The sequence below is a fragment of the Carlito syrichta genome, unplaced genomic scaffold (assembly GCF_000164805.1).
Source record: "Carlito syrichta isolate Samal-C Ts95f unplaced genomic scaffold, Tarsius_syrichta-2.0.1 Scaffold135764, whole genome shotgun sequence".
Taxonomy (NCBI): domain Eukaryota; kingdom Metazoa; phylum Chordata; class Mammalia; order Primates; family Tarsiidae; genus Carlito; species Carlito syrichta.
This window is the reverse complement of record NW_007079860.1, coordinates 201,239-273,327: the sequence shown is the minus strand read 5'-3', so window position 1 is coordinate 273,327 and position 72,089 is coordinate 201,239.

The window sequence follows — 72,089 nt, the reverse complement described above, 5'->3', positions numbered from 1 at the left end:
CTCTCCCTCTCCCCTGGCAGTTTCCCACTACTACCGATCCCTTTCTTATAGTATTATAATTGTTCAAGGTCCACTTATGAGTGAGAATATATGGTACTCTGTTCTTTGTTTCTGTGATAGATCACTGAGTATGATAGACTCCAAATCCATCTAAGTTGCTGTAAAGTCCATGTGTTTGTTCTTCTTTATGGCTGCATAATATTCCATTGTGTAGTGTGGGGCTCATTGGTCTAAGGGCATGATTCTTGCTTAGGGTGCACAAGTGGACTCTTAAGGTCTAATGTGTATCCTTTACCAGATGCTAACCAATGAATTCCAGGCATACCTCTGTGAGAAGTGAGGTGAGTCATGGGGAAGCTGATTTCACACACTTTATTGCTTAAGTGTTGCAAGTTCCATGCCTATTTGTCTGCTGTTTTAGCAGTAAACAGAAATGAGAGCAACAGGAAATAGAGCTTACTCTCTAAATCAAGGCTAGTTCTATGTTCTTTAGCATACCACAGTTCAATAATCTTATCCATTCAAGTCACATCTACTGGTCCTGTTTTCTCCAAATGAAAATGCAAGCTGTTTTTTTTTATTTTTATCTGTATTTGTCTTCCTAGCAACCAATTCATTTTATTACGTTAACAACATTTTTGTTTTCCCTTGAGGAGTGATATCTCCTAAACTCTCAATTCATTTGCTCTGAGTAGTGCTTGTACAATACTCCTGAAATAGGTGTGAACGTTTCATCAAGGTTTATTCAACCTTTCCTAGGAGACATAAAAAGGCACTAGAACTGCATTATTTAAATGAAGTTCAGATCTGGGAATGTGATGGAATTTTTATAAAAATATGCTCTCATTCAGCTAATGCTGCTGAGGTCATAAGAATGTGTTCCCGTCTGAATTGCCAGAGGTCGCCAAGTACATGGAACATTCCTAGGAGCAAATCCAACACAGAGCCAATCCAGGAATTGGAGAGAAAGAGATGGGAGTCCTAGAGACATACTTGGCATATTGATAATCCAGCTCTACATGGCCAAATTACTTCCACAAGACACTTTGCCTAAAATGTAAGCATTCTTTCTAAGATTTCTAAGATAGTCATACGCTGCTTAATGACAAAGATGTGTTCTGAGAAATGTGTCCTTAGGTGCTTTTGTTATTGTTCAAGCATCATAGAGTGTACTTTACAAAAGCCTATGACACAGTTACGTAATATGGTCTAGTTTATTGCTCCTAAGCTACAAATCTGTACGGCATGTTACTATGCTGAATACTGCAGACATTTGCAGCACAATGGTAAGTTATCGTGTATCTAAACATAGAAAAGGTACCATAAAAATATAACATTATGATATAATGGGACCACCATTGTTGAATGAAACATTATACAGCATATGACTATAGAGGAATAAGTATTATGGTTGAGAAGATATAAAATCCAACATTTAGAATTGGCTGACAAAAGTAGAGTGCCACGATGTTACACTATTATAGGCTGGGAAGTCAGTCATGTTTATATTATAGCAAGATAGTTTATTAAGTTATTTTCCAAACTTTTTGAACTCAGGTTATATTTTTTTAATTAAAGCATCATAATACTTGGCAACAAAAATGCCTAGATATAGTTACTACTTTTCAAATTTAGTAAATATTTTTCATTTTCTTTTGACGAGAAACACACTCACGTAGTCCAAAATTCAAAACGTACAACAATTTTTTGGTCAGGAAAATATCTCTCTTCCACCACTAGTGTCCAGCTGTCCAAAGGCCACCAATTTTATGTACTGCAAAATCTACACACATTATATGTATAAAATAGAAAAATACACACATATATATAAAGTAATTGATATTTTTCTTTCATACAAATAGGATAATATGTTGTTCAACTTGTCTTTTTCAAATTTACCATATATTTATATATGAGTTCCCCTTTTCTTTTATATGACTGTAGACTATTCCATTTTATGGCTATATCATAATGTAGTCAACCAGTGTTGCATTCCCACTGTTTTGCTATTATAAAGTGAATAACATTACATTGTATGCAAATAAATTTTTAATGTGAAATTACTGAACTAAAAGATACATTAAATTGTAATTGCAAATAATATTGCCAAATTTTTCTGCATAGAGATTCTATCAGTGTACATATCCACATGATGCTTCAGAGTGAATATTTTCCCACAGCCTGCCACTATTTTCTCTACTTGAAAAGGCTTTTAATATAGATCTACGAGGTAAACAAAAACTCTGGTTGAAGCTCACCTTCCTGAAATCACTGAAAAAGAAGTAAAACAGCTTTTAAAAATTTCTTTGTGCCTGGTATCAATAATCCAAGACACAATATCCCAAGAGGTAACTGTTTCAGTGTTGAGTTACCTTTGCTCTCAGCTCTACTCTAATCTTGTGACACAATTCCAATTACTAATCTCTTATTTATTGTTCTGTCACTAAATCAAAGCTATGACTAAACCTTAGAATAACCCAAATTACTAGCCTATGGCAAAGAAATAAGTTGGCTCATTCCTTCTGAGCAAATCCTACAGAAAAAATAAAGAAAAAATTGGTCCTCAGTTTGGAAGGGTTCTAAAATCACATTACACCCATTCACATAGGGATGAATAGGTTTTGTGGACATGATTCTAAAGAAATAAAGGAATAATGGACTGTACTTTGTCAGATAATGGCCATCGTAATAACCAATAATGGAAACTAATCTTGGCATATGAATTCAGGTTGGCAAACCCTCTGGTGAAGGGTATCACTCAGAAATCACAATACAAAATATTCTTTGTTTCATATAAAGCTAGAAAAAAATGAATACTCTCAAATTTTATTAGCATTATATTTTTTTTTATTTTTTATTTTCTTTATTTATTTATTTATTTATTTATTTTTGAGTTGGAGTCTCACTCTGTCGCCCAGACTGGAGTGCAGTGGCCGCTCCCAGCCACCACAGCCTCGCCTGCTGGGCTCCAGCGATCCTTCCGCCTCAGTCTTCCAAGTAGCCGGAATTACAAGCATGCGCTACCACACCCGGCTGATTTTTTAATTTATTGTAGAGATGAGGTTTCGCTGCCCAGGTGGGTCTCGAACCCGCGGGCTCAGGCAATCTACTCACGTCAGCCTCCCAAAGGCGCGGGATTACAGGCTGAGCCACAGAGCCCGGCTAGCATTATATTTTTTAAACCAGCTTATTTTTGTTGATGGTGGTATTGGTCACCTCAACAATGACTAAGGTTATTAATTTTATCTTGCTTCTGTTTGCTTCGATTTTAGAACGTTTCATTTTCCAACCTTATCCAAATTCTGTGAGTTCATTATATATGAGTCTTCACATCTTATAGCATTTCCCCTAGTTCCTGCACAGATAATCAGAGGCTAAGTCCTTATTTTAACCCACTGTTTCAGGGAGAGAAGTTCTGTTTCCGATATCCGATCTCTGGTGGTTGAGTCTGAATCAATTATTGCAGGACTTCTTCCTGCAATATGAATTAAATCTATGACTTAAATCTCTACTATCCAAAACTTATCTGTTTTCATTATTTACTTTTTGAGTCAGAGTCTTATACTGTTGCCAGGCAGGAGTGCAGTGGCACAATTATGGCATACCACAGCCTTTACCTCCTGGGCTCAGGCAATCCTATCATCTCAGTCTCCCAAGTAGTTGGGATTTCAGGCGCACATCAACACTCCTGACTTTTTTTTTTTTAGAATTGAAGTACCACTATGTTTCCCAGGCTTATCTTGAACTCCTGGACTCAAGCAATCATTTCCCCTTGGTTTCCCAAAGCGCTGGGATTATATTCAGCAGCTTCCAAAAAGTCCAAAGGTCTAATTTTACTAACAATATTTGACAGATAATATTGAGAACCTACAGCAAACTAAACACTGTAATGTGTATTTAATAAAATTGGTTCCTGCCTCCAATTATTTTAAGTTGATTAGGGGATATAAGCAAATATGAAAAATACAAACTAGAAAAATGAATAAATAAATAGAAAGACAAGAAAACAAAATTCCAACTATCCAAAGATAATCACAAATAAAATATGTATCTGTACTTTTTTACTAGTTTTCTTCTATGCGATGGAATTATTGGGATTAATGTATATAGATATTTCTATCCTAAATTTTGCACCTACCTATATTATCAGAATTTTTTTCACATCAAATACTTCCTTCAATTTACATTATGATAAATGGATAAAATTCTACCATATATACCATTCATTCATCCTGCCAGGACCCTAATTTTAGTCACTTTTATATTTCTATTTCTTTCTGTATAATTAATGCTCTGATGGCATTCTTATAACAAATGTGATTATTTATTTAACACTTCAGTTGCAGAGTTATAAAGTCTCAGTTAAAGACTATGCACAAAATTGAATAACTTCACATATATTGTCAATTTCCCTCAGAGCGTAATATTTTGATTTTTACTACCACTTGAGGAATTTTCTGTACCTTCAATAGGCAAAGAGAATTATACCAGGTTATTTAATAGGCTGTGATTTACCAATTGGTTAACTACTGGGGAAACACGACAGATCTTTAAATTACATTAGAATAAACTCGGAATGAATTAAAGTGCCAAATATAAATTCAACCCGCAAGAAACATTTGAAGAAAATATAAGTAGATATTACCCACTAGTGATCATAACATATGGGGGAGCTTTTGTAAACATAAACATAAGTGAATAATAAAATCAAAGACTGACATATGTGACTATGTTGATTTTGTTTTACATATTAAAGAAAACATAATAAAGTTATAAAACAATGATAATATTTGGATGATTCTGAAGTTTGGTGGAAATACTTATACTTATTCCTTATTACTCGTGTTAAACTCCCAGCTTCACTTCCTAGCAAAGAAAGAATTGCTTTTCTTGCTGATAGATTTGGGATGGATGAACTCAGTGTGCTTGGTTCAGCTCATTTCTCTTTCTTCTGCTAGCAGAATCACATGCAGAGAACATGTGTTCTGTTCAGCAGCTGTGCAGCTGGCTTTTTACTGCTAAGGTTTGAGTAAGAACTTAAAGCCTCAGATCACAAGAAGGTTTAACCTGGAAGGTTGTCTGCAGCTTAGGGAGGCTTTTCCCTCAGGCAAGGAGCTATTTTTACTTGGTCTTGTGAGACTGAAGTGAAGACTTGTGGGATGAATGGGCCTCAGCAAAGCCTCTCAGTCCTAACAACCTCAGAAAAGACAAAGACAACGAGTAGCCTCAGCTAACACACAGACACCAGGCAGCACCATCTGCTGCTGGTTGACCTTGAACTATATAGACCTATTTGTCATTAGCAGATTTAGCTGACATAGTATTGAACTTGAAGGAAAGAGTATCTTTCCATTCTTGGACTTTTTAAGCTTTGGTAAGTTGGATAATATTGGCATCTTGGAAACTGAAAGCTGTGATCTGTGTCTGCTACAGAGTGCCTGTAAGCTTCCAGTTTAAAATTCTAAAAGCCTGGCCTAGTAATTGCAAATAGCTATGTTGCCTGAGGTAGGTGGCTTCTAGAATGTTCTTCAAAGATGTCTGTCTCCCTGTATTTACAATCCTGTGTAATCTACTCCACTTGAGTGTGCACTGGATTTCATAACTTTCTTGTAATAAAATAAAATACAGCAAATGCTCAGTTAAAAAGAGATTGCAGAAGGGTAAGCATGGAAACTGAAAGACTACTTAGAAAGTAGTTCTTTTGAGAGATGATGTGGTTGTTTGGACAAAGGTTTTAGCAGTGGAGGTAATGAAAACTGGTTAAACACTAATATTTTAAAGGCAAAAGTGACAGAATTTTCTGATGGTTTGGACATGGGCGATGAGGAAAAAAGAGAAGTCAAAGATGATTTCCAAGATTTTACCTGGGTAAACAGTCAAATTAAGTAGGAATTTAATGGGATAAAGAAGACTGCAGAAGACATAGAACACACTTCTACACTGTTGGTGGGAGTGTAAACTAGTGCAACCTCTGTGGAAAGCAGTGTGGTGATTCCTAAAAACTCTAAATATCAACCTCCCACATGACCCCACAATCCCCCTACTGGGAATATACCTTGAAGAATTCAAATCACTCTATAAAAAAGATATGTTTATCGCAGCATTGTTCACAATAGCAAAAACCTGGAAGCAACCATGCTGTCCTTCAAAAGATGACTGGATTTTAAAAATGTGATACATATACATGATGGAATATTACGCAGCCATAAAAAAGAACAAAATCCTGAATGTTGCAGCAATCTGGATGGAACTAGTGTCTATAATACTGAGTGACCTCTCACAGAAACAAAGATCTGAGTGTCACATGTTCTCACTCATATAGTGGACCTTGATCATCCAACGTATTACCATAAGAAAATGACTGACAGTGGTGGGAAACTATGGGGGGGAGGGAGGGGAAGGGAGATAGGATTAATGGTAGTAAATATCTGTCTGGAGATGGGAAGACACCTCTTATCAACAAGGGTGCCTGAACGAAGCATATTTGTATACCTAACCCTTAATTATACCCCACAATATCATAAAAATATTGTTTATAAAAAGAAAAATCAGTAATTCTGTTTATTCAAGTTAAGTCTTAAATTCCAAATGGACATCATAGTAGAGATACCCTACAAGTGTATATACTGGCTGAGACAGGATTGAGAACTAGATTACTGAAAGAACAGGAGTTCAAAGAGCTGAAATGCCAGGTGAGGCAAGGATAAGATACTTGGAAAAATACAGACTATTTCAGAAGGAGCATTGGAAATAATGAAAATGAGTAAAAATCTATAATCTTCAAGGAATACAGGGAAGTGTGCTGGGATTAATATGAAGGCTATAATAAAGAGGGGTAGTAAGTAGAATAGTCTGATGGCATGAGCTTCAAGTCAAGAATTATGAGGAAGGCAGGAGTGACAGCCAAGAAATGAAAGAAATTTAGCACATCCTGTGGCAAATATACCTAGGGACATCCTAATCAGTTTACAATGAAAACCAACCAGGAAAACGAGCAAAATAAACCAAGTGTTTACTTCAACTTCATACCCCTGGTCCAAATTTTGTTGCTTTAGTACATACTTTATCTTTAGGGGGATAATGTACAGTTTTCTTCATTTTCTGTATTTTATCCTTGTCCAAACTGCCTGAAGCTATTTAAAAAAAAGAAAGGAATCTCTCCAATCCTAATAGTTGAATCCTGATTACTGAAGGTATCATTTCCTCCACTTTGCACAAATCGCAATTGTTAAGGGTACCTTTCAGTTTTGTTTTGTTTTCGTTTGTTTCTTTGTTTTTAAATAATTTAATTCAGCATGTAAAAAAGGCAACATTGAGTTGGCATTCTATCTTAGTCCATTTGGGTCTTTACAACAAAATACCACATACTGGATAGCCTTTAAACAACAGAAGTTTATTTCTCATAGTTCTAGAGGCTGTAAAGCCCAACATCAAAGCACTGACAGATTCAGTGTCTGGTAAGGGCCTGTTTTCTGGCTCTAGCTGTGTCCTCACATGGTGGAAGGAACTAGGCAGTGCTATAGAATTTCTCTTAGAAGGGCACTATTCTCATCTATTGGGACTCCAACCTCATGACCTAATCATCTCCCAGAAGCCTCACATCCTATTCTTATCATATTGATGATTAAATGTCAACATATGAATTTTGGTGGGATACAAACATTCAGGTCATAGCAGATTCATATAGTGGAACGCAGGAGCTGTCTTTCCAGGGCTCCTCTGAGTGTATTCTGTTCTTCTCTTCATAAAGAGATTAACAGCTACCAAGGTAGCATGAAAATTACTTTAAGAACTTTTGAACAGTTGGCATTCAAAGAAAGAAACATGACCTAAACATAAGTATAGCCTCCCCAAAATACAGTCACCATTACCATTGACACACTCTTTCTGTGTGTCAAGACTGACCCTCAGCAAAGGGAAGTATGAGTTCAGCTGCCCATCAGCATCAAAATTTCAATAGAACCTTTCACACTTTCCCATTGAATCCCTAAACTGTCCTCTTTTCTTGTTAAGTTGACACATAAATGGTTATCTCTGAGTATTCAGATACACACTACTGAGTATCTATCCCCTCATGTGCAATAAACTTTCCTCCTATTAATCTGCCTATTATCAGTTAATTCACAGGCCTCTAACCAGTTAGATCTAAGTTAGCACAAATGAACATTTTCTGCCAATACTTCCCAAATTTAGGTTTAGTTATATTACATTGGTAGTTTAAAATTGGCCATGGAAGAAGGATCATATATATCACAGAAACTGGCTTAGTTAACACATAACTTTCTAGAAGGAAGTAATCACAGAATGTACAGGAAAGATAAATTTCTAAATTGATGCTTTGCAAACTCTATTATTCTCCAATTTCCATATTGTACTACAGATCTCATGTAATATATCATAATCCTTGTCTGTATGATTATATGTTAACAGGTCCCCCTAACTCAAGTCTCTGCACTCTCCAATCAATCCCACTTTCTGAAACAGGGTTCTTCATGGTACTTCACGGAAGGATTTCTATGTTACACTTAGAGCAGTGAATGAATTCTATACCCTTTAGTCCCCTCAAAGTGAGAACAAGACAACCTTCTCTTTTCATTCTTATCACCCCTAAATAAGACAACCTTCAGCTGTTTACCTGGATTTTCAAGGTATAAGATCATATTATCAGCAAAGAGGTATGATTTGACTTCCTCTTTTTCTATTTTGATACCCTGAATTTCCTTCTCTTGTCTAATTACCTGAGCTAGGACTTTCAACAAATGTTGAACAAGATGGGTAAGAGTGGGCAGCCTTGTCTTGTTCCAGTTTTTAGAGGAAATGTTTCCAGTTTTTGTCCATTTAGCAATATGTTAACTGTGGGTTTATTGTAGATGGCACTTACTATTTTGAAGTATGCTCCTTCTATACCTAGGTGTTTGAGGGTTTTTATCAAGAAGGAATATGAATTTTATCAAAAGCTTTTTCTGCAGCTAATAATATAATCATGTAGTTCTTGTTTTTACATCTGTTGATATATTTAATAACATTTAGGGTCATGCGAATGCTGAACCAATCCTGCATCCTGGTGATGAAGCCTACTTGGTCATGGTGGATAATTTTTGAGATGTGTTTTTGGATCCAATTTGTTAGAATCTTGTTGAGAATTTTTACATTTATGTTTATAAGGAATATTGGCCTGTAGTTCTCTTTTTTTGTTGGATCATTACCCAGTTTGGATATCAGTGTGATGTTAGCTTTGTAAAATGATTTGGGGAGAATTCCATCTTTTTCAATTGCCTGGACTACTTTCATTAGGATTGTTATCAGCTCCTTCTTGTACATTTTGTAGAATTCTGCTGGTAAGCTGCCTGGTCCAGGGCTTTTTTATAGGTAGTTTTTGTATGACAGAGTCAATTTCCTGGGTTGGTATTGGTCTATTTACTGTTTCAATGTCTTCTTGTTTCAACCTGGGGAGGTTGTGTGATGTCAGAAAGTTCTTCAACTCATTTTGGTTATCACATTTGTTTCTACCTAGGTGTACATAGTAATCTCTAATAATCTTTTGTATTTCTTTGGGGTCAGTTGTGATTTGATCAAAGTCTCAGTGTACAAAACAAATGTGCAAAAGACAGTTGCATTCTTATACACCAACAACAAGCAGGCAGAGACCCAAATTACAGGCACAATACCATTCAAAATAACCACAAAAAAAAAAATAAAATACCTCGGCATCTTCCTAACCAGAGAAGTGAAAGAGCTGTACAATGAGAACTACAAAACAATGCTCAAAGAAATCCAACAAGATACAAATGGAAAAATATTCCATTCTCATGGATAGGAAGAATCAACATTGTTAAGATGTCCATCCTACCAAAGGCAATCTACAGATTCAACGCAATACCCATTAAGTTACCAACATCATTATTCTCAGATCTGGAAATGACAATACAGAAATACATATGGAAACATAAATGACCACAAATAGCCAAAACAATCCTCAGCAAAAGAAACAACGCAGGAGGTTTTACACTTTCAGACTTCAAACTTTACTATAAGAATATAGCATTAAAACAGCCTGGTATTGGTACAAGAACAGACACATAGACCCATGGAACAGGATAGAGATTCCAGAAGCAAAGCCTCAATTTCTCAACCAACTCATCTTTGACAAAGCCTCCAACAACAACCACTGAGGAGAAGAGAGCCTATTCAGTAAATGGTGCTAGGAAAACTGACTGATCACACACAGAAGATTGAAACAGAACCCTACCTATCACCCTACACAAAAATTAAATCTAAAAGGATCAAAGACCTAAACATAAAACCTCAAACTATAAGAATCTTAGAAAATGCAGGAGATACCCTTAAGGAAATTGGAACTGGCAACCAATTCCTATTCAGTACTCTAAATGCCCATACCTTAAAAAATAAGATAAACAAGCCAGGCTCGGTGGCTCAGCCTTTAATCCCACGCCTTTGGGAGGCTGACGCGAGTGGATTGCCTGAGCCTGCGGGTTCGAGACCCACCTGGGCAGCGAGACCTCATCTCTACAATAAATAAAAAAATTAGCTGGGTGTGGTAGCGCGCGCCTGTAATTCCAGCTACTCGGAAGTCTGAGGCGGAAGGATCAAGGAGCCCAGCAGGTCAAGGCTGCGGTGGCCGGGAGCGGCCACTGCACTCCAGTCTGGGTGACAGAGTGAGACTCCAACTCAAAAAAAAAAAAAAAAAAGAAAAGAAAAGAAATAAGATAAACAAGTGGGACTTCATCAAACTAACGAGCTTCTGCAAAGCAAAAGAAACCATCAAGAGAGCAGGGAGACAGCCCACAGAATGAGAAACAATATTTGCCAACTGCATATCTGACAAAGGCCTAACATCTAGGATCTACAAGGAACTCAAACGCGCTGAAAGGAAAAAAACCAAACAGACCCATTATAAAGTGGGCAAAAGACATGAACAGACACTTCTCAAAAGAAGATATACGGGCAGCCAACAGACACATGAAAAAGTGCTCAGCCTCACTCATCACCAGAGAAATGCAAATCAAAACCACATCGAGATACCACCTAAACCCAGAAAGAATAGCCATCATTAATAAAACAAACAGCCACAGATGCTTGCAAGGATGCAGAGAAAAAGGAACTTTCTACACTGCTGGTGGGAATGCAACCTCTTTGGAAGACAGTGTGGCCATTTCTGAAAGAACTAGAAATTGACCTTCTATATGACCCCTATTGGGAATATACCTGGAGGAACGCAAATCATTCTACAAAAAAGATACGTACATTCATATGTTTGTTGCAGCTCTATTCACAATAGCAAAAACATGGAAGCAACCATATTGCCCAACGAAGCTGGATTGGATTAAAAAATGTGGTATATATACACAATGGAATATTATGCAGCCATAAAGAAGGTCAGCCATATGAACTTCGCAGCAACTTGGTTGGATTTAGAGTCGATCATACTCAGTGATCTATCACAGAAACAAAAAAACAGAGTACCATATGTTTTCACTCATAAGCAGTCCTTGTACAATTATAAAACTATAAGAAAGTGATTGGCAATGGTGGTAAACTGTCAGGGGAGCAGGGATGGGATCGGCAGTTGATGGAAACTGCTAAGGGAGGGAGAGGCATACCTCATCAACAAGGCTACCTGCATAATCAATGTTTGCCTATCTAACCCTGAATATTACCCCACATTTTTATAATAAAAAGAAAAACAAAAGCTTTCTAATTGTTCTCATCCCTCCTCTCACCATTCCCCCTTTTCTTTCCATCACTGTGTAGTCCTTAACTAGCACATGCTTACTCTTTTTTTTCCCCTCCAGCTGTAATGGAGCATAATTTATCTGCTATAACTGAATATCATGTATCCCTTTTTTTCTGGGTGAGTCTCAGGTTATTTGGTTAAAACCTCAGCTCCACAAGTAACTAATTGTGTGTCCTTAGGCAAGTTACACATTCACTCCAGGCAGCCACTTTCTATAAAATGGAGAGAGTAATTGAATCCACACCTAAAGGAGTAAACGAGGCAAAACTAGTAAAAACAGAGCTGGCACACATAATGTGCTAAGTGAGTAAGGTTTCAGTGACTATCACACTTTACGGAAATGATGTGTTTAGGTGTCTTTGTGCTAATATGGTAAACCAATTTCAAACAGGTTTATGTGCTTTTCACTTTTTGCATCACAGCAACTACAATTATTATTCAATTAGGGTTTATTATACAAGTGATTTAGATAATTAAATTAAAAACAAAACCAAATGTTTACTTAGGAAAGCTCTTATTTTGGTTAGTTCTGCCTAAAAGGAATTAAGTAACCTTTTCTTCATAGCTTCACAAATATTAACAGCTTTTCATTAATTTTAACTACAGTAAAACACCAGCATATTAGAATAGCCACCTTGTCATTCACACTGATAAATATATGACGAATACAATGGGACATTTTTATAAATAAGTGATGAATGTAAAACTGCTTGGCAGGAATTAATCAGTTAATATGAATGTAAATAAATTCAGCCACAAAACACAGGTGCACATGTCTATGGACATTATTCACCTTGACTGCTAGCTCACTTTATTTTCAATTAAAGGATATGAAAAATAAAACCAGCATGATGTTAATCTAGCTTTAATGTTCACTGCTTATAAATTTAAAATTGATAGCTGCATATCAGATTTATATTTGGGGAAAATAATCACCAATTTTTCATATTTAAGGAAAGTAATCAATAATATCTTAATAAGAATATTGCAAGAAAATACAGAATTTTACTTGTTAAAAATGTTTATTTTAAAAATGCATATTTTAACAAATTTAAGTAGCTTTTAATTTATTTACTTTCCTGGATTATCTAGTTATTTTATGTCTTATCTATTTTTAAATAACTAATCTTTTTTTTTTTTTTTTTGAGTTGGAGTCTCACTCTGTCGTCCAGACTGGAGTGCAGTGGCCGCTCCGGGCCACCGCAGCCTCGACCTGCTGGGTTCCAGTGATCCTTCCGCCTCAGCCTTCTGAGTAGCCGGAATTACAGACACACGCTACCACGCCCGGCTAATTTTTTTGATTTTATTGTAGAGATAAGGTGTCGCCTGCCCAGGCAGGTCTCAAACCCACGGGCTCGGGCAATCCACTCACCTCAGCCTCCCAAAGACGCGGGATTACAGGCTGAGCCACCGAACCGGGCACTAATCTTAACATGACTGCATATATATACCAGTGACAGTTCTTGTACTCATAAAATATGATGAAAATCTTATGCAATTAAGAAAGTTTCTTGAAAAAATATAAATATCATGACTGGGACATCAAAATACAAATATCTGGTTCAATAATATCATAAATGAAATAAAACAAATCTATTGAGGTAAAAAGAATTTTTTTTCCTCTGACATTCATAAGTAATTTAGATTCACCTAAAGAAGCAAATAAAAGTCATGTGATCACAGACAAAAACACATGACCTCAGACAATCACAACTGCTTTGCTTTTACACATCCCTTCTATGTAAACAGGAGGTTTAGTTCTATTCTTTTACTCCGATCTATATCTAATATTCTTTGATACTTCAAATACTATCTACCCAAAGAGTAGACTAAGAAAGAGGGCTTTTAGGAATTGTTTCAGCTTCAAGCTGTAAGACTACAATATAACATTTTATGGATTGAAAATGTGCAATAATAGCAGATGTTAATACCTAATTTCTACAGGTCAATGATTTAGTTTGTACATTAATTCTCTATAATATTGCATGGTACTAGATGAATTTTAAAATATTTTTAGTCTCACAAGTCACAAAATTAATCATTTATGCCAGATCTTTCATTTATAACAGATGAACTTATCAAGTTCACATTATCTGAGACTTTTATTCTAAGCACTGTGTCCTTAAATTTAACATTGTAATTTATTTTTTCAATTACACATTTCTTAGTTCCCCAATGGTTGCCAAAGTGTAAAAGGATCAGAAATTCTAGATTAGCAAAAACATTTGCCAATTCTGTCCTCTCTACATGCCAAAAGAAGGCAATATTAATAAATAATGCATGTTATTGGTAAATCACAGCTCATTAGCGTTCAGATTTGGTAGTATAATTCATGATTTCCAAACATCTTTTCTTCTTTTCTTCTCAGTAAAGCTGAGGATTGTAGTCAGCTTTTTAAGAATGCAGCGTATAAATTGGTTTCATAAATTAAAACATATACACATATGTAACACACACACACACACACACACACACACACACACACACACACACACAGAGACACATCATGCAGGGAGAAAGTGCCAAATATACTGACTTAATGGAGCTGTTTATATTGAAGGGAGTTTTTTTGACAGAGGTTGGCACATTTGATAAGTGCTGTGATTCTTTGTAAGATTTAAAAAATATTTTGTGAGTTACTTCTAACTCTGGACATTTTCTTGAGGAAAATAACAACAACCACAAATAAACATAAAACCATTTTCTTTATTTTTTACTTTTTAAAATTTTTTTGAGTTGGAGTCTCACTCTGTCACCCAGACTGGAATGCAGTGGCATGCTCCCAGCCACCGCATCCTCGACGTACTGGGTTCCTGGTGATCCGTCCTCCTCAGCCTTCCAAGTAGCTGGAATTACAGGTGTGTGCTACCACGGCCAGCTAATTTTTGATTTATTGTAGAGACAAGGTCTTGCCAAGTTCCCCGGGCGGGTCTCGAACCCGCAGGTTCAGGCAATCCACTCATCTCGGCCTCCCAAAGTGCTGGAATTACAGACTGAGCCATTAAGCCTGGCCATAAAACCGTTTTCAGTGCCCTCAAATAATAGAACATTGTGAACCATGTCTATGGCATAAAATGTTCTACTGGTACTGAAAGCTGGTATGAACATGACAAAAATACACTAAAACTTTCTTTGCTACTTTCTACTGACTTTTTCTTCTGATTAAGCAGGGAAAGTTACCATCACACTGCAGACTAAATAAATCAGCTGTCTAGCTAATATTAAATAACTACATATACAATTTCTATTGCTTCCTAAATGCAAGGACTCATGAAAAAGCTCATAACACAAATACATTGTTCCTCTTGGGAAAATAAATAAAATAAGTTATGCTTTTCAATTAATCATTAAACTTGAAAGCTCCAAAGTTGGCACATTAGAATTAAGGATTATACTTGGAAGGCTGAGGCAGAAGGATCACCGGAGCCCCGCAGTTTGACTCTGGGGTGGCCATGAATCTGCCACTGCACTCCAGCCTGGGCAATGGAGTGAGACTTCAACCCCCCCCCAAAAAAATTGAGGATTATTAAAATACATAAAGTAGTTAGCAAAATGCCTAATTCATAATAGATGTTCAATAGTTATTACTATTTCTGCCAACCAAAGGCAATATAGTAAAATTGGAATTTGTTTCAAGTTTTCTGACTCTTAGTTCAGTGTTCTTTACACTGTAGTCACTACTCTCCTTCAGGTCATTTGTCCTGGTTAAGACTATTACATCAAACATACATTTCTAAATCACCATGACCCTTGCATTTCCATGCAAGAATTGTTCACAAAGTATTTTAACATGTGTATGTCCTTGTTCTGATAACTAAATTATAAGCTGAAGTACAGAAATTCTCCTCCCTACTCTCCCCTTCCTCCCTCCTCCTTTCTATTTTTTGTTTCTCTTTGTGCTCTCTATTTGTTCTTTTGCATTTCATAGTAGAGAACATTATGCAAAACATGCACTAGACAATAATGTAGTTTATCTTTAGTAACATAAATTTAGAATATCATAAAATTTAGAGATTTGAAATAATTTAGACCAATAACATATTTTATAGGAAACTGGGGTCTGGAGAGTTTTTCGGAGATTACACAATTAATTAGTTGCAGAATTGACAAGAACAGGGTTATATAGCCTGTGATTGCCACATAACACATGACCTGATTTGTCAACTGAACAATTAATAAGACATCTTTACATGGTCACCAAGCATATTCAATCTTTTATCATGTGTTCACATCCTTTCCTTTTCTTTGCCTCCTCAATGAAATATTCTTTTGACTACTCTCATCCTGCTAATAAATTTCCTTTCCTGGATGAAAAAATACCTGGTTTTCAATCACTTTCCCTTCTTCATAATCTGTATAATCCACTCTAACCTGTTACTGATAAGAGAATATGAGAACATATACCTTTGGGATAAAAATCTTTTAAACCATCACTATAAAGCATTTTCACATTTGTTAAATGGAAATAATGATTCTAAAGTTTGATCTTAGAGTTTTTATGAAGATAAAATACATTTATAAATATAAAGCTACTCTTTTAAGGAAATAACTCTCATTTAGTAATCACTCAGTAAAATTGGTTGTCTTCTAGAGACAACTTGAAGACTCAGGCTACTGTGAATGGAATAAGATTTAGTGAGCCCAGCCTCACCCTTAACCTCATTCCCGCAAATCTCACTCTACTGAGCTTTAACGCTGACTCTGACATTATGAAATTGTGTCTATCTTTCTAGGGTAGTATTAATTTTTAAAATTTATTTCCACAAGCAAAGAGTCAAACATCTTTAGAAAGAATAAACAACAAACAAGCATTTAAAATGAGAAAAGCTCAAGTATAACTTTGTGAATAAAAAGACTACCTATTACATTTAAATGAAAAATAAGCAAAATAAAATACATCTTTTAATTTAATTTAATTTAAAAAAAAAAATTTTTTTTTGAGTTGGAGTCTCACTCTATCACCCAGACTGGAGTGCACTGGCCGCTCCCGGCCACTGCAGCCTCGACCTGCTGGGCTCCGGCAATCCTTCTGCCTCAACCTTCCAAGTAGCTGGAGCTACCACGCCTGGCTAATTTTTTTTGGTTTATTGTAGAGATGAGGTCTCGCCAAGTTGCCCAGGCAGGTCTTGAACCCGTGGGCTCAGGTAATCCACTCACCTCAGCCTCCCAAGGCATGGGATTACAGGCTGAGCCACCGAGCCTGGCACATCTTTTAATTTTAAATTTAACTTGATACCTTTTATTTCATAAGTTCCCTTGGTGTTAAATGACTAAAAAAAGAAATAATATTGTTAAAATATGATTGACAGTGTTAGCGCTGGGTACATTTATTGAGGAACCTATTTTGGTTGATTAAATGTGTTTATGGTATTGCATTTTCTGACAGCTAATTGAGATTCTTAATCAAAATGGCAATCAATAAAGTAGGATAAACACTTCAAAATTTATAAGGTACTGTACTTAACTAACATTTTACAGAAGGAGACATTTCACATTTTTCAAGATAACTGAAATTCTTATTTTAATGTTAAAACTTTCCTTAAAATTGCTATGCTAGATAAATATTATTCTAAAACCTATTATTTTATTAAAATACACCAAGTGGCAGAACTGGATTATATGCCACACTTTGGTGTTTGAGTCAGACTCCTTGAAACAGAAAACTTGAAGTTCCCAAGTTCACATTACTTTGTATTCTGTGATCATGATCTATGTGATGTCATTTTTAAAGGAAGCCAGAAATTTCAATCCTGAATGATTATTCTTGGGAACTGAGTCATGCATATTAGCCTAAAGAGACTCATAAAAAAATTAAGGAGGCAAGAAGGTGGTTTCTGGCTGCAAGAAGAGAATGAAATGTTGATGGGAGTGCAGCTCATGAATGAGGAAAGAATATGGTCTCACTGACTGGGTCAGAAAAATATACTAGGAAAAAAAGAAAGATAAGGAATTTAGGCTAGGAAAAGCAAAAGACCAAAATGAATTTAGAGAACTGTAGAAACATTTGACATGGAAGACAATGAGGTTCTCTAAAACAGAATCATTCATAGGTTTTAGCGGACAATAATTACTTCAGTGGGAAATTTGGTACTTGAGAAGAAAACACAAGAAACTAAGAGAAACCTTCCTTTGAGGGGTGAATGAAACATTAATTTTCCCTTTAAAAAGCATTAATAATCAAACTAGATTCACACATTTAATACTTCATTAAACAGACTAGCATTTAGTTGCTCTCTTCATTTTTCTACTCAAGTGTTCCTTGACCCCCATCCTTACCAACCAGAGTTACTCAACCCCCTTTGCGAGTACTGTGCCTTCCATGTTCATATATTATTACATTTATCACATTTGCATTTTTAAGATTTATCACTTTCTCTAGAACATAAATTTCTTACTGTAATCACTGCTGGTGACCCACCACATATTGCTTCTGTGTGGGGCACTAGAAGTGAGTACTATGATTTGACCAGCTCTGTGCACACCTTGCCCAAGTCTATGCCTGCTTTGCTTCTAATGGCATACACCTTTAGAAGCCACCCTTCAGAGGACTGCCCTGGCCACTAGAGCCTCCTCACCAGGATATGAGTTGCTGTATGTGCCTGGACAGCACTACCATACTTGCATACCCCCACTGCTTCTCATCCTGGCTAATAGCAGTGCAAAAGCCTTATTACTTCGCTTATAGTCAGGATAAATTTTGAGAATTAATTTGTCCTCCAGAGCTTTACACAGGAGCAAGCTCGATTTGCAACTTCAGCAAAAATCTCTCCACAGTCTGATTTCTTTGTCTTCCATTTTCTGTTTTCTCCACTCCCTAACTGCATTCCCCTGCGAACACTTACTGAATATTAATCACTTACATCTAAATCTTAACCTCAAGGTCTACTAATTGGAGTATCCAACCTATGGCACTCTTTGAATCTGGGTAGTGTGACTATTTGTGAGGTCTCAGCACCAAAGCTGGTCCCTGGCATACAGCAAGTACTGCTTGAGTGGTAAGTGAATAATATTTAAGTTAAATGTCAGAAATCTTATCTATTTTATCTATATTAATGAACTGTTTAAAAATAAAGTTTTAATCACCAATTTATATATCATAACCAGATATATTAGGCAGTATTAAGGATTGTTTTTCACACAGGTAGAGCTTCTAGCAGTTTGACCAATCACTGTTTACTCTGAGGACTGAAACTTTGACCTACTGAAAGCCTCAAAGCATCCAGACTTCCAAATAATCTGTTCAGTCACCACCAGAGAGCATGAATCTTGCTTCTCTTCTCCAAATCTAATTCTATATTCCCTGTATTAATTTGGAAGCTAAAAGACTGAGCAAGAAAATGTCTTCAAGTTTGAACTCATATATCTTCAGCATTTCCAAAGATTAAAATATCACATAACCTTTGAAAACAGAATTAAGAACAAATTAAGAAGGACTGCCATCTCTACATGCTGAAGTAAATGTGTGATCTTACCAGAGGACACTCGGTTTGCATATGATTGTTTTGCATAAAACATTTCTACTCAATAAATGTTTTTGTTTTACTTATCTTAGCCCAAGTAGATGCACACTAGCTATCTTCTAAAGCAATTTCAGTAGCTTTCTAGCATGGCAATTTGAAAATATTTCCAAGTATGCATTTGAGTGAAAAACAAATACCATATATTTATACTGAGTCTTGGGGTGCCTCAGAATCTAAAGGCACAACTGATTTATCAAATGGCAATTTTATAAATACTTGCAAGCCCAAAGTAGACATTTCATTTAAAGGGTTTTAAATTTTCACAGATGCATCAATTAAGTGGGATCATTATATATTTACTTTGTCTCCATGTATAAATAAAATAATTTGAATGTTGTCAGAACAGTCTCACAGGAGACACAAAAATGAGCCATAAGCCACGCCTTTGGGAGGCTGAGGTGAGTGGATTGCCTGAGCCCGTGGGTTCGAGACCCACCTCATCTCTACAATAAATCAAAAAATCAGCCGGGCGTGGTAGCACATGCCTGTAATAATTCCGGCTACTCGGAAGGCTGAGACGGAAGGATCGCCAGAGCCCAGCAGGTCGAGGCTGCGGTGGCTGGGAACGGCCACTGCACTCCAGTCCGGGCGACAGAGTGAGACTCCAACTCAAAAAAAAAAAAAAAAGCCACCATAAAACACCATATAGCATGGGGAATAACAAGGTTATATACCTGAAAAAATATATGTGCATCTTCTTTACTCTTCTGAGAGGCTAAAATGTATTGCAATTTTTAAATTTAGTTTATGTGGATTAGGGTACTGAGTTTTGATAGGATAGCAAGTGTATCATATGGTGACAGCCATTTAAGAGGTAGCCTATGTAGAAAAAAAATAAGGTAATACTTGTAACATTAGGTGGAATATATTATTAAATTATTTCACAAAAGTTTATGTACAGTGTTTAATGGATTTTCAAGAAAAGATCAAACACATGCTTGCATGTGTGTACACACACACATACACTTCTAGATTCAGAAATGATTTAGCAAAGGATACAGAACACACAGGATATGAAATGGGTATCAAGAGTGGGCACAGTCATCTTGGGTGACTGTCCCTGACCTCTTGATCCCTAATTAGGTTTACAGAAGTTTTTAATACCTAGCCTTCAGATTGTATCCAGAGTTGAGAACACAGACTGTTTGCTACTGATTTTTGATCTATTTAGGCATATGTCACCATCTCAGAACACTGCACACTAATAATCTATGCTTTTCTATTTAAAAAACAAGTTTATGAATGTCAAGCTTCCTGAACAAAATTAGTATCAAAAGGACATCTTAGCAAAGGTTAGTGGATGTTGATGGGCTGCAGGGTTAGCTCTGAGTTAGAGCTCAGGTATCTCTGAAAAATATTTCTGTCTCTTGTTTTCCAGAAGGTATTTCCCTGCAGTCTGATGTAATCACTTCTCTTCAGTGACCTGTCAATTATGAAGTATATGTTCTCAAGAATTTTACATTAGTCCTCCTTCCCTTCCTCCCATTTCTGTCAGTCAACCTAGCTGATTTAGGATGGCCGCTGCACGGTTTGAATGGTGTCTGAGGTTGTGGGAAGAAAGAGAGCTCCCAGAAGGCTACTCCCACTCTGACATGGAGGAAGGAGAGCAGGAATATTACTATTCCTAATTCATATACCTGGTTAGGATGTGGGTGTGAGGAGGCAGGACTTAGCCAAGGCACAGTGTTTTACTCTTTCTCGAGTAATTGGAAGAATCTGAGCTTCTTACCCAGCTGAGGAAAACTGCACCACACCATGCTTACAAGAGATCCTGTCACAAATGACCCAATGATTTTCAGCTGGGAAAAAAAAGGGTTGAAATCTTAAAGAACAAGTGTCCTTGTCTTTTTCCCTCATGAACAGTCATGTAACCAAACCGCAGCAGGCAACATGCTGACATTTTAAGAGTCTCCAGGACAATTTCCAGCAAGAAAAGATGAGAGAATAAAAGGCAGAGAGAGAAGATGACATATTATTTATTCTGTTTATTGAATTTAAAAAGTTTTTCCCTTAAGTTGTAATTAAAGAATCAAGCAAGGTATTCCATTTCTTTTTTTACATTAGAGACTTTAGACATTAAGAGAAGAATTTTGAAGTGCTTCTGTGAAAAATGTACTCATCTGAGATACTTAGAAATACATTAATTCCTCATTCTCTTCTAGTCATTGTAAATATCTTGTTTTAAAAAGCTAAAAATATTTTGCTACCAATCCTGGAAAAAGGCAGTGGCCGAGAAAATGTGCCAGACTTTAATACATGGCACATGAAGACAGCACTACACCCAGTTTAATGGCATAATCTCCATTAAAGTGGCTAAGTTGATGTTTTCTGCTACCTGTTGACAGAAGCATCTTGATACCAAATTTGTCACCAGAATCAAGGTGCCACAAGTAACAGACTTTAAAATATTAAACTGGCAGAAGAGAGGCAATAAAGCAAGGGTAAGGGGGATCTTTTCAAATCTCAAAGCTTAGAGGTTAATGACTTTTATTGTGTGGTTTGACGCACTTGACTACTTGTTTGCCCATTTGGGGAATTTATAGGAAATTTTCAGAACATTGGTGTTTTGGTTACTTCTCGCAGTTCTCAGTTAAGTATTTCAAGAAAGAGTTATGCTTAGACTAAAACTGATCTACTGGAAAGCAGAGAAAGAATAAAATACATCTGCTTTAAAGAGGTTTTCATGTTTATGGGCTATAATCTAAATTGCTTTACAGTCCAATAATGTGAAACTTTTTAGGGCTAGAAAAAACACATTTTTTATTCCCAGTCATAGATAATGCAAGAATGACTGAGAATGACTGAGCAGAATATTTGATTAAAGTAAAAAGAAGGCCTATAACTCCAGACTTCTGTCAAACACCTCCAGTTAAGCATTATTCAGACAAGACAGTCTTGCTTTTTAAAATGTAGATGGAACAAGTAATATGTCTTCTCATGTCAGGCTATTTTTAAAAATTCATTTCATAACAGAAGCTACTAAATGATAATGATGATGATGACAGGGTTGAGAGACAGGAGTGGACAAGGCTCTAGACTTGTGGCTAGGACTAGACTTTCCAGGATCAATAACTTGCAGGGCCAGATCTCTGGCGAGATTACCAGTCCATGGATCTGAACTCCAATGACTTAGAAGCCAACTAAGTTTTTAAGGAAACTACAATATAAAAGTAACTCTAAACTCATCAATAGTTAATTCCTATAATTGAACCAATCTCTAGCTCACCAAAACCATTCAATAGGAAGTGGGTTGTTAAAGCTATGCAGTTCCCCTGAATTGTACCCCATTTCTTTAATATTAAAAATTAAAAAATAAATGAATAAAAATAAAATAAAGTTATGTAGTCCCAAGGTAGGGGATTTTTCAACATACCCATTCCCCAAATGTCCATGGTAGATATAGACAAGAAATCTGTTACTTCCCTTCTGTGTCCCAGCAAATAGAAGTGTCAGATTTGCTTAGTTGACTATCAAACTAAAAGTATTCACTCATATTTGCCAGAATGGGAAACATTTTATGTTTCAGTACCACTGTGTTCTGTTTTTCAATGCTTAGATGAAAGTTTTTATGATAGTAATCTTTTCTATTTTCCATTTATCAGAAATTGTCCACCTTGGGCAGAGTGAAAAACTCTTTTACTAGACAATAAACAGTTTCATTCCAACTTGACGGAAAGCACTACATTTAACACAGAAACCTAAACTTGAGCATGCTTTACTAACTGTATGAGTCTTTGTGTTGCTTCTTTTTGGAAAAGGTATAAATATATTTAATGAGCATAGACAATTTTGACAATGCCTATGGGTGGAAAGAATGTTTATTTATATGCTGGGTATCTAAAAGTGTGGCTTATAATAGTGTCTTTGACACCATAATTATATATGTTATATTTCTAAATGAGCAATAATTTTATTTTGCCTTTCAGGATTTTGAGGAGCATTTCCTGAGAAAATTTCCTCAATTCCCAGAAGAAAACACAGAGTGACACCTCCTCTTCTTTCTAGAGCGAGGCTTTGTCTAAAGATTGCAGCCTGTAAATGCTGCTGCCATCTTGGTCTAGCCTGAAGTTAATGCTATCACCAGTGATCACAAGAGAGAATGTTGGAAAGAACCTGAGTTCTAGATAATATGATTAATCACACATTTTTATATGCCTGGAGTTCATCCTAACTCAGAACTATCAGTTATGGATATTGTTGAAAGAGGCTTGAGCTGAGATTTTCTGGCACTTACACTATACAGTAGATTACTAGTGAGTGAAGTTGTATCCAAGTTTAAAATACAACCATAATTGACTATTATTCTCTATAAAACCAATAACATTAATAAATAACTCAAGCCCACCCGCTTTATTGATTCCTATTTTTCCTTGCATTTTACAAATTCTACACCAGGAAACATATATTTACCAAAAATAAAAGATAAGCATAATTTAAAAACAAAATTTACATAAGTCAAAGGACTTAAAATTTTTTTCTGACTCTAATAATTTATAAACTTGAAGAAACACAAGGTTTAAACATTAAGGACAAAAATAACACATAGAATGTTATTTAAGTGTGTATAACATGGTAGACACAATGTTAGTTATACCATTTGATCCTCAAAAGATATTTATAATCTCATTTTAAAAATAGGACATTTAAAGCTCAAAGAAGTTAAGGAAAACATATTTCAAATCTAACTCTCCCTGATTCTATCACCCATTGTTCTTTTCCAGTGACATTTTCTTGGAGTAAATTATTATATCAGAAATAAAGTGCAATAACATAGATATTGTGCTTTATCACATGAAATTATAGCTATGACCAGTGTCTTTCTAATTTGACAATGCTATAAGACTTTATTTTAAATTTTGGAGATGATATGAAGCTGTTATTCAAAACATAACTGAATCAATCAAACTCACAGCATTCTCTGGAGTACGAATAAAACAAAATATGACAGCCTTGAAGCCATGGGAAAGCATCTTGTGTATAATTGCTATTAACCTCTGTAGGCTTCAAAACATGTTAGAGGAAAAGATTGGGAAAAGATAGCAATTATTTTGTTTCACTCCTGTTTCAGTCAAAGACACATGGCTCACAAGACAATTTCAGACTATTATCAGACATACCATCCCTCATTAGTTTATTACTTGAGACATTATCTTTTTTGTTAACTTTGGAAAAATCAAAAATTCTCCATCTTAGAGATATACTACTTTTTTCTTGACTGAAATAGGTAACTATTTTCTTTATAATGGTTTAAAAATAAAAGCATAATTAACCATGACAGCAGAAAATTGTTTTAAATACATATAATTGGTGAGTAAAAAGATGTTGTTTCCAAAACAATTTAATTAGAGCTCATCTATTTTAAACCATTTTCATTGTACAAATTGTAAATTTCCCTGCAAGTTTTTTCATAATGAGTTTATTTAGCTACTGGTAAGATTTCTTAAAATTGTAACTTAAAATGACTTAGATTAATGAAAGCTAATTCACCACTTTTGCTATGTATTTAGCTAAATTATGATTTATAGTGGGGTGTGCAAAATATGAATTAGCTTAGAATAATATGATAGCCATATTATTCTAAGGCAATGAAGTCATTTATTGTCATTGCATGTTCAAAAATAACCTAAAATTATATTTTGATGTCAAACAATAACTAAATTGATTAAAATGCTTTCCAAAATTAGTAATTAAACTTATTTACAAATTTGGAGCTATTTAGTGGTTAATAAAACAGAGCATACAGTAACACCCATGTGCCAATCAAATTCTGAGAAGTTACATAAACAGCTATATATGTTTAATGCAGAAAGAGCCACGGATCTTGGTTAACATCACTAGAGCTCACTAATAAGCATTTATTTCTTTCAAGGCTATTTTCCCATCCCCTTTGGTAGGTGGGTTTATGGAACTAATTCAGGATAGAAATAAAGTATGCCCTGTGGATAGAAATAAAGTATGCCCTTTCTGGAATCAAGCACAGAAGACAAGGCATGAGTTCAGCATATGCTATCTTTTGCAGCTGCAGTGACTGAAAAGATGAAGCTATGGGATATATGGTACCTCCAATAGCCTGGGACCCTGAATGTCTCTGTGAAACAGAGCCCTGTCTACATAACTGAAATGTAGCAAAGAAAGAAAATAAACTTTTGTTATGTTGTCAATGAGATTTTGTATTAATCGGTTATATAACCTAACCTATCCTGACTAGTATAGGTTCATTGGAGAAACAACTCTAAAAATTGTTAAGATATGAGGAAAAAAAAGAAGGCATTCACCAGGCTATGATATACTATATCTGGTAAAAGGTGCTTGTCATCATTTTATACACAAACACTTTTTTTTAAAAGCTGAAAAAGGTATAATTAAGCTAATAATAATTTTTAAGTCTAATAATTGTTATTTTTAGCATGGGCACAATTTATGAGGAAGACAATATAAACATAATTCTTACAATTTAAGGTAAAAAGTAAATATGTTCCTAAACTCATTTTAGGAAACATTACCCAAGATGATTTAAATACCCCAAGTTTGCCAAAGCAGAGTAAGAATGTAATTCAGGACACCAAAAGAGAAAGGAGAAATCTGACTTCACACTTGCTCAACAACAAGCAATGGTAGTTTTAAAAAACATAAAACCATAAGAAATAAATATTTTTGTTTTTCAGTCTAGGACTGGCAATAGTGGGCAATGGAGAATTCTGTTTGCTTTCTTAAGACAATACTGGAAAATTGAAAACATTTGGTATCTATTTCTTTTCCTCATTTCCTAAGATAGTAAAGAAATGTAAAAATTTACCTAAAGACATGTAAAAATTTACTATTTTTCTGAGTTCTTTGAAGTTTCTGCAGTTGTCACTTCTTAATTCAGTTCACAAATAAACGTGTGACATTATGTGGGATAAGATAAAAAGTACATGTCGTAACAAACTAGATTGTATGTAATAGTCTTTAAATATATCATGAACATCAAAATATGTCAGTAAAGGCAAAAATAAAGTTGGTCCAACCATAAAATATAACTTCCCCAAGCATTAGAAATCATAAAATTAAATTCAATGTAATTAAGTCATAAAAATATATCAGTATTATTTCAAACTAATATTTTGTGTATCTACAAAATAAACTAAGCTACACTGAGTTGTATAATAAACACTAACTGAATATATGGCAAAATATTATATATTTTTTCTTGCATCCTTAGAAAGCACACTCTCTATATGTGATTTTAAGAACATTCATTTTCCCTTAAACAAAGCACAGATTTCTCTAGATTGAAATAAGTCACAGTTTATAAATAACAGTTTATATTTGCTTATTTGTTTTGAGAAGCCCCCCCTTCTCAAAACTCATTTTATCCTCATCACAATCCTATTAGGTAAGCACTATTAATAATCACCATTTATCAATGAGGAAACTGAAATAAGAGGTTGAAATAACTTGTTCAAAGTCATACTGATGATAGCAAAAATGGCTGAGGTGAGATTTAAAGCCAGGCAGACTGGTTTCCACATTTTTAAAATATATGCTACATTTACTCAATGATCCACTAAAAAATAGCCATAATAATGTGCAACAATAATTTATTTTATAAAATTCAATCTGCTCTTTGCTTTCATCGTGAGTCAGGGCTCCTTTTTTCTTGGGGGTGAATTACCGATGAACTCAGTACTTTGTTCTCTTCCTGTATTACTTATGAAAACCAGCAACTACTCCCATGCAGAAAATGTACACACTTTCTCACAGGCTGTGAGGAAAAGAGTGATTCCTGAAGGAGACATTGTCAAAGAGCATCAGTGAAGATACTTAAGCATAACAGGAATGTGACAGCAAAGCAACCTTGAGACTGACTATGGATTGAATATATTAAGAAATTTCTAAGTGATCATAAAGATATATTTTTAAAGGTCAATTATAATTCTTGTGTGGTAATAAAATGATGCCCTCAGGAGTCACCAAAGTGGTAGGATTATTTCTTCCCATTAGGAAGGGCTCTTAACTGGTTACTTCATCCTACTCTCTCTCCTTCTCCTCCTCTTTTTATACTTCTCCATCTGCTTTTTGTAAGTATTAACTCTTCTCTCACTGTTAGACTTGACACTTGTCCTTCATCATGCTATAGTCAGCATATTTGCTTCTAACAAGATGCCTGCTGTGAGATTTCGAACTATGTAACTGCATCAGAAATAAGAGTAAATGGTTCCTGTGGAGTCTAAAGAATTCAAACATGAATATTGTGAGGATAAATAAAAATTAAAAACCAGAAGTTTAATTATACCCATTGAAAAAACATAGATATCCTTCCTCTCGATTTTCTTAGAAAACTTGGAATACTCAGTATTTTCTCTTTTCTTTGAAATGTATATAAATCCTTTTGAAAGCTAGATAGGCCTTTTGACAGCCTTATGACCTAGAAATGTCTTCTCAGTGACCTATGAATCATCTTTTTGAAATGTAGACATCAAGGGAGTTAGCACCCCTATCTCCCAGTCTCCGCAGGAAGGTAAAAACCTAACTTCCCTGTACACTTTGCTTCAAGTTACAGAACTACCTCTCATCATGAAAATATGGTAAGTTTGCTTCTTGTCTGGATAAAGCTGATTAGTTAACACAGATGGACACCCCAATTACTGGGTGAATTTAGAATGAAGGATGCCTGACAAATGGTACTATTAAGATCTTTTTATTTGAGGTCTAGTTGTAGTATGTAATGGGTTGTATTGCTTGACTATATACAAGAGCAAGACTCCTTTACATTCTCTTAGATTTACCTATAATACCTGTAATGCCCGCCAGTCTGTTTTATTCCTTATTCAACAATTTTTTTTAAAGTGCTTTCTTTCTCTGCTACCTCTCTGGAAAGGATTTCTGGGCTGAGAAACAACTCTGTTTGTAATTATATTTCTCTAACACTAGGGAATATGCGCTTCAGCCAGTAATAGAATTTTGTGTCTCTCAGGAGTCCATTCATTTATTGCTTTCAAAAACTAATAATCCACGTCATATTTTGCTTATTTTAAGTTTGGGGGTAAGTAGCCATCCAATGAATAAAATATGCTTCATATGCATTGGTATGTGGGTTTACATAGTTCTACAGTATGCCATAGAAATAAGATAGTCCATACATTTGAATTTTCCAGAGAAGGAAGGCTTAAAATTTTTGAGTTTAAAAAATTATATCCATAATTTTGTTTAGCTGAAATAGCACATTTTAAAAATATGTAAATGGCAGCAGCAATAGTTGAGCCCTTCCTTCCCTGTCCTATAATAGCTGAATATTAAATACTGCTTTAGAATATAACCAATTGTAAATAAGTACAGACACACCTTGTTTTATTGTACTTCACTTTATTGTGTTTTGAGATATTGTGCATTTTACGAAGGTTTATGGTAACCCTTTGTCTAGCAAGTCCATTAAGGCCATTTTCCCAACAGCACATGCCCATTCTATGCCTCTGTGTCACATTTTGGTAATTCTAAAAACGTTTCAAGGTTTTTCATTATTATTGTATCTGTTATGGTGATCTGTGATCAGTGATCTTTGATGTTGTGATTGTAATTGTTTTGGCATAGCATGAATTGCACCCATATAGGGCAATGAACTTAATCCATAAATGTTTTGTGTGTTTGAACTCCTCCACTGACCTGCCATTTCCAATCTCTGTCCCTCTCCTTGGAGTTCTCTATTTCCTGAGACACAATGATACTGCAATTAGACCAATTAAAAACCTTATAATGGCCTCTAAGTGTTCAAATAAAAAGAAGAGTCACATTTTCTCACTTTAAATCAAGCTAGAAATGATTAACCATGATAAGAAAGGCATGTTTAAAGCTGAGACAGGACAAATATAAGGCCTCTTGTGCCAATCTTTGCCAAATTATGAATGCCAAGGGAAAGTTCTTGAAGGAAGTAAAAATGCTACTCTAGTGAATATACAAATGATAAGAAAATGAAACAGACTTATTGCTGATATGGAGAAAGTTTGAGTGGTCTAGTTAGAAGAGGCTGAGGTGAGTGAATTGCCTGAGCCCGCGGGTTCGAGACCCGCCTGGGAAACTTGGTGAGACCTCATCTCCACAATAAATCAAAAATTAGCCGGGCATGGTAGCGTGTGCCTGTAGTTCCAGCTACTTGGAAGGCTGAGGCGGAAGAATCACCGGAGCCCAGCAGGTCGAGGCTGCGGTCGCCAGGAGCAGCCACTGCACTCCAGTCTGGGCAACAGAGTGAGACTCCAAAGCTTAACAAATTTTGTTAAGCAAAACTGAATCCAGAGCAAGGCCCCACCTCTCTTCAGTTTTATGTGACTAAGAAAGGTGAGGAAACTGCAGAAGAAAAGTTAGAAGGAATGAGGAAAACCTAGGAACTGTCAGAGACTGGAGGAAACTAAGACACAACGACTAAATGCAATGTGGGAACTTAGATCAGATTCTGGAACAGAAAAAAAGCCATTGGGGGGAAGAACTGGTAAAATTCAAATAAAGTCTATAGTCTAGTTAATGATACTATACCAATGCTAATTTCCTGGCTTTGGTAATTGTACTATGATTATATCTGTTATCAACATTAGGGGATGTTTAGGGAAGAGTATATAAGAACTCTGTACTATCTTTGCAACTTTTCTGTAAGTGTAACATTATTTCAAATTAAATCATTAAAAATAAATAAAATACATCAAAAAAAAGAAAAGAAAAGTTAGAAGGTAGCAGAAATTGTTTCAAGAGGTATAAGGAAAGAAGTCATCTCCATAACATACAAATACAAGGTGAAGCAGCAAATACTAATATGTTAGCTGCAGCAAGTTATCCCAAAAATCTAACTAAAAACATGGATGATGGTGGCTACACTAAATAACAAAATTTCCATGTAGATGAAACTGCCTTCTAGAGAAGAACTCAAGACCTGGCTTTGAAGCTGCCAAGGACAGGCTTACCCTCTTATTAGGGGTTAATGCAACTGGTAACTTAAAATGAAACCAATGCTCATTTTCCATTCTGATAATCCTAGGGCTCTTAAGAATTACTCTAAATCAATCCTATCTATGCTCTAGAAATAAAACAAGGCCTAGATGATAGCATATCTGTTTAACAACATGACTCACTGGATATTTTTAAGCCATCTTTTGAGACGTACTGCTGAGAAAACAAGAAACCTTTCAAAACATTATTGCTTACTGACAATGAACCTGGTCACCCCAGAACTCTGATGAAGATGTACAAGGAGATTTATGCTGTATTCATGTCTGCTACTAGAATGTTTTTTCTTCAGCTCATGGATCAAGGAGGTATTCTCACCTTCAAGCCTTATTATTAAAAAAATTTTAAAAATGTTATAAAGCTATAGCTACCATAGAGAGGAATTTGTCTGATAGAACTGGGAAAAATAAATTGAAAACATTCTGGAAAGGATTCATCATTCTAGATGCCACTAAGGACATTTATAATTCATGGGAGAAGGTTAAAATACCAGCATTAACAAGAACTTGAAACAAGCTGATTCCAATCTGAATAAATAACTTTCAAGACTTCAGTGGAAAAATTAACTACAAATATGATGGAACTAGCAAGCAAACAAGAGTTAGATGTGGAGCCTGAAGGAACGACTGAATTGCTGCCGTTTAATAACAAAACTTGAAAAGATGAGAAGTTGCTTCTTATGAATTATCAAAGACCATGGTTTCTTGGAATGGAAGCTACTTCTGGTAGAAGATGCTGTGAACATTGTTAAAACAACAACAAAAGTTTTAGATTATTACATTAAAATAGTTGATAAATCAGCCACAGTGTTTCAGAGGATTGACTACAATTTTGAAAGAAGTACTACCATGAGTAAAATACTGCCAAATAGCATTATACATTATAGAGAAATATTTTATGAAAGGAAGAGTCAATAGATGTAGCAAAATTCATTGTTGACCTATTTCAGAAATGCAACAGTCACTCCAACCTTCAGCAATCATCAGCCTCATCAGTCAACAGCCAACAACATCAAGGCAAAACCTCCCCTCACCACCAGCTCAAAGATTATAACTCACTGAAGACTCTGATGATTGTTAGCAACAAAGTATTTTAAATTCAGGTATTTGCATTGTTTCTCAGACATAATGTTATTGTAAAGTTAACAGACTACAGTATAGTATAAACATAATTATTATATGTACCAAGAAACCAAACAAAAATTTTCTTTTTTGAGTTAGAGTCATATTCTGTCATCCAGGCTGGAGTGCAGTGGCACACCCATGGCCACCCCAGCATTGACCTGCTGGGCTCCAGTGATCCTTCCACCACAGCCTTCCAAGTAGCCGGATCTACAGTCGTGCATTACCAGCTAATTTTTTTTATTTATTGTAGAAACGAGGTCTCACCAAGTTGCCCATGGACTCAGGCAATCCACTTGCTTCAGCCTCCCAAAGTGCTGGGATTACAGGTTGAGTCACCATGCCAGCAGAAACCAAAATTTGTGTGTGACTTACTTTATTGTGATATCTGCTCTTATTTTTTGTGGTAGTCTGGAACTAAATTGCAATATGTCTGCTACATGCCTGTATTGGTATACTTGACTCCTGCCCTCAGAGATTTTGATCTACTTCTGGATAAAGAAGAAGGGCATGTATTGTCCCCCTCACCCCCCAATTTTAGTTCACTTTTCATTTTCAGCAGCTTGTAAATATTTAATGACTGTTTAATGATAGAACATTGTGCACATGAAATTAAATATGTGTTGTGCTGATTGCTCAATGACATAAACTGAACACCTTAGGTTTGCTGGCTATACCCTTTTTTATTTACTCCAGCTGCTGTAAGTGTTGGTTGCTAATGGTTCATAATTACCCTCTTTTTTTGGAGAATTTTCCTTTGCCTACTAGAAGTTTCTTCCCCTAATAGACTATTAACCACCTTTCCCAGTGTCAATAATGAATAAACCAAGGTACATAATGCCAGCCCCTTTGCCTCAAGGTGAGATCTGGTGAAAGTCATGCCTCTTCATTCCCCAAAGGGTTAGTCCCAACTTGAGATATTATGTATATGTGAGAAAATCAACAAATAACAGTAAACAGCAATGTCAACATTTTCTTAAACCTTAGTCACATTTCCTAGCATCTTGACTACCTTTCAATTTAAGAGACCTTAACAGTCTATCTCATCTAAAGAAATCTATGCATAAACAAAGTGCATAATATCGAAAAACCGCCATGCACCTTCTCAGATCACAGTGGAATAAAAATAAATATCTACCCCCAAAAAATTACCCCAAAACCCACAAACACATGGACACTAAAAATCATGATAATGAATGACTACTGGGTCAACAAGAAATCAAAACAGAAATGAAAAAATTCCTGGAAACAAATGAAAACAAAGAAACATCATACCAAAAGTTCTGGGATCCCATGAAGTCAGTTTTAAGAGAGGAATTTATATCTCTATGAACATACATGAAAAAAATGGAATGATCACAATGTAATAGCCTAACAAATCACCTAAGGAAGATGGAAAGACAAGACTACAAAAACCCACACTTCAGCAGAAAAATCCAGATCACCAAAGTAAAAGCCCATATATGGGGCATAGAAGACAAAAATATCATAGAAAAAAAAAATCAACAAACAAAAACCTGTTTCTTTCAAAGAATAAACAAGATTGATGAACTCTTAGTAAGAATGATCAAGAAAAAGAGAGGAAAAGTCCAAATAAACACAATCAGAAAGATCAAATTACAACAGACTCCAAAAAAATACAAAAGATTGTCAGTGATTACTATGCACATCTGTTTGGGAAAAAAACACAATAACCTAAATGAAACGGAGTAATTTGTCTTCACACAACCTCCCAAGGTTGAAACAAGAAGACACAGAGACACTAAATAGACCAAAAACAAGCCAGAAAATTGATTCTGTCATAAGGAAAACTACCTACAAAAAAAGTCCTGGACCAGATGGCTTACCAGCAGAATTCTACAAAATGTACAAGGAAGAGCTGATACCAATTGTATTAAAAGTATTCCAGGTAATTGAGAGAAGTGGAACTCTCCCCAAATCATTTTACGAAACTAACATCACTCTGATATTCAAACTGGGAAAAGATTCAATAAAAAAAGAGAACTACAAGGCAATATCCCTTTTGAACATAGATGTAAAAATCCTCAACAAGATTCTAGCAAATTGGATCCAAAAACACATCCCCAAAATCATCCACCATGACCAAGTAGGCTTCATCCCTAGGATGCAGGGCTGGTTCAACATTCGCAAGACTATAAATGCAATTAAATACATCAACAGATGTAAAAACAAGAACCACATAATTTTATCACTAGATGCAAAAAAAGCTTTTGATAAAATCCACATCCCTTCTTGATAAAAACTCTCAAACACCTAGGCATAGAAGGAACATACCTCAAAATAGTAAGTGCCATCAATAATAAATGCGCAGACAGCATATTGCCAAATAGACAGAAACTGGAAACATTTCCCCTGAAAACTGGAACAAGACAGGGCCACCCGCTGTCACCCCTCTTCTTCAACATTGTGTTGGAAGTCCTAGCTAGAGCAATTAGACAACAGAAGGAAATCAGGGCTTTCTGGTGATATGATCCTATACCTCAAAAACCCAAGAGGATATGTCAAAAACTTGCTTGCATTGATAAAGGACTTTGGCAAAGTCTAGAGTTACAGAATAAATGTGCGAAAGACAGTTGCATTCTTATACACCAACAACAAACAGGCAGAGAACAAATAAAAAATAACTACCCTAAAAATGAAATACCTTGGCATCTTCCTAACCAGAGAAGTGAAAGACCTTTACAATAAAAACTACAAAACACTGCCCAAAGAAATCCAAGAAAACACAAATGGAAAAATATTCCATGCTCATGGATAGGAAGAATCAACATTGTTAAGATGTCCATTCTATCAAAGGCAATCTACAGATTCAGTGCAATACCCAATTAAATTACCAACCTCGTTCTTGTCAGATCTGAAAGTGAAAATATAGAAATTCATATGGTAATATAAGTGACCATGAATAGCCAAAACAATCCTCAACAAAAGAAACAATGCAGTAAGTATCACACTTCCAGACTTTAAACTTTGCTATAAGTCTAAAATAATCAAAACAACCTGGTATTGGTACAAGAATAGACATATGGGCCAATGGAACAGGATATAGATTCTAAAAGCCATACCTCAATTTCTCAACCAACTTAGCTTTGACAAAGCCTCCACCAATAACCACTGGGGAGAGGAGAACCTATTCAGTAAATGGTGCTGGGAAAACTGCCTGACCACATGCAGAGGATTAAAATAGGACCCCTCCCTATCACCATACACAAAAAATCAACTCTAAGACCTAAATGTAAAACCTCAAACTACATGACTCTCAGACAATGCAGGAGACAACCTTATGAAATTGGAACTGGCAAACAATTTCGGATCAAAATTCCAAGTGCCTATATCATAAGAGATAAGATAGACAAGTGGGACCTCATCAAACTGAAAAGCTTCTGCAAAGCAAAAGAAACCATTAAGAGAGCAGGAGAAAGTCCACAGAATGGGAAAAGGTATTGCCAACTGTATATCTGACAAAGGCCTAACATCCAGATCCTGCAAGGAACTCAAATAAGCCAAAAGGAAAAAAACCAAACAGCCCCGTTTAAAAATGGGCAAATAAAGGACAAAATTATGAACTTCACAGCAACTTGGATAGACTTAAAGTCCATAATACTGAATGATCTATCACAGAAGCAAAGAACTGAGTACCACATGTTCCCACTCATAAGCTGACCTTGAACAATTTTCATAATACTATAAGAAAGAGATTGGCAGTAGTGGGAAAGTGCCGGGGGGAGGGTACACCTCATCAACAAGGATATCTGCATAATGAACATTTGCAAAGCTAACCCTGAATTGCACCCCACACTTTTAAAATAAAAAAAAATTTTTAATGTGGGCAAAAGACATGAATAGACACTTCTCAAAAGAAGATATACGGGCAGCCAACAGACACATGAAAAAGTGCTCATTCTCACTCATCATCAGAGAAATGCAAATCAAAACCACATTGAGATACCACTTAACCCCAATAGGAATGGCCATCCTTAAAAGAAAAACAACATGTGTTGGCAAGGATGCGGAGAAAAGGGAACACTTCTACACTGTTGGTGGGAATGCAAACTAGTGCAACCTCTTTGGAAAACAGTGTGGCTATTTCTAGAAGAATTAGACATTGACCTTCCATATGACCCAGCAATCCCCCTACTAGTAACATACCCAGAGGAACTCAAATAATTTTATAAAAAAAGATACCTGCACACATATGTTTATTGCAGCACTATTCACAATAGCAAAAACATGGAACCAACTCTGCTGCCCATCGAAACTGGACTGGATAAAAAAAATGTGATACATATACACAATAGACTATTACATTGCCATACAGAAGGTCAAACTATGGCTTTGTGGCAACCTGTATGAATTTAGAGTCTATCATACTCCGTAATCTATCACAGAAACAAAGAACAGAGTACTGCTTATTCTCACTCATAAGCGAACCCTGAACATTTACCATAATACTATAAGGGATTGACAGTAGTGGGATACTGCTGGGGTAGGTTGGCAGGGAAGGGAAACAACATCAATAAGGGTACCTGATCTCAAACCAGGCAACGTGGAAACCAAAAAGAGGCCCAAACTTTACCTGTATGATGGCCACTTGTGTACCTAATCCTGAATTGTACCCCACATCTTTAAAATTAAAAAAAGTAAATAAATTAATAAATCTACTAGCTACTTTTGCAAATAAGACAAGGGTCCCAAAGTAAGACATAACATGGAAACATTATTTGCAAACTAGACACCATAATCGTAGGGTATGATCATTAAACGACTTTTTATTAGATACACTAAATAACCTAAATAATTTTTACTCTAAATTAGCAAATAAAACAGTTTCTTTACAGAAACTATGCCAACCAATGAAAAATTTCTCTAGCATATTAAAGCAGTTCAGGCACCCTTATTGATCTGTTCTGGTACTTATCTTCTTTCCTAGGGCCACATTTTTAAATTTATACTTAAAAATATTCTTAGACATTTTCTCATTTTCTTTTCTTATTTGTCTGGTAGCTCCAGATTTTAGATTAACATTAACTATATATTTTAATAATTTTTTATTTAGAACAAAAATACAATTTTTGGAGAAAATTTGAGAAATTCAAAAGAAGAAGCAACAGAAGAAAGATAACCATCCATTGTACTTTTAGTCATTTCCTTCCAATATTTTCCATCTGTATATGTGTAGTTATAAAACATTTCATTATAAGAGTTTACAAGATTGTAATTACTTTATATCCTCCATACCTTACTTTTCTACTTAACATTACCATTGTCTATGTGCAATATATAAGAGGTATCTGAATTCCAAGCTTCTCTAATTTATCTCTTCCTGAAATCCATTCTGCTTTGCATTTCCCTAATGGTCCTTATTATATTGTACCTTGTACTATAATTACATGTTTACATGATTCATCTTTTTACTTGCATTAGTAACGAAGGCAGGAACTAAATTGAATAATTTTAACATTCTCTAAAATGTTTAAGTGCCTTATAAATATCATTTTTATAAATAACCAGCAGTCCAATCAAATAATGCTGAAGTGATAGTATTAATTTTCCAGTTATAACTAGAAAAAGATGATGTAAAAATTCCCAAAATAACAATTACCAAAAAATTACTTAATATCTGAAATCAATACTCTTTGAAAATCTTTTTTATTCTATGAATTTACCTATTTTAATCTAGATGCATTTGGAAACACATTTAATCTCATATCCTCTGGAAAAATATTTTCTATAGCCTTGTTAAATCATTCCTTTTAACAAATTTAGCATAAAATGCTTTGATGCATTTTGAATATTTTCTTTATAAAATAATAAATTATCATGAATTCTATGACATATTCAATTCACATAGCAAAAAAAGGGGGGGATTTAAGTGGTTTTGAATTATCAATTACATAGTTTGAACTAAATGGTAATAGACCAGCATTTTAGATGACTCTTTATCTTAAAAAGTTTATACTCTGCTGCAAATTGAGTTGTACAAAGGTAATTCCCCATTGAAGGGTGCCTGGAGGAGAAAGCGAGAAAAGAGACAGACAGTTTTCCAATAACAGAAGTGACAGTATATTTCTTCTGCTTCCCCTATATGTGACAGTAGATATTTATTGTGACAACTACCTAGAAAAATCATTTGACCTCCTTTGTTTTTAGTGACAGATACATTTCTCAAGAGCATTTCTTCTAGAAGATTATGGCTTTTTTATTGAAGAAAAAATAATCCATCAGGCAAGTTTACATTACTAGGATTGGCATCTTCAGATCTACCAAAATCACTTACACTGTAACCTATTTTCCCATCAAGTATGTTGACAGGGTTCCACCAAAAAAACACAAGCAATAATGCTTACATCTATAAGACTAATATTGTGTTTCTTAAGTAGTACAATTAAACCAAAATGATATGTACAACATTATTAAATTTGGCATAGATTTTCGGTCTAAAAACTGTTTATTTGCCTTGCATCATCTGTAATATTTAAATCTCTTGTAGGTAGGTTAAAAAAGAAACCAACAACTGTAGCCGTGACCATTAACAATAGTCAACATTTATTAATGCTTATAATGAACAGTGTACTTGTTTAATCTTCACAACTATACAATGAAATGGCCACTGATGTCATCATTTCCACTTTGCAGCTGAAGAATCTTAGGCACTGAGAGTTTAAGTAACTTGTTCAAACTCAGGAGGGCAGGACTGGAACTTATGCACCCTGGTGCCACAGATTGTGTTCTTGACTACTATGGTTTACTGACTCTCACAAGACATAGCAAGCAACTAAGGAAATAAACGGTTGGCTTGGACCATGCATGCTCTAGACCTCATGATCCCTGAGGTCTGTTCAGTAAAAATGCTACCACCCTTTCATGAAGACCATGTAGTTCTCAGCTACTGGACTTCTTTTACAGACCACTTGATCACTACTGTAAAAAATGTATCCACATCCAAAGGAATTTTAGATTTCTTATTTTCTTCTCAAATCTATAGCAAACTCAATGCCCTTTGCCTTTCATACCTACTTTGTCATCTCTCTCCAATACTCCCATGTCCATGATGTTCTTTTGTGTTTTTTCTCCTGATCCATTCCTTTGATTGCTCCTCTGCCTCTCACATTGTCTATTTTACCCCTGGAAAAGCTGTTCCATTTTTAACAGACTTCTCAACATTATGAAATCTTTGAAAGAGGACTCAGTCCAATTTTTGACCTGTCTGAAACCTGGCCCTCCCACAAGCACTTGTATTCTGCAAATTTCTCTCAGTTGGAGGAACCTCTTGCTTCAGCATGTGATAGGATAATCAGTGCAGCTTCCTAATTATCACTACTCCATAGTCTATAATATTCCTCTAATTTGCGAGGCTCGTGTCACCCTCTAACCATCCTTGTGTCTAATCATTTCCGACTTCTAAATATTGCTCTTCATTTGCTGGAGACATTCACATTTAACTAATTTTTCTCTTCTCCAAAACCCTGTCATCATCTTGGCTGATTTCAATGTCCAAATATATGGTTCAAAAAAGAATTTGGCTACTTCATTCATTGACTTCTTAACCTGTAATAAAATTCTGCCACCATAATAGGCAGAATTTGGCCCTATGATTTATGCCCACAGAGTCAAGTCTGTGAATTTATAAGATAACATGGAAAAAGGTACTTAGTCATCAAATTCAGATTTGTAAGTAAAATTACTAATCTGCTGACTTTAAAATAGAAAGATTATCCTAAATTCCTTGTGTAGGCCCAATATAATCACATGAGCTCCGAAGAGCAAAGATTTTTTCCCAGTTGAAGTCCCAGAAGTAATGTGGCACAAGGGGAAGTCAGAAAGAGGCAAGAGGTGAGAAAGACTCCATTGCTGGTATAAAGATGGAGGGGGCCAAGAAAAGAGAAGTCAAGAGGCGTTAAGTTGCTGAGAGAGGCTCCAGGCTAACACCTAGCAAGAAAAGAGGAACTTCAGCCTACAGTAACAAGGAAGTGGGTTATGCCAACAACTTGAATTAGCTTGGAAACAGATGCCCTCTCCTCAACCTCCTCATCATAAGGATGTCTAGGAAAGAGCCCAGGCTACAGATACCTTGATTTTTGCCCTTTGAGACCTGTTCCAGAGAAGTCTCCCAGACTTCAGATCTACATAATTGTAAGATAATATATGTGTGTTATTTTAAGCTTCTGAGTTTCTGGTAATTTGTGACATCAGATATAAAAAACAAATACATCATGATTCTTAAACACCTTGCTCAGTGCCTTCAGACTAGTATTTCTGTCAGCTAGAAATATACTTCCTTCACCCCTCAAGTCTCAGCATATGTTTCAGTCCTCAGAACCTCTCTCTCCTCTCTGAATTATAGGTATTCATCCCAAAGCCCACACCATAACTAACATTCAACACATAAATATTTATTTAATGTTTTTCTCTCCTGCTACACTGCTATAGCAAGGATTCTAACTGTAGATACACTACCACCTAACACAGTGTTTTAACATAGCACCTATTCATCAAAACTGTACTGGAAAATAATTAATAAAAAGTCAAGTGAAATAAAAAAATAAGTTTACTAAACATGAACTTAAATTTGGCAGGATTAATTTTTAATGTAATAATCTTGGCAAAGATCTACTTTTCCATAGCACTAAAATTCAACCAAAAATTTTATTAATGTTTAAGTTTATAAAGCAGCTTTGAAAACAGACATATGCCAATCACTCAAGTATACACATCCATGAAATTATATTATTATTAATGTAATTATTAATGTCAAACACAAGGTAGTATAATAAAGGCACAAACATATGATGCTGATAAATTCTATTAACTAATTTTTTGATGCCCTTGGCAAAAAAAAATTATTCCATTTGTATATTGTATAAGTGTGAAAACATTCTCAAATAAAAATTTAATTTATGATTGAAAGTTTAAAGAAGCTGGGCTCGGTGGCTCAGCCTATAATCCTGAGGCTGAGGAGGCTGAGGTGAGTGAATTGCCTGAGCCTGAGGGTTCGAGACCCACCTGGGCAACTTGGCGAGACCACATCTCTACAATAAGCCAAAAAATTAGCCGGGCGTGGTAGTGCACGCCTGTAATTCCAGCTACTTGGAAGGCTGAGGCGGAAGGATCGCCGGAGCCCGGCAGGTTGAGGCTGCGGTGGCCTGGAGCGGCCACTACACTCCAGTCTGGGCAACAGAGTGAGACTCCAACTCAAAAAAAAAAAAAAAAAAGAAAGTTTAAAGAAGACACACTAACCACAAAATTATATCATTACATTAAGTACCATTTTGAATTGCTTGCAATCTAGATGGAAATTTATAATGAAATGAGAAATTATCATGTTACTTCATTAGTAAATAATGAAGTAAGAAAACATTGTATCCATTTTATATTTCTATAATAAAATTTATATTATATTCATGACATCACTACTTTCAAATTAATCCTTTGACTCTTAAAAGTTAATCTCAAACATAAATGTTGTCAAACAGCTATCTCCTAAGTCCCATGTAAACTAAGATTTTTTTTAAAGTATCCTCAAACTGTAAAACTAATTTCTATATTTAAACAGGTAGTGGCACACAGGTAACTTATATTCTTAGATTAGTATTACTTTCAATAAGCCATAAAATAATAAATCCTTTATTTCTGGTATTGGAAACATTTATCTTTGACATTTGGACATATAAGTAATAATAATAACATAATTACTCTCTATTTTGGTCATACAGTTATAACTAATAATTACCCATTTGTTCATCAACAATATTTCAATGGGAACAATATAACTGGCAGTGTTATGTTTTTTAGATCTGACTTATGCATTATTAAAATATTATAAAATACATATTTCAAAGAAAGCAAAGGATAATAAAATATAGTTTAGTTCTCAGTAGGTCTTAAACATTCAAATCCTTGATATCTTTTAGGTTCTCAAGAGATTCCTGTGTGTAGCCAGAATATTCAGAATACTTTGTATACTACTTCAGAACTGAATGGGCATGTGTTCTAATTCAGGTTTCACCACTTACTGAGTGGGTTGTCGGCCAAACTAATAAACCCGACAGAACCTCAGTTTTCTCATCAGTAAAATGAAGATAATACCTGCTTTGTTGAAACATTACAATAACTAGATTTTAAAAATATATATAAAATTGACAAGTGTAGACTAACACAATTTATTATTTTCTTTCTTCTTTCCTCTAGATTTCAAACAGTAAAACACTATTATACTATCAAAATACTGCATATGAAAAAGCACAGGAAATTTATTGATCTTCCTGGTAAAAATCGGAAATCAACCCGAGATGATTATCCTAATTCCCTCTTTCATTATAGAGACAAAAGCTTGACAAATAGTTAGAGAATCTCATTTTCTGAAATAAATATTCCATTCTTTACGTTATTAGAATATGATTTCGTGCCTCAGCCTTTCTAAGCAGTAATAATAAAATAACTGCCAAAGAAAGAAAATATGATTTAGGAGACATGCTTGGATCATAACGTAGTTGATCCTCAGTCAGATATGGTGATACCTTTCTAATGCATGACTTGTAACTTGTAGAGGGCCAGAGGTAGCAGGCAAAAGAGAGTAGTAAAAATATTCTAGCAGGGCTGGGTGGCTCAGCCTGTAATCCCGCACTTTAGGAGGCTGAGGTGAGTGGATTGCCTGAGGCCACGGGTTCAAGACCCGCCCGGGCAACTTGATGAGACCTCATCTCTACAATAAATCAAAAAATCAGCCGGGCGTGGTAGTGCATGCCTGTAATTCCAGCTACTTGGAAGGCTGAGGCAGAAGGATCGCCGGAGCCCAGTAGGCGAGGCTGCGGTGGCCAGGAGCGGCCACTGCACTCCAGTCTAGGCGACGGAGTGAGACTCCAACTCAAAAAAAAAAAAAAAAAAAATCAGTGAGACCACTAGCTTACGTTAATACCCTCTTTGTTAAAGTTAGGTTTTAATTGCCTATAATCTATTTTCTTTCCCAAATTACATATGCTGGTTATGAGGAAATGCAAATCAAACTGAGTTCAAATATTGTACACATTATAATATTTTTCCAACTGAATATATAACCTCATTAAATGTAAGTTAAAGACTTCGAAAGGTGATTTAACGTGCCTTGATCTGTTAGAGTAAAAAAAATCTACTTGTCATTATTTTTATTTGACCACAGTACATTACAATTAGAAAATCTTAGAGTTCAACTAGTATAACGAGTAAACAGAGATGCATAAAATTTAAATAACTTATTCAGGATAACAGTCAGGAAGCAGCAGAGCCTATGCTGGAACATTAATGCTCTCACACCAAGTTGAGCTGCCTTTTTTCCCCCCATAAATAGGTAGTTTAGGAGAAACAAGTCAGCATGTCAACTGTCATCTAGAAAAGACCTAAAATAAATCTCTTTTTTCTTTAAAAAGAATTAGAGCAAAGACTTCCTTTTTAAAATTAGCTGCACATGGTGCTACATATCTGTAGCCACAGCTACTTGGGAGGCTGAGTTGGAAGAATCTCCTAAGCCCAGGAAGTCTAGGCTACAATGAGCTATGATTCTGCCACTACACTCCAGCCTGAGCATCAATCTGAGACTCTGACGTGAAAAAGGAGAAAAAGGCTATCTTTTTCAGTTTATTCAACAAAGCAGCATATTTTCTGATACTTTTGCCATTGTGCTGTTAACACTTTTTAAATTTCATATGACTATACTTAGGGTTTTTCAAAGAATAAAAAACATGTGGATAGAATCCCTGCATTTTCATAGTTTTCAATAAGACCAATCACAAATTATCACAGGTAGAATACTGATATTTGAAGTTATTTCACAATCATTTTCTATAATCTGTACCAACAACTAACAATCAGCACTGGGAAGCTCCTCTTTATAGCTAACATAAATCACTTCATACTATCGTTAAATCCACTTGACTGTATATGGTGCTTCAATCTTCTCTTTCTCAGGGGAATAATCTCTATTAATTTAATGCTTTCTCTTAAGAAACATTTTCACTGCTTCTTCTATTCTATTCTTTCTAGTATTTTTCTAGTAACATATGTACAAATACATCCAAAATCTCTCCCAGAGAGTTTCAGAAATGCAACTGCACATTCTTGAAGCACAGAAGGAAAACAGTCATGTGCAAAACTCTCCAAACTGAGGTTCTTATGATAAAAAAGAAAGAAATAATTATTTATTTTGGTGACTGCCAACTATACTAAATGCTAAAGCAGACTTTAAAATCACATAATAATTTTAAAGGAAAAAAACCCTCATCACAGGAGCTCTTGTAGGTGAGTTACAGTGTTTCAAGATGGAGAGAGGCAGTGTTAGAGGATAAAAGTGTTTATCACTCTATTTACATAGTATGAATGATTTAAAGAGATACAGTAAATCAGAACTCAGACAACTCAGTGAATGTTGCTTCTTTTATTGAGATCATTATAAGAAACACTTTTACTAACTTATTCCAAGAAAGTAGCAACAATAACATCCTTTACCTTTATTGAGTACTATGAGCCAAGTGTTTTATAAATATTTATATGATTTATTCTTCACCTGAAAATTGCAGGAAAATTATTATACTACTTTGCATATGAAAAAATTGAAGGTGCTCAGAGATTTCAAAATCCATCATATGTCTACATGATGCAGAAGGTGAGACTGGCTGGCAGCCCATCTGTAAAATGCAACTGATTTTGACACCATCTCTACTTGGGTATAAACTGTATGATTGTATTAAAATTTATTTAAATCTAATTTAGAAATAAGTTACAAATAGCAAAAAATAATCTTTACCATAAATTCTATAAAATTTAAATAAAATATTAGTTAATGTTACCCTTATTTTCCTATTTAAAGGACAAACAAAATTGGCATATATAATTTTATGGCCAATAGCTTTTAAGAATTGTATGACTCTAAACTATTAGGTAAGACATAACTTGAAAAAGATCATGTATAAACTTGATAAGTTCCTATGACACACTTTCCTTAATACTCTCAAAAGTTTTAATATTTCTCCCATATGGATGAAATTTGTATCTCTTGAAATGGCTATTTCATTCATTATATATAACTAAAACCACTTGGAGTCAAGCATACTCAGTACTTTTTTCCCTATATTTTATTATAAAAAATGTAAAAATATAAGTAAAAGTCAAAAGAATTACATGATGAATACATCTATACTCATCCGTAATTCTACAATTAAAACTGTTACATTTTCTGCATCACATATAAATGTAAACGTATATATTCATCCATCTGTCCTTCTATCAATCAAACTATCTTTTTTTCTGATGCATTTCAAATTCTAGGTATCAGTATCTGCTACTCATAAACAATTCAGAATGTATATCATCAACTAGACTTCAATATTTGTTTGCAATTTTTAAAAACATTTTGAAGTAAAATATACATACAGTGAAATTATCTTCAGTATACCAACCAAATACTTTTTATTTTTACATTAAAAATCCGGATAGCAAGATTAAACAGTTAAAATCACATATCTGGCTTATAAAAACACATGTACAAAGGTAATTTTTTAAAAGTTTAAATACATTAAGTGATAATGGAAATGTAAATACTAAAGAAAGAAGGCTTGGCCAGGCATGGTGGCTCACACTTCTTATCCAAGCACTTCGGAAGGCAGAGGTGAGAGGATTTCCCTAGCTCAGGGGTTTGAGACCAGTCTGAGCCACATGGTGAGACCTTGTCTCTTAAATAAATAAATAAATAAATAAATAAATAAATAAATAAACTGTGAGTGGTGGCACACATCTGTGGTTCCAGTTACTTGGAAGGCTGAGGCGGAAGGATCCCCTGAGCCCAGCATGTTGAGGTTACGGTGATTGTAAGCCTGCCACTGCACTTCAACCTGGGTGACAAAGTGAGACTCTGATGCAAGAAAAAGAAGGCTTTATGGGTAATAAAACTCATTATACAATGTTGGCTAAAAATATAGCTAGATACATAAATCATAATCATAGTCAAAATGATTTTAAAACTATAATAATACATTTTATAGGCCAGAATAAGTGGTTTGGAAATGGTGTGTTGGTGGGGTTAGTGATGACGATAATGAAAAACCTGGTACAACTTTTCTTGAGTGAGGAACCTGCTCTTTACGTGCATTTCTCATTTAACTCTCTAAATTGTATGAATTAGGTACAATTCATATCCCAGAAAGAGAAAAATTATTTGTTCAGGGATTCCCAGGCACTAGATGCTGGAACTGAAATTCACATTCAAAGAGTCCATCCAGAATTGAAGTTCTTAACGAGATATTAAGGCAAGAATGAAATACCATTGTTAGTTATCTAATTATTTCTTGACTTTTCCAGTGGGTTGCACTAGCAAGGTAGTAGTATCAAGAGAATGATCTCCCAGAAATTCTTTACTTTGGGATCAATTTAGAAAACTGCTGTGACTCAGCCTGTCCCACTGTGGCATGAATTCAGGAGCAGGTCTTCATTATTGATTGAAGCTCTGAAAAAAAGATCTCTCAAGCCTTTGATTGTTGTGAGAATCAAACTCACAATAGAAGGATTGCATATACCACCTTTTGTTACTTTCCTAAAATGACATTGAGAGGCAAGAATATAAGAAGGAAAATATGATATGTGCATATATGATAATACATACACTGAGAGCTCTTTAATATGGCAATTTGGGCTTAAATTATTCAAACTACATACCTATAGAAGGCACTGCATATTCTAGGATTTCTAGTTTGTAATGTGTTTTGAAGACTCAAACTCAGAGGTCTCACGCTAAATTATATTCCTCAAAAAGAAGACATCCATTGTAAATATATTTAAATGTTTATTGACTCTTTAAATGTACAGCTTTACTCTGAGTTACACTATATTTTTAGTTATTCCTAGAGGGGAGTTATAGAGAACTATTTGCATAAACATGCTTGACAGTAAGAATAACCTGCTTTAATCCAAGTATTAATCTATATTTCAGAAAGATAAGCAATACCGCCTTGACAGTAATCTAAACACTAGTCAAGTGAAGGTTTATCTGAATTCTGCTACATAACTGTTTATTATCCAGTGACTATGTAAACAGCTGAAAATTCAGTAAACATTTTTTGTTCTGTTCTGATTATATAAATAAGTAATGTAGTATCAGATACAGGACACACTTATTTCCTGGTATTTCTTTCATTTCTGCGGTATTTTTCTAGCATCTTCTGTTTAAAAATAATTTGCACAAATAACTTAAAAATAGGTTTTGCCTGCAATAAACAATAATAGAAAGAAATTCAAATAGAACAGAAATCATCATTAGACTTTTAGTTACATATAAGGATGATTGGGCTTTCAAAGTATTTATTAATCATAGGAAATAAGATTATTTGCCCAATTGGTAGAGAAGCTGATAGATTGCAAATGACTGTAGTTTTTTGTTTGTTTGTTTGTTTTTATTTTTTATTTCTTTGGTCTGGTTGTGGTGGATTAGAGCAGAAGATGGCTTTTATTTTTTTTGTGAAAGAGCCAGACAGTAAATATATTAGACTTTGTAAGCCATACAATCTCTGTCTCAACACTCCCACTCTACAATAAGTCTGCCTTTGTAATAGAAAAGCAGCCATAGACAATATTTAATCCAACAGATGGGGCTGTGACATAAATAAAACTTTCTTTATAAAAACATGTTGTAGGACAGATTTGGCATGCAGGTCATAGTTCTTCAACCCCTGATCAGGCCAATCCCTGAGTGGATTACGACGCAATGCTTAGATCTTAATTGTCGGTAGAAGTTAATACTTTCTGCAGGAAGTTAATAAAATCCAAAGTCTCAAATAACTCCTGTCATTAAACATTAATAGGTGTACAAAGAGACAGAATCAAATAAATAACTAAACAACAAGGAAAAGGCCAGATAATATAAACAGACTCAAAGGAGATTCAGATATAGAGTTATAACCCACAGACTTAACATAATTACAATTAATGTGTTTATGAAATTACATGACAGGATAAAAAATTTCAGCAGAGAATTAAAAACTATGACACAAAAAATGAACTGAAGCATATAATAATTGAAACTTTAATCTTATTAGATGAATTAAACAGTGCATCTAATACAGTTAAAGAGAAAATTAGTGAAGTAAAATAAAGGTCAGATAAAAATATTCAGAATAAAAACTAGACAGAAAAAAATGAAAATACAGGAAAGAACACAGGCAATATGGAATATGGTGAAACATCAGCACATATGTAATTGACATCCCAGAAGAGGGGAGCCGGGAAGAAGCAACATTCTAAAAGATATGTGATCAGATTGTTTTAAAACTTAAGGTAGTTATCTAATCACAGATTTGAGTTACAAGGAGAACAAACAAAAAAATCTATACAAAGTAACATCAAACAAGTAAAAACCAAAGAAAAGAAAGGTAAAAACAGCCAGAAAAAAGGCATACTCGTTTCCAAAAAACAATAAAAATCTCACTAGAATGGAAGCCAGAAAATAAAAGTACTAACAATAAAAATAATTGCAACCACAGATTTCTATATTTAGGAAAAATGCTTTAAAAATTAAATTAAAGGTTTTTTAAGGAAAAAAATGAATGAGAGACAGACAGAAGACATTCATCACTAGCTCACACATACTAAAACAAGTATTAAGAAACTTTTTCAGGAATTAACACAATGTTCTCAGACAGAAGTATAGAGACGTAGGAATGTATAAAGTCAAAAGAAAATTATAGATATTATTTTCTGGAAAGCATGCAAAAAATAAATAAATGAAAATGACAAATATCTCAGTATATCTTTATAAAGATTGGAGGTATGATAAATGTATCATGGGTGTATATCTGTAGAATTAAAAAACACAAAGAAATATGTAAGAGGTAAATGAAATTAAATTATAAGTTTTAAGGTCCTAATATTACACAGAAAATTATATGTGTTCATCTAAATTTTGCTCTCTAGATCAAAGATTTACAATGTAATCTCTATCATAACTATTAAAATAATAGTTTTTAAAAGTTATATAACTAACAAACTAATAAGAGAGTAACTGGAATAATTAAAATAATTATCTCAAAGGGATACAAAAATAAACATAGAACAAGTGGGAAAAATAGAAAACAAAATTAAAAACATGCATTTCAGTACAAATATTTCAGTAGTTATATCAAGTATAAATATAATACAGCCTCCAATTAAAAGATAGAAAGAAATTTTTCATATCAAGTTTAAGATTAGAAAGTCAACTATATTCTGTGTAATTGAGAGCCAACTATATTCTGTGTACTAGAGACATATGAAATGGAAGAATGCAGAAATATTAAAAATAAAAGAAGTCATTGTTTTGTTAAGCACTGGCTAGGTCATGTGCTCTTTGAGCTATGGTGGCAATGTTTTCTAAGCTTTGACTCCCTCCCCTACCTTGAGGAAGTGAATCTCCTCTTCTTTCTCTAGCTCTCTCTCTCATTCTCTAATATACTTTTGAAATAAATTATATTTTCTAATCTAAAAAAATAATAAAAACCACATACCATGTAACTACTAACCAACAAAAATCAGTACAGCAATACTAATATTACACTAAGTAGACTGAAAACCAGATTGTTTAACAGAGATGACATAAAATATATTATAATTATAAAAGGGCCCATCCAATAATATATTTCTAAACTATAGAAAACAAAAATTGACAGAACAAAAGGAGAAATAGAAAAGTTCATAATCATAACTGAAGGTTTTAACACACCTCCCTCAAAAACTTTCAGGACATGCAGAAGAAAACAAATACTAACAGAATCAAATTTCTTTTATTGAGAGCATTTAGACATACCAAATGGCTTTGAAAATGTCTATTGTTAACAACAATTTTTTAAAGAACTTAAAAAAGATTTTGAATGTCAACATGTCAAACAACTGAATATATTTTGCTCTCTATGGAAAAATAGATGAAGTGGAGAGATGAATGAAACAATTTAAGAGTAATGAAGGATAAAAAAATTAAAACAAATTATTCTGTACTTAGGGAGGCAGCATGTTGGTAAAATATAAAGATAAGAATGTTAAAGTATGCATAATCTTCTAGAATTTTGTTATTGATTTTCACGAATTTAAAGCATTCTGTTTTTAAAAAAATGTTTAAGGCTGTCAGATAATATAAGATTAATGCCTCTATTTGAAACCAAGTATTTAATCCTATCTTTTGATTCTTCATTTTCATTTATATTCTGAGTGATTGCACACATATGTATTTATTCAAGCAATATTTTGACATTTCTCAAAATTTTTAAATTTTAAGGATATTCTTAATATTAACCAAAGTAGGGCACATGAAAACACTAAACTGCAAACCATAAAGAAACAATCTACTTCATCAGAACCAATCTAAGAATGCAGTGGGCTGTCTCAAAAAGATGTAAGGTCAGACTAGATCTGTTCTGGATTTTCTAGTCTAAAAGATCTTAGTCATTCTCAGAGTTGCGCAAAGGCACTCCAAATATAAGAGAGAAAATGTTGCCTTCACAGGATAAAAAAGAAAGATGTAAGTAAGAAAATAGAATATTTTTTGTCTAAACGTGAAAAACGAGAATTAAAACTATCCAGAGTTCTCTTTTCATGCAACATATGCTATCAAAAGCCATGAAAACACTAGACTGCTAATGTCATACCATAAAGCACATGACAAAATGTGCTGTAGAAATTGATTTGTAAATCCATGTTTTACCTCATCACACAAGGACTTTATATCTAAAAAGTAGCTGATATGAGGATCCTATTATAAAATTTTATTATGATTAACTATTTGTAACTCATAAACAGAGAATTATTGTATTCTTTATTGAACATGCTAGGTTTGACAATGAGAAACACAAAATTAAAATTCTAATAGCTACACTGTCAAAAATCACCAGGCAAAAGATAAAGCATATTTTTTCTACAGTTATATTAATGCCTACAGGCACAATACAGTATGTATAACATCTAACTCATGTCAAATATACAATTGCCAGAATAATTCAAATTTAAATATCCAAGATTATATTTTGGCATTATTTCATTATAAATGACTCCACAGTTTTATTTATCTATAAAATTAATTAAAACTTCTGAAGACAAGAGTCAATCAAAATCTTAATCTTCCTCCTTTCTACTCCTACCCATCCAGTAATAATATATGAAACTACCAGCATCCTCTCTATAACTTTTTTTCTGGCAAGAACACCACGCTCAATCAAACACTTTTTAGTTTTGTGGGGCAACAGGCTCCCAAAGAAGTTTCAGTTGAATATGATTCTTTCACTCATAGAGATGTGAGTAATATAATATATCACAAGAAACTGAGGGCTAGGCATATGATAAAGGGCTAAATAAATGGATTTGAATGAATAAATAAATAGAAAAATTATGTCTGGGAAACTTACTTCTATGACAGAAAAGAAAGATGTGAGCAGATTTGTAAAAAAAATTCACAATACTTTGTAATAGAATAAATAAAGAAATAAGTAATGTATATTCAGATTGGAAAATATGGTAATTAAAAATGGATGTTTAATATTTGAATGTTCAAAATATGTTGACTATATAATAAAAGATTAAAATATCAAAAATATAAGAATTAGAATATAGTATATAAAATGAGATATAAGTAAAAAAACAAATTTATATATAAACATAAATTATATACTATATAATCAAATTTCAAATAAAAATCAAATCAGAATATAATCAGATGCTAAGCAAATTCAAGTAATAAGGATTTCATTTTTTATAATACAGCTGATGAAAATTGTAAAACATATGTTATTCTATATAACAAACTCTTAATATCAGTCCTTGAAAAATAATTAAATGTTGTTAAATAAAGCATTCCAATGAGTCCACATAATCTGATTACAATTTTACAACACAACACTAACAAAAGGTAAGTTCCAGCAACCTTTTTTGATTTAAATTGACTAATACATTTTTGAAGAAGTGTAAACTTTCAAATAAATATAAAACTATACCAACCTGTACATTTTAAAATAAGAAAACAAATTACTTGTGCAAATGGACCATCAAGGTGTCTCAAGTAATATAAAATAAAAACTAGGTATGATGATGATTGAATTTACTGAGAACTAATGAAAATTGTGTAAATAAAAGAGGCAATTCAATATGTTATCCAGATTTATGAATGGATATCCTCTTCTACCAAAATATTAATATAAATATTGACTCTCAGATAGGTTTATAATAATTTCAATTAATTTAGTTCATTGATTCTTCAATATTTATGTTTGTTTCATTAAAAATACTTTATTAGTTTGCACTTCTAGCCCAAAACTACACTGAAAGAGAAAATAGGCTGGGCACGGTGGCTCAGCCTGTAATCCCAGCACTTCGGGAGGCCAAGGCGAGATGATTGCCTGAGCCCATAGGTTCGAGACCAGCTGGGGCAACTTGGTGAGACCTCGTCTCTACAACAAATCATAAAAACTAGCTGGGTGTGGTGGCGTGCATCTGTAGTTCCAGCTACTTGGAACTGAGGTAGAAGAATCATCTAAGTCCAGCAGATTGTGACTGCAGTGGCCATGAGCATGACACTACACTCCAACCTGGGCAACAAGGGTGAGACTCCAATTCAAAAAACAAAAAAAAGAAAAAAAAAGAAAGTATAAATAACATCATTAGGGTTAGGATATACAAAAGAAAAGTCAATTATTTCCCTGAAGCTTTCTTTTCTTCTTAGGTAACATATGATACCTGTTTGAAGTACAATCTTTCTCATATACAAATATATAAACATATAAAAAGACACTTTTTTTCAAAAACAGGATTATTTTATCTTCATTACTATGTAACTTGCTTTTCTTTATTACCATTAAAAAAAAAACAAGCACACACAAAAAATGCAGTTTTGATAACTAGAAATTCAAAGCAAGATTAATATTTTTAGAAATAGGAACTTCTGTTCACAAAGAAATCTAATTTTATGAAGACAAGCAGGTTGTCTAGTAAGAAATATATGGCAGTTAAAAGACTTGCAATGCATGTAAACAGGCCACTAATTCTCTACCTCAAAAGTAATAGCACATATTTTCAGCAAAAAAGTGCTAATGAATCTGATAACATACAATTTTAATCCTATTTCTAAAATCACCAGAAACATTCTTATAAACGATATCACAAAACTAAGAAGTCTTGGTTCTATTAGTAACATGTAGTTGCATTATTTTACTGTGTGTTTAATCATCTTAAAATATGAAAATTATACCTCTAAATAATTTGAATTTAATTCATTACACATTGATTTATTTAATAAGTAAATATATTTATACTTCTATAAATTTAAAATTTATTCATAAATTTACTTTCTAAAGAAAGAAATTTTGCATATTAACTTTGAAAATAACTGTGAAAATTATGAGATTTTGCTCAATAAATGTAAATAAATCAGCATGCCACAGTTTCATGAATGCTAGCAGAAAACTTGAGATTTCCTGGGTCAGAAACACAGGGAATGCATTACTCAGAATACAGTAGGCAGCATGAGCTCAATGTTTTCATCAGGTTCCCTTGTCCACCCCAGCTCCCATCTTTCCATGTTCTGTGGGGGATATGGGAAGCAATGAAGCCCACCAATTGAGTTTGTGTCATAGCTAAAGAATCTGACTTAGGAATTACAATCTTTTAAGGTGCTGCTAGCAAACCAGCACAAGTTTTGTCTTATAAGGAGACATCTTTAAATTTCGAATATGGAGACACTAGTTCTATCTTCAAAGTTGTTTGCAATATAAACTTCCTTTGAAAGATGGTCTAGAATAAAAGTTGTTACCAGAAAGGGCACGGAGAATTGTTTCTTCCATCACAAACTTCCCACACTTACGTACCTACATCTTCACTACTTTAGTGTGTCTATATAAAAGGAAAGTGATTTGATTTTATTTTCACTCTTATTTTATCAGAAGGCTCTCAACATGTATCTACTAATTGAGTGTGTGTGTGTGTGTGTGTGTGTGTGTGTATGTATGTGTCACATTTAGGTCCATTAGCATAATGGTTTCTGTGAATGTCAATTTTACTGCTGACAATGTTTAAAATAATTATTCAGGCCATTGCCTTGCTAGCTATGGTGTGGACATGAACTCTTTGAGATATGGCCAGGTCATGTTTCCTGGCTTTGTTTTCCTCCCCTACCTTGGGGAGGTAAATCTCCTCTTTCTCTCTCTCTCAAATTTACTTTCTAAATAAACTTTATTTTCTAACCTAAATAATAATAATTATTATTCACAATTAAACATTTTAATATTTGATCTGTGCATGTGTGAATCAATATACCTTTTCATTATGCTTATTAAGGCTTTCAAGCTTTCATTTTTATTTATTTTATATTAAAATGGTGCCAAAACAATCTTAAGAAAATAATTCAGAAATGAATATATATGGTATCTTTTATCCTATGAGGTCCAGAAATCAGGATTCAATTTGATATGAAACAATAAGTACTCAATAACCACCTATGCTATCACCTCAGCTAAAAGTATAAAAATAAATTTGAGACATTTATTTTGACCATAAAATTTTTTTCCTTCTCTCTGCAATATTCATATACTTGCTTTCTATACTAAAAAAAAAACAAACAAACAAACAAAAAAAAACTCAATCAGTTTTCCTCTACCCCTGATCATGCTAGGTGCTCTGGGAAATACAAAGAATACAAAGATATTATCTCTATGTATCGATCTTAAAAATCAAATGATAGTGCAGGGGAGTCAATTATTAAATTCACATGATACACAATAAGAACATTGTAGAGGGGTTAGAAAAGGTGAAATTTGAGGTAAGAATAAACACAGGCAAAGTGGGGGTTGGGGGAGAAGAGCAAGCCAAGCCTCCAGGAATAAAATAGGCAGGAGTTTGTGGTAAAAAATCACCATGGCATCTATAGAGAATAATGAAAAGGGCACATTGACCAAGGCAGAGCGAAGACATTAACTGAGCTATGTGTCTGGATATCCCGATTATGAAGAGCTTTAAAGAATAAGGAATTTGATTTTATTCCCTATGAAACGGAAGTTGCTTGAAATTTTTGAAGAAAATAATATGATGAAATTGACATAAGTGGATTAGTGAAGAGAAAGGAGAGAGTTTATCTCTTTCTCTCCCTCCCTCTCTCTCTCTCTCTCTCTCTCTCTGAATTAGTCTTTCCCACCTATTATTATTCAATTTTTCATTCTAAAGATGAAGAAACAGATTTGAAGACATTAAATAACTTCCCCAAAGGCATTTAATATGCAAATGTCAGAGATTGGATGCTATCCAAAGACTGTGTGACTTCATAGTTTATGCTCTTAAAGATTTCATAATACTGCTTCTTGTGTATGAGATTCTTGCAATATTTCATATATATAAAGCAATAAAAATCTAGACTAAAGCATTGGCTACAGAAATGAAGAGCAAATTAATGTGGTAGAAAAAAATTTTAGAGAATAAAGAGACTTAGTGACACATTGGCTAAGAAGAAAGCTGTGACAAAGTAGGGTACCCGTTTTAAGTCTTGGTGTTTTGGAAATTGATGGTAGAAACAACATATAGGAATTCAGGGAAAGGAAAATTTTATACTAAGAAGCATTATTTTTTAACATACTGAGCTTAAAGTTAGGTGATATATTTAAGAGTAGATATTAGCAGTTGAAGAGATTGGACCAGATATGCTGCTCTCTTTTCTTTCAGCAATTACCTCTCCTTCTTTCATCCCACAAGCGGATTTTGTTGTTGTTGTTTTTAGTGACTTGTTTCTACTCATCACAGGCCTTTTCTCACCAGAAATTTTATCAACGGTCTTTAGAAGTCTGGCATACAACCTATGCTGTCATTATCCAAACATATTACTTTTTAAAATCAAGAACCTAATTTCCGATCTAATCCAACAAGCTCTATTTTTTATTATCCTTACTTCTAAGGGAAATATGAAAATTCACTCCCTTTTTGTTTACAAAAATTATTCCTTTTTTCCCTCTCTTGACCATATATTTTTTACCAAGTCTATACTTTTTAAATTTTTGTGCAGGCAGCATAATGTAGTGATTATGAACATGAATTCTGAAGTTCAGAGTGCCTTGGTTAAAATTCTAGCTTCAAAGTACCTAACCACAGCTGCCATAATGAAGTATCATAAACGGAGTGACTTAACGGATATTTATTTCACACCATTTTGGAGGCTAGGAAGTTCAAGATCAAAAGACTGTCATATTTATTTCTTGGTGAGTGTTTTTTTCCTGACTTGCAGACAGCTGCCTTCTGTGTCCTCATATGGCAGACAGAGAGAACTCTGGTGTTTCTTCCTCTTCTTATAAGGTCACCCACCTTATCAAATCAGAGTCCCATCATTTATGATCTCATTTGACCTTTATTACTTCCTATCTCTAAATATAATCACCTGAGGGTTAATGGTTAACATGTGAATTTTGGGGGAACACGAACATTCTTGTTCACAATAGTTATTGATTTCTTCATTTCCAATTTTAATGCAATCTTCAGACACTCTCTTCTCAGATACCCACTGCCACTCACCACTCCATACTCACTACCTTAACTCTGTATCAGTCTAAACTTATCTTCATCCCTCCCAATAAACTTTACTCCAAATATCTTGCACATTGACAGCAGATTAATTTCTGGACAGAATTGCTATTTTCACAACATGATTCTATATGAAAAATTAGCACAAAATTCACTTAGCCTTTGGCCATCTTAATAGTAAAACCATTCAAGGAGCATTGCCCTTTCTTCTTATCAGTACAAAGCTGTCAAGCCTTATCACCATAAACACAGATGAATGTGTAAGAACAGACAGCTACTTCTGCTCTGGAATCAATAAGACTGTGTCACTCTCTTGGTGGTCCTCTCTGTATCAGTGTAACAGACAAGTTCCTCAGGTTCCCTATATAAAATCTGCCTTTGGTTTGGTTCTTTCAACTGTATTTGGGAAATTGGCTACCATAACAAAATACCACACACTGAGTGACTTATGCAAAATAAATTTAATTTTTCAAAGTTATGGGGGCTAGAAGTCTAAGATTAAGGTGTTGGCAGACTTTGTTTCTCCTAAGATCTCTGCCCTTGCTATGCAGATGGCATCTTTTCACTATATCCTCACTTGGCTTTTCTCCGTGTTTCTCTTTCTTTTTAAAAATACACTAATCATATTGAATTAGGGTCCCACTCTTACAACCTCATTTAACATTGATTATTTCTTTAAAAGTCTTATCTTACAATACAGTCATATTGGGGGTTAGAGTTTAACATATTACTTTTAGGGAGATGTAATTCATTCTATAACATCTGATTTTCTTAGGCTCTATCTCTTATATTATGCTCTACACTCACAGAAATTTCGAATTTTAAGTATGACTTTATTTGTTGACTATAAGAATGTCATACGCTTATTTCTTGAGTGCCAATTCTTCCTTTCTTCCTCCCTTCCTTTATGCCTTTCTTCTTTTTTCTTTCTTTCTTTTTTGTAGTCATAGAGACACAGAAAAATGTGTTGATAAATTAAACAAAAACCTGTGAATCTATGTCTAGTTAAGTCAAAAAACTATGGGAGCCTATGAAACAAATTCACATAATATCTAATATTTAACCTAAAAAATAATCATACAGCTTAAGCAGTTAGTGAATGATAAAAAATTCCCTTAAGAAATGGAGTCACCAGTAAAACACAGTATAAATTATCTTATTTTAAACATGATTTACTATGTTTATTTTCCCCATCTACATTCTAAGCACAGACATTACTATTTTTCTACAAAAATAACACATTATCATAAGCCAGGTATCAATGAATATTACTTATCAATTGATTAGTTTCTTCTTTCATCTAAATTTCTTACCATCTCAGACTCTTTTCACTTCCTAAACTCTTAGGATAAATTACTTAAGTTCATTTGAACTTATCTTAATTAAGTGTAAAACATATATATTTTTAGAATTTTCTTTTTTCTTTCCTATGCCCCACTCTACAATCAATGTTAGTTCTAAAGAAATATTTAATGCAAATTAAAGAATATGAATACTATTTATTAAACTGTCAGAAATGGATCTCATTTTTCACAGACTTTTTAAAATTACTGAATATTCACTCCATTTCATTCGTATACTACCTTATAAACACATAACATACTTTTGGGGGGAAAATCTATGATAGTTTGCATTCCTAGTTTTGTGTTTTAATTTTCAGGGCAGAGTATGATGAACATTTCCAAGGAGTTTGAAAATAGCAGCAGTGGTTTAATTGGCCAATAGCTGTTTGACATCTTAGAAAGTCTTGTAAAAAATATAATTAACACAGTCACGTATATCTATATGAGAAACATAAAAATACTCCTTAAATATTATGTACCCTGTCCCTGTTTCACTCTCAGAAGTTATAAAGGAAATAGTACCATGGTGCTTGTGGCAGTCATCAACCTGACTCACTCTGCACACAGTAAAAGTCTCACAAACATGGATAATCAGGAAAATAACAACACACTGGGCACCAGGTCCACCATCAGAGGGAGAGAGGACCAGCTACAAGCTTAAACTTCACTTGCAAACAACTTCTTATATAATAAATCTTCATGTGTACCCCACAACTCTAAAACAAAATGAAATTTGCAAATAAAATAAAAACAATAGTTATACTACTTTGTTACAGCAATGGTGATGTTAAAGAAAATTCAGATTATAATAAGATAGGTTCTCTCAATTACATCCACATGCTTGCTTATCATACCATAGGCAAGAATTCAGTTTAGGGGGAAGCATAATGAACAGGAAGAACATGAGGGTAACTGAAACACTGATGGAAACACATCATTTCTTCTGGGCTATGATTTAAAACAAAAAGGATGTGGGAGTGTAGAACGGTTGGGGTAGAGAGTACTAAAGAAATATTCAGTCCTGTGTAAAGAAATATTTTATGAGACATAGGTGGAACCCAGGCCATTTTTGCTCTGTCTAGCCAAACAAGTCAACAATTTTATTACCTTAAGGTCATAAAAAGATATAAAATAGGGCTAATGCAAATGACAGAGAGGAGTAGGTCATTAAAAGCAATCTACGCATTGCTTTACTGCTAAGAGGAAGAGATTAAATCAGCACACAAGAAACAAAGGTGAAAGTCAGAGCCTAAAAGCAGACAGAAATAGGAAGCTCAGTGAACCCAGTGAAGGAAAAGTAAGATATGAAAATAAAGATACCAAGAAATAGCTCAGAAGCAACGTTTGAATGCAGACATATGTCCTGTTGTGAGCATTCTGTTATTATTTTTCAAAAGGTTGGGTGAATATTTTAACAGGGCCAAATCTAACTTGACAGACAGGAAGCAAACAGATGTCAACTATACATTTACAGTGTATGTTCTTTCAACCTATTTTAAAGAGCCCTTCCAACTCTGATTCCCATGCTCAACATATGCAAATTCATATACTCAACAATCCCAACGTACATAGCCACAAGTGCACATGCACAAATGTGTGCATTCATGTACATACACAAAAAGTCACACCAGGCACCCTGGTATCTCTTTCATCCTCTAATACTACAAAATTCTCAAACCCACACTTAAATTCCCATATTGTATAAGCATATCGCAACGAAAAAAATCCAATATTTGCTATATGCACAGAGATGTAGATGTTATCTTCTGGACTTTTTCCCCCAAAATCAATGCCAGCAGTTTTTGGCCTGTTATCCACATAGCTATATGTATCCATAGCAACATTTATTGCTCTTTTACAACTACTCAGTACCAAAAACACTGTTTCTGCTTCTGAAGGTTTTCTGAGGAAAAAACAACCATAACTGATAGATATTAAATTTGCCAGTAAGATGAATAGTCTTGGATGTCAACTACGTAAAGAGAAATGTCCAGAAGAAACAGTTCAAGAATATTTATAGTTGCAATTATTTCTCCAGTGGTATTTAAATTTGACACAGCCCTAGCAAGGATATTTCTAAAGTACTTAAGTAAAATATATATTTTTCTCAAGGATACATTGTAAATAAGGAAGCTTTCCAAAACGAGAAAATGGCCTTAAGTTCAAAACAGCCTAGGTTTCAAAAACAATAAGGGCATATTGAGACACCAAATTTCAGTAGGTACTGAATTATAGCACACCTTATCAAAGCACGTTTTTATAACCATGTGTCAAAACCATAGTCCAGAGTTAAACCAAAAATAATATGCTGATTTGTGTTTCTCAAAGGCCTGCATAAGAAATAAATATCATATTTCTTAAAATAGTAGGTTAAAATTAAGTTTCATCTGAGAATATGTGATTACATAATGTTTACAGTCATAAATGGTAAATCTCTCCATATCTACAAAAAAGTATCATCTTGAGAACTAGTAAGTGTGGATTTGGGGAAATGCAGAACTGTTTAGAGAAAAATGTAGATGAGTTAAACTGTTTGCATTTAGATGCAAATAGAAGCTAAGAAAATTATTCCTGTGACACGGAATTCTTTGCAAGAAAAGCATTTTTAAACAGATCTCTATTTCAGCAAACATTTATGAATGTTTCTTAAAAACAAAAGGAAAACAAAATTTTGGGAAAACTTTTAAAACCTTACATAAATATAGGTATTATATTTGGACTTACTGTTAATTAATTGATATTCTACCTAAAATGTAACATATACCATATAATTTGATCAGAGATTTAGAAAAGTGTGTAGGAAGTATAGGTCAAACATCCCTAATCCAAAAATCCAAAATCTAAAATGCTCTAAAATCCTTAACTTATTGAGCACCAATATGATGTCACAAGTAGAAAATTCCATACAGAAGTACTTAACGTAAACTTGTGCCATGCACAAAATTAAGGAATACGTCTATAATCTCTTTGGGAGGTTGAGGCAGAAGGATCACTTGAGTCCAGGAGTTCAAGACCAGTCTGGGAAATATAGTGAGATCTCGTCTCTACAGAAAATAAAAAAATTAGCCAGGAGTAATGGCATGCACCTGTAGTCCCAGTTATTTGGGAGGCTGAGGCAAAAGGAACACATGAGACCAGGAGGTCGAGACTGCAGTGAGCTGTGATTATGCCACTCCAGCCTGGATGCTAGAGTGAGAATTCAATTTTTAAAAAATTATCTCTCTCTCTCTCTATATATATATACATGTTATATATATACCTATACATAGTATAAAATTAACTTCAGACTATGCACATGTTGTGTACATAAAACACAAACGAATTTGTGTTGAGACTTGTGTTCCATTCCCAAAATATCTTATTATGCATAAGCAAATATTTCAAAATCCAAAAAATCTGAAATAATATTGTTAAAAGTGTGTAGTTTTTCTAATGGTAAATCTATGCTCTTTATTTTCCTAGTAGCCCACAGATTTTGTGAATAAAAAATAATAATTAATACATATTGAACATTTGCTGTATGTCTGACACGCTTCCATGCATTTTAAGTAAATTAACATATTTAATGTTCTCTAGAAACCTGAGTGATATGTTAATATTATTATTCCCATCATACTAATGAGAAAATAGAGACACATAATTTAAATAACTTGACCTGGATCATTCAACTAGTAATAGAATGGGATTTAGATGGTATATTCTGACTCCTAAAACAAATGCTCTTAATGGCACAATGTCTCCCCATCATATTTGAATCACCTCTCTCTGAAGTAGTACAGGATCAGAGGCACAGGACAAATGCTGAATCTAGACTGTTGTCTCTTCTTATAAACACAGTTTTATGGGAACCAGAAACACCCATTCAGATATGTAATGTAGCTACTTTCTCAGTACAATTCAGTTGATGAAATACAGAAAATATATGACCACAAAAACCTAGCATATTTACTAACTAACCTTGAAAGAAAAAGTCTGCTGACCCCTAATGAAGACCTTGTAAAACCAAACAATATTTAAATGTTGTCAAGACAAGTGAACGACTCATCCATAATAAATCATTATTCTTTTTAAACTCTCCACTTCCCTCTCCTCTGCACAGAAGCCCATCTAATCAAAGAGAACAAGACAATTGGATCTATTTATTGTCACACAGATTTATCACAAATATAAATTGAGTCATTTTCTTATATCAATAGCTTGTCCTATCTCTCTATATTTCCACTTTACATTAAAAGACAACAGAAAATAATGTATTCAAAACCACAATACTTGAAATAGCAAATACCTGTTTTTATTCATAAATCTAAGCTAAAATATAGCCCATAGTTAATTTTGTCAAGTTTTAATCATCAAGGTTAAAATAATATAGTTAGCTATAACTGCCCTCCATCTAAATGTGTCACTAGAGGCTAAAACACTTTTGCTTATCTGTAAACATGTGAATACTTTAAAGTTTATATTACTCTTAAGGAACTGCATTATGTTATCTAAATTTGTAACATCATCTTTTATGGACCTGGTGATTAAAAAATAGGCACTTTCCCTGCAGTTAAATATGCCTTTGATTTTGATTTTCAAATGGAAACAAAACACAATTTCAGTGAAAACGTGTCTCAGAGGAATACAATTGCAGCCTTTCCAAAGTACCATTTGCTTAAGTGGTTCTCTGCTTTCTCCCTTTTCCCCCACCAGAAGCTCTGATTGCTCAAGTATTCCTCAGAGATCCCGTAGGGTGCCATCTGGTGTATATCTGTTATGTTGCAGCTTGAAATTCTTGATGCCAAATTTAGCCCATCGAATTACACAAAAGTATGTGAGTTGTATTACAACTGAAACATTAATACTGGATTCATGAAAGAAAATTGAAAGTTAGACATGCATAACAAAACCACATTAGTGGTTATTCGATTAATTATTGAATATGATTATAGCACAAACAGCAGTTAGGTACAAAGAGAGTGGCATTTATTGTTAATGCTGTAGGTCACAGTTTGTTTTCTTATAAGCAATCAAATAATACACATGACTAACAGTGTAAGTACACATACCAGGAAAGGAAACTCTGGCTGAGAAGCATACACTTGTTCAACTTGATCCCACTCCATTTTTATTTTGACATCCAATAAATATCAGAAGATAACACTGACAACAAAGAGGTAGGCAAAATGTTTCTGCAACTTTCACAGACATAGAGATAACAGAGGCTGGAAACTGAATAAGATATATTTGCTTTTACTTATTTATTAATAAGCACTGACTAAGTAGCAAATATATTCCAAGCTGAGCAGACACAACAAGGGATAAGATCACAAGATCATTCTCCTCATGCATCTTAGAGTATCACTGGGAAAGAGATTAAATTATGAGGAGGGATAAATGTTGGAATAAAAGAGGAAATGTAAGCTGCTATTGCACCCATAGGGGAACTTCTAAGGGCAACTAGGAAGCATTCAAGAATTTACAGGAGAATGACTTGATCACATACTCATTTTAGTCTGATGGCAGTGAGTAAACTGGCTAAATACTGGCTAGAAGTAGGAAGACAAATTATGCAGTAAACTGGACCATGATGTAGGAGCACTTGGAAGAAGAGATACAGGAAAATATGAAAAGTATGTTGGAGTGAGAATTTTCTAAGTTGAGGGAGGTTTCAAAGATACTTCATACACACAATTTAAAACACAATATCCTAATCCAGTGCTTCTGTTCCAGGATACTTGGAAGAAACTCTTAGAAAAAGTCTTCTGCATGCATATGCTTGGGCTTACATAAGCAGAATCTTTAGGGTAGCGCCCCTGTCAGTACTCACCTCTGTACCTGGTTCCTACCCCCAGGTGATTTGAATACAACCACGATGTTAGATTCACGTTCACAGTTATATTCATTTTCAACACTGTACTTTATTGAAAGTTCACATTATAAAGTAGCATAACACATATAATCCCCAAAGCTGGATTAGTTTGGTATTATTTCTAATTGCCAGAAAGAAATTACTTGATGAAGTTTTTTTTATTAAACTCAAAGTAAGTAGACTAATATTTAATACAATGCCAGTTAATGACAAGATAACTTTTAAAAAAGAAAGAAAATCTGAAATGATTTAATGAGATTCAATACTTAAGTATTCAATACTTAATCAACGGTAGTAAGTCAACAATAAAAATGGCAAAATAGTTTTAAACATGTGATATCTTGCAAAAATGTTAGCAAGAAGTAAATTTTAAAGGTAACTTGAAAATGTTACAAGTAGACATTAATATTAATGCTTATATTCATTAGAAAAGTACAGGCAATATTGATTATATAGGTGAATTCATTTGAAAGACAGTGTATGTTGAATATCCCTTATCCAAAAGGTTTGGGGCCAGAAATGTTTCTAAGGATTTCTTTTAGATTTTGAAATATTTGCAAATACATTATGAGATATATTTGGGATAGTACTCAAATCCAAACATTAAATTCACTTATGTTTCATACACATCTCATACACATACCCTGAAGGCAATTTTATGTGATATATTTAATAATTGTGCCACTGAAATAAGTTAAGTACTTATATGTGTAATTTTCCACTTGTCATGTTATTTTAAGAATCAAAAAGTTTTGAATTTTGGAACATTTTAGATTTCAGATTTTCAAATTGAGAATTCTCAGACTCCACATTTAGCCTGCAATGTAGACCTTTCCAAGAAAATTGTTCTTAGAGCTCTTCAACTTCGAATGGTTTTTAGAAACTTTAGGAAAGTAATGTATTAAAACAATATATGTCACCATCTTTCTAGCCAGATAGCCATTATCTACAACCCTAAGGCAATCTTGAATAGGCTTGACCAAAAACGTACTGTGACCTCTCTATTACTAACTAAATATTTTCAGATGTTATATGCAGATGTACCCTCAAAATAACAAAGAATAACATCATTTGCCCCTAAGAAAAATATACCTTTATTAACAAAAGTGTAGAAATGTCAAGAATGCACTGTATTTCTACTAAATGATAGGCTTCGTTGATCAATGGGAAAAAATATACAAAAATAACAATTAAATTTTGTAATTTTTTTCTATTGGCTTTTGTTTGATTTTTAAACTCATATTGATTCTTGATTATATAATGTATTCCTATAAATTATATTATAATAAAATTTTAAGGAAGGATGTTAGAATGAGGTAGAGGTGAGGATTAATTATATGTGAACATGTACTTGTGTGATAAAACACTTAAGATAAAAGATACATAAGAAGATAAGCAAAATAGATGCATACTTTATGAGTATAGCTTTTTGTCAACTTAGTCGCTAAAAATCTCAAATAAAAGCATATTCTAGTGTTACTATTAAAATTAAGCAATTATTTTAGCTTAAAATCAGATCCTAGGAATTTCCTGCAATAAAAAATAATATGTGAACAAAAGTTGAACTACTATATATCAGAAGTTCATAAAATAGGAATGGATAGTTTTTGTGTATTAACATTGGGCAGTGAGACCTCATCTCTACAATAAATAAAAAAAAAAATCAGCCGGGCGTGGCAGCGCACACCTGTAGTTCCGGCTACTCGGAAGGCTGAGGCGAAAGGATCGCCAGAGCCCAGCAAGTCGAGGCTGCGGTGGCCGGGAGCAGCAACTGCACTCCAGTCTGGGCGACAGAGTGAGACTCCAACTCAAAAAAAAAAATTATATTGTTACTCTAAGATGAATAGTTGGTATTAAAATCAAATTCAGTAATAAAGTGTAAATTGCAGCTAGAAAATTCCTGGCTAAAAGAATATTTTAATAGATATTTTTCTTTAAGGGCATCTATTATGAATATCTTGCTACTTGAGCAGTTGTCTATACTAATCATGTAATGATATTGCTTTAACTTGTTGACAATAAAGACCCACTCCTCTCTGAATGGGCTGCATGAACATATGTAATTATTTCTCATTGTATGTCAGCTTTAAAAACCAACTCTGTTCAGTTTCTTCAAATACTCTTTAATGAAGAAAAACAAATGGTAGTATATAAATAATCTCAATATATTCTAAATACTGACTGTATAATGAATATCACTGAATATTTTTAAATTATAAAATTAAGTACCCTAAGAAAGTCTCTTGACACCATGGTCACTTCTTTTTATTCTTTTTACTTGAAATAGTTTATTAAAATCCTGACCAACGTGAGAGGTAGAAAGTTAAAAAATTGAATGTTATAGACTTGAGATTAATATCTTTCAATATAACAGCTATTTACCTTGTTCAAAGAGGTCCAGAAAGCATGTTAAGTAAAAGACTCAGAAGATTCTAATTTATCTATTCAATGTGGGAAAAAATTACGTTGTTAGTATGGAAGTAACATACTCATACATACTTGTATCATGTTGTGCTGGTAAATATTCAACAACAGGCTTGCCAAAAATAAAAATAAAAAAATCCCTAATCTGCAGTGTTTGCCAGCTTCGTGGCATAAATACTCCCACGTAGCTGATTTTGAGCTACTAAAATGACAAAAATGAATCAACAATTGAAAATAAGCACAGTAGCTACTACACAGTACCTCCATCACAAAATTTCAGATGAGGTAAATAATCTCATAAATGCTGATATTAGTAAAATAAGTAGAAAATATGATTTAAGTACTGATTACTCTTTTAAAAATATAGTTTATTTAATTATAAGTTAATATTTAATTTCTATGCCTACACTTAACTTCCAGCTCACATGATTCCTGAAATTCTAATAGTGATCAGGTATAAGTGTTATCATTCCACTCTAGACACAAAGACTGCCCGGTGTACACTGGTGTAGGAGACAGAGAAGATTTCTTTCAGTTTTTTGTTTATAACATCTGATGAGAACACATGACTGGATACTCCCAGTAGTCTATGGCACTCATTTCTCTTAAACTGCTTTCTTTCTTTCTGATTCAATTCTGGCCTCCCGTGGTAGTTGCTGGCATTGTTATCTATGTGTTAAAGAAGCAAATACTAGCAATCATCATTATAACATAGCCAGATTACTCTTTATTCTAACAATTAACATTTTCGTGATACCATTATAAAAATCTCCTACTAATGAAAATAAATCTATTGAAAGATGATGGAATAGAATAAAAAGCTACTGAACTTAGAGTCACAAATCTCAAGGTGTTGTTCTGAATTCATACTAACTAAAGGAAAGTCATTTACAATTTCTGATTCTCACTTTACATATCTTTCAAGTAATATTAGTATGAATACTTTTTATAGAAATCCTACAAAGTAAACGACTGCTGTAATCATAAAAATGAAACCGTAACATACTTCAGTCCTAAAGAATGGATGATTTCTGGGCATAAAGGTGAAAGAATCCCATGATGTGTCTTCCTGACCAGTTCGCCATTTGAGTGACTGAGTATAGGCTGTGGAAGGGCAACTACATTCATTAGGCAAAAGCATTCAAACCTTCAGATTGAATCTTACTGGATTGGTGACCATTGGAACAAAAATGACAAAAATAAGCTACTTTTATGGTATCATATAAAGTTATCATTAATGCCAAGTACATTTTATAGGTCTCTCAATAGCTTTATAATAGCATATAAACATAACTTAATAGCTAATGCCCATTTCTCCTTACCTGACAAATAGAGAGAAGACTGGAATCAATTTATTCCCTTAAATTCTTTCAGAAAGTCTTAGAATTTTAGAACTCAAGAGTATCTTATAAACCACAAGTCCAAATCCATCATTTACATATGAGAATAGCTGAGTCCAAGAGGATACCTGACCCCGGTCCAATGTCATGTAGTTAATCACTGACAGAGCAGGGTCTAACCAAGTCTGCAGACTTCATTGTCTACCAACACTGAAGGAGTAAACCATTACCTCTTGAAGAACTCTCTTCATCTTTAATAATAAAGTCTTGACTGCTGTGCAGTCCTGTAACATCAGTCTGAATGGCAGGGAATCTATGCCTCCATTTTCTTCCACACTTTGTAGGGGCCAATCTGAAGATGGACTGTTGGGCATCCGATTGACATGGGAACACCTGGCTTCCAGATCAATGTCTTTTGTTAATTTCAGGGAAAGGTTCCTAACAAGAAAAAAAAAAAAATTACAATGTAGTATGTTTAGAGCAGTATTTCCCAAGCTGTTTCTCAAAGTTACTGGCATGCTAGAAAAAACTTCTTAGGAAGCTTATCATTTCTTCATATCAGTCTTTGAAAACATTCAGGCATTGTGCAGAAATTATGAGATGGGTTAATTTTACATCTAGTGGTAAGATTCAATGACAATTACCATTTTAGAATATAATCTTTCCCCAGTAAGCATTTTCATTTATATATGATACTTATTTAATTCTCTTAAAAATGTTGAGTCAACAAAAATCACTGAAAAGCAAATTTTATATCTAGGGTTTCTGATAATATGCTTAAATATTAATTGAAAAGAGAAAAGTAGCCGGGCTCAGTGGCTCAGCCTGTAATCCCGTGCCTGAGCTGAGGTGAGTGGATGGCCTGAGCTGAGGCTGAGGTGAGTGGATGGCCTGAGCCCGCGGGTTTGAGACCCACCTGGGCAGCGAGACTTCATCTCTACAATAAATCAAAAAATCAGCTGGGCGTGGTAGCACATGCCTGTAGTTCTAGCTACTCGGAAGGCCGAGGCGGAAGGATCGCCAGAGCCCAGCAGGTCGAGGCTGCGGTGGCAGCGGCCACTGCACTCCAATCTGGGCGACTGAGTGAGACTCTAACTCAAAAAAAAAAGAAAAGAGAAAATTAACAAATAAAAAATTAAGAGAAAATAAAGTTGGTACTTATTATTTTATATTACTAAACCAATCAATGACCATTTTAGGGATTAAAAAAGGCAGTATACATAGGACTTTGTGCAAAAAAAAATGTGAAATAAAGAAAAAATGTGTAACTCCATTATTAATTAGTATGTGAAGGGAAGCAGAATATGCCACACCAAAATAGGCCATATTAGCATAAGGACCATTTTTAGCTGAAGGCAACTGAGAAAAAGTAGAAAAAGAAAAGCTTTCTGTCTTCCCCTTATTTACCTAAAAGTAGACACCAATTTACAATAATGCTCCCCCTATCCTCTCTAACTATAGATGTTTATTAGATGGGAGATAACACCTCCAAAATCTACAAAACAAACTACTAACTAGACCTTATCTTCCATTACGTTCCTCATATATTTACCTTCCTACAATTTGTCAAACTATAAACTCAATGCTGTTTTCCTTGGTCTTATCACCTCTCTAAAAATTTATTGTTCTTTTGTGAAGATGCTAGATAAGACCAAGTCATAACTACCCCTTTCAGTTACTCATCATTTAGGGTTTCCATGTGTATCCAAGATGCACATATTTATAAAATTCTATTTGTTTTTCCCTCCTTTAACCTGTCTCTTAGTCTAATATACAAGGCCCAAATCTTAGTGGATAAAGGAAAAAATAAAAATAAATTTTCTTCCCCAACATATGCTTATTCAAAAGTGGTTATGTTTTTAGAAAAGCAATAGGTACAAAAACACACATTCATATTTATTTTTATTTAGCTAAAAGTCATCTATTATTTGAAAATAATGCATCTTGGAAATTATTTAATATGACTCATATTGAAGACACATAGAAAGAAAGGATATTAAGGTTGAGAATTTTCCAAAGCTGCAAATCAGGTAGATCTAAAAGTAGAATGAGAAAAGAAGACTATGACACCTGTTTTTTAAGCATCTAAACTTGTTCCATTTGTTTCAGAGGCATCTATACAATAATGATAATTAATAACAGTTCAAAATATTTATAAAAATATAGGTTAGGACTTGTGCTCAATTTAAATACCACATATATGCATAATATATATTATATATATATATATTTTGCAATTTTCTTAATTATATGACAACAGCCTTTAGCAAAAATTGAGGAAAAACAACAGATACTCCAACATTTGCCACAAGAGTCAGGCAAAAACATAAATAAATGTTGGGAGCCAGCCACAGAGGCCCACTGAGCATTAGGGATCAGGAAGGGCCGTTGACCCTGAGACCACTAGGATGTGTTTGGGAGCTATTGACCCCATTTCCTCCCCCTTTCTACTCAGCACTAACCTGATTAAGCTCCTGTGAGCTCAAAACATAAAAACTCTGAGACCGGGAAGAACACAAGTTAACTTTAGAAGCTCATTGCTCCCATTCTTCCGCAAACTGCAGTTTTGGCTTTCACACAACTTATAATTCAAACTCGTGTCACATTTAAGAGCCTTAGTATTGGTCACAGGCTTCTGGGTCATGATCTTAGGATTTATTGAAGGTGTAAATTGTAGAATATAGTTTTAGAAGACAGCCATTTTGTTGAAAGAATGCGACTGGGTTACTTGCAGGTAGCCCACTGTGAACTTTGGACTGGGCCACATTCCAAACATTCTGGTATGGGCCACTTTCGCTTGTAAAGTAAATACTTAAGCTTCTATAGAATTGTTTAACTTGGCATAAATCAATCAGCTTAGGATGAAAAAGGTTTACAGAATATGTCAGTCACAGATTAGGTTATCCTTTGTTATGGGATTTTAAGATTATCATATGAAAAGGGTTTAAAGGCAATCATTGATTAAGTTTTCATGGATTAAGGTTTCTGGTGGGTGGGGGACGCCCCTCCCACATCTGACTTTGTATATAAAAGACCCGTTGTAATTTCCAATAAATCACATATCGCTTCTGCACTAGACTGGAGTCCAGTCTCTTTCTTTCTCTCTCTCTCTCTCTCTCTCTCTTCTTCCCCCCAATCGCTGAGCCATCTCCACCTTGGCTGGAGCTGGTCTCCAGCAAATAAGAAAATGTATTCTTAATTAATTGTATTCAGATTTGAATATTCACAAATAGTATATTTACATTTATAAATTTCTAAATAATTAGTAAAAACCCACATTTTTGGATCACACTCAATTGTTAAGAAGAGGACCTGAAATGAACTAACTTAAGCCCTTTTGCAATAAAAGAGTCTTTCCCCCACTAGCCACAAAATGTCTGTGCATAAATAATAGCTAATATTGATGTAGTACTCAGTGTACCTCAGGCAATCATTCAAGAAATTTATATGTGTTATATCATTTAATCCTCACAATTATTATTTTAGGTTCGTACTATTACAATCTACATTTCACAGTTGAGGGGTTTGAGGCAGAGAGGTTAAGTAACTTGCTGATGGTCACACAGCTAACAAGGGATATTGCTGATATTTGAATGCTGTCAAGGTGCACTTAGTGCTAAACCACTACATAACGCTGCATTTTATGTGAAAAACAAGTGGACAAGTTAATAAAAAATCCCATATATTTACAGTTATACAAATAATTATTGTCTTCATTTTAATATATATATATTAACTGAGATGACATTCATTTTAATTATATACAACTTGCAGTAAACTACACAATCATTCTTAAAGATTCTATTTTATGTTAATGCTTTCTATGGCTACCAATAAAAATAAAACAGTATAAAATTCGAAGTCATAGTAGGTATATAGCAATTATTGTAGTATTTTAGTTATAATAGAATTTTCAAAGATTTATCAGGTTTAACTTGTGAACTAGCCTGGTGTTTGGCACACATTAGGCTGAGTCAGTAAATAACAGTATAATTTAAATCACATCATAACTATAATAATGAGTGAATTAATAAAACAATATTTGTAATAATCTATGCATACAATGCTTATTTATAAAGAGACATTTTTCTGCAGGGTGAATTTCTGTGTATTGCAGGGCTGCTGCCTTGGTTGTAAGTTTCCCAGCATTCTTACAATAAAATAATTAAACAGACGTTTCTATAATTCCATTAAGTTAGCTTGCTGATTTTAAAAGAGATGTGCCCAATCATACATCTAAACATCCATGAAAACTGGCAAAATTTTCAGTAGCCATACTTGCATGAAGTTCCAAGTTTACATTTCAGAGAATTTACTGAGAGACTCTGGAGATTATACTTTGACATTTACATATTTCAGGATCTCTACCATTTTCAAAGACGTAAGATGAGCTATGTAAAGAAAAGCATTTAGAAGATAAAATTAGCCATTTGTTTTATACTTCAGTAATTTAGATCTGTTCTCAATTCCAAAAAGAGAGAATGATGGTATTTTTTCACAATTATTGAAAACATTCACCTTGTGTCTTGCAGAGCGACAGTGGTGGAAATTGAGGAGATTAAAGAGATCCTGCCACTGACTTCAAGAGGCTCACCACAATTATAACCTTCTTAGTGGCTGATACCGAACATAATAACTAATATTCTTTCACATATGAAACACAAATCACTCTATCTAGAAACATTTTACTTCTAAATGAAAAAATAGATCTGCTACAAGTCTGTGGTAATCAAAACTATTAACTAGGTTGAGGTGAGGCATTTTAGTCAAAGTACTGTTAAACAGGGTTGCTACTCAGCTGCACAGGCCAGCACCACCATCCTGTTTTATGTTTATGGCCATTGTCCTGAATGGTTGGCTCCCATGATTTATAAGTGTTCACTATTTTAGAATATTTATATTTTTAATGATAGACTTTTTTTTGAGGCAAAGTCTCGCTCCATTGACCTGGCTGGAGTGCACTGCAATGGTCACAGCTCGCTGCAGTCTCAACCAACTAGGCTCAAGGGATCCTTCTACCTCAGTCTCCTGAGTAGCTGGGACTACTGGCACACACCACCGTGTCTGGCTAATTTTTTAAAATGTGTTTGTTTAGGCCAGGTCTCAGTGTGTTCCAAGGCTGATCTAAAAGATATTTGGGGGACCAAGTGTCTCGGTAAAAATTCCCAGCCGGGCTCGGTGGCTCAGTCTGTAATCCCACGCCTTGGGAGGCTGAGAT